Source organism: Emys orbicularis, chromosome 13 (genome assembly GCF_028017835.1).
Source record: "Emys orbicularis isolate rEmyOrb1 chromosome 13, rEmyOrb1.hap1, whole genome shotgun sequence".
NCBI lineage: Eukaryota > Metazoa > Chordata > Testudines > Emydidae > Emys > Emys orbicularis.
Window position 1 is genome coordinate 8,651,950 of NC_088695.1, and position 71,061 is coordinate 8,723,010.

Genomic DNA, 71,061 nt, shown 5'->3' on the forward strand with positions numbered 1-71,061 from the left:
CAGGAACTTCCTGTCCCTCAGAGCATGGAGGCTAAGGAGTAAATTGGCCATGGAGACTCAGTTTTCTTTTTATCCCAGAGCTGGTCTCTCCAGTCCAGAGTTGAAGAATATTAATGATTCCTTTGAAGGGAAGGTTGGATGGCCATGGGCTGTGCTGCACCTGCTCTGAGGCTGGGAGAAGTTGAGGAATTCAAACTCCAGGCCCATTAGAGCAGTGACTCTCTAACCAGAACTTATAATGAGTCACACAATGAAATATAATCATGTGAAATTGTTTCTCTCCAGGTGTCAGAAGGGGAAGTTCCAGCAGCCAGAGGAGATTTCTCCTGAACTGGAAGAGCGAGTCAGTGGTTTCTCCTGGAAAACGATTGCGCTATTGGAGACTCTGGGGAAATTCAAAGGTACCTAGAAGGGATCTAGGAACGGAAATTGGGATGAGCCTCTGAGACTGAGGGAGGAGAGTGGCTCTGGCCAATTGGTTCACAATTAGATGATGCTTCTATTTAATTGTTGGGTGAGAATGTCACGCACTTGGGGTCCAAGTCACTCAGGTTGATTAATTCAAACCTTTATTTCTACCAAAAAACATGCCTTGCCATGACAATTACTGTTAAAGAAATAAATGACTCGGACTCATAGACTTTAAGGCCAAAAGGGACTATCATGATCATCCAGTCTGACCTCCTGCACGTTGCAGGCCACAGAACCTCACCCACCCACTCCTGCAATTGACCCCTAACCTCTGGCTGAGTTAGTGGAGTCCTCAAATCATGATTTAAAGACTTCAAGTTACAGAGAATCCACCACTGACACTAGTTTAAAGCTGCAAGTGACCAATGCCCCACGCTGCAGAGGAAGGCAGAAAACCCCCCAGACTCTTTGCCAATCTGACTTGGGGGGAAATTCCTTCCTGACCCCAAATATGGTGGTCAGTTGAATACCGAGCATTTTGGCAAGACCCAACAGTGAGACATGTGGCAAAGAATTCTCTATAACTCAGAGCCCTCCCCATGTACTGCCTCATCACCAGCCATGGGGCACATTTCTCAAAGGTGCACCCAGCCCATCACTGGGCTCAGGTCCTTTATGCAGCTAATCTGGGCCAAATGGGCTGTAGGGAAGGGGAAAGCCCCACCCCCATGGTCAGGGATCCCTTCAGCACAGGAGCCTCTGGTGCCTCCTCCACAGCAGCTGCAGGCACAAGGCGTGTTCCTGAGAGGGCTGGGAATGGGGTGGGGGTGGTGAGGGCAGGTGGAAGAGGGAGGGGGGGTGGACGAGGGATAAAGGGACGTGGGCAGTGTAAAGCTGGGCCTCTGACACTCTGCACACTGGGCAAGACACATGGTGGCCATTGTCATAGGGATGTAACTCTGGCTGGCTTCAGAACTTCCTCAGCCTGTGCCAAGGTCTGCACCAGCCCCTGCAGACACTGAACAGCAGAGTCACCCCTCACCTGCTGGCACAGGGGTGAATTTGTCCCATTGAATCAACCTTCCCCCACTGCAATTTCCACAATTATAAAATGATTTTACTATTATTTCTATGTCTGCCTATGGAGGACAAGGCCCTGTCGTGCCGCACTCTGTAGAGATGCTGAGTAAACAGACCCAACAGCTCACAATTAGAAACAGGATTTAGCAAACTCTCAATATCCCGTTAGAGTCAGAGGGACTGAAGTGGATAAAGTTACTTTTATGCCAAAGTCTTTGAAGGCTCTGGGTCTAGGTTACAACAAAAGGCAGTAAGTGAATGAGACAAACCAACTGAAGTTTGAAGGGTGGGAGGGGATGAGGAGGGGAAAAGTTAATCTCACTTACAGATTGTCTGTCCTGGGATGGTTGTGAGGCTGCAGGGATGTTGGTTCCGTTGCTGGGAGATGCCTGAATGAGAGAGGAAAGAGACGGTTTCAGACCTTTTTATATTAAATATTTGAGTGTTTCTCGGTGTGTTTCTCTGTCATAATTAAAATACAGTTCTCGGAGTTGAGAGTGGGGACGCTGTTATAAATATGAAAGCCTGAAATCTCGTCTCCTTTCTCCTTCCCCCCTCCAGACACTCTGCCGTCTGCACTAGAGACAAAAAGAGGAGGATCCCTAGGAGCATTCAGACAGGGTTAGTTTGCACCTGGAGATTGTCTTTAAATTATCAGAAAATGTCTTCAAGAGATTGTAGCTAAAGTTACCAACCAAACCGACACCAACCACAACACACACAGCCCTAAAAACAACACACTGATCAGTGAGGAGCTCCCACGCTGAAGTCACACAAACACTCCTGACACCAACCTTAGTGCTGAGTTCATGCCCACGCCGCTGAACAGAAAAACTCTCCCTGAGCAGCCTGTGAACAGAGCTCTGTGTCCTGAGGGCTGACACATCCCTCTGCTTTACCCTGGTGCAGGGGGTCTCCCCAGCACTCTTCTCCAACATCCGGCCTTTCCTCTGGGCAGGGCTGGGCTCTCCCACTGGAGCTGCTCACTGCTTCCTGGATTGGGGAGACGGTCTCCCTGTGAGACTGTCAGCTCCTCCCTTCTCTCTAGACTGCAGATGGGGCTACCCCACCCAATGCCTCCTCCTACTCTGGTCTTAAGGAGCTCTTCCCCAATGCTGCACCTTCCTCTCTGTTTCCTGGCCTGGGAGTGGAGGCTGCCCCACCCAATGCCATTCCCTATTCTCTGGTCTTAATTGGCTCTTCCTACTCTGGCTGGGGAGTGGAGGCTGTATTAGAGGAGGGAGCTTCCCTCTGGGGTTCAAAGCTGGTACCTGCCTCCTCTGCTTCCTCCTCACCAAAATCTTCCTGGCTGTGTCTCTGATGCTGGGAATGGAGCAGCCCCAGCAGAGGGAACAGGGAGCTGATTCCTCAGCAACCAAATGAAAAACTAATGAAGTGACTCCCATTACACAGAGTGAGGAACTGCAGTGACATCTCTGCTCAGTCTCAGGTGCCCAGGACAGAGGCAGCTCCCTGGGATCCAGGCCTGTCCCAGCCAGGACCGGGCTTCTGGGGAGTGCGAGAAATTGTCCCGGCTTCCCCCAGGTCGGAGCTGTGCCCCTCACACTCTGATTCTCTCTCTCCCCAGTGAAAGTGACTCTGGATCCAGACACGGCTTATCCCGACCTCGTCCTGTCTGAGGATCGGAAATGTGTGAGATGCGGAGACACACGGCAGAATCTGCCGAAAAATCCTGAGAGATTTGACTGTTGGGCCTGTGTGCTGGGCTGTGAGGGATTCAGCTCGGGGAGACATTGCTGGGAGGTGGAGGTGGGGGGTGGGGGAGGCTGGGCTGTGGGGGTGGCCAGAGAGTCTGTGGGGAGGAAGGGAGGGATTAGCCTTAGCCCCGATGGGGGGATCTGGGCGGTGGAGCAGTGGCGTGGTCAGTTGCAGGCTCTCACCTCCCCTGAGACCCCCCTGCCCCTGAGCCGGGTCCCCAGCAGGATCCGGGTTTGTCTGGACTGTGACCGGGGACAGGTGACATTTATCAATGCTGGTGACGAGGCCCCGATCTTCACTTTCCCGCTGGGCTCCATCCCTGGGGAGAGAATCCGGCCCTGGCTCCGAGTGTGGGACAGAGACACCCGGCTCCGACTGTGTCCCTGAGATGCGTTGGAATATCCCACTGGAGGCCCTGAAATCATACTTTCTAGCCTTACACGCCCTAGTCTCTATAACCTCGGAGGACTCCTGTCTATCCAGTCCCTGGCTCCTCCTCTCTATAACCTGTGGAAGCCCCTCCCCTTCCCTGCAGCACCAGGGATGGAAGCAGGAGGGGGCATGAACCCCTGGGGTTGCAGGAGGGGCAGAGGGGCCCTGAGGGGCAGATGTGGGGGCTCAGTAAGGAGTAGCACTAACAGCCAGGCTGGGGACAGGCAGAGATGGGGGTGGCAGAGACACAGAATTAATCAATTAGGGTTTGGGGAGAATCTGGAAGCTCCACAGCAGCAGGGAGCATCTTGTACAGATCTGTGGGATTAGATCTCACTGGGGTCTCCCAGCCAGAGCTCCTGCCGCAGGGGTCCAAGTCACCTTCCCCTGTAACTACAGGACAGCTGGTAACCCTGTAATTGTCACAAAAGGGCGGGGGGAAGGTGAGATGGGTGCAGTTTGACAAAAAAAACTGTGACACAATGATGATTTTTTTTAAGGTTAATAATCTCATGGATTTTTTTTTTTTTAACTCCTGAGGTTGGCAGCACTGGGAGAGGCAGGGACAGGGCGGGTTTAACCAGAGGGAATGAGAAGAAGCAAGAAGAAAAATGTGAATGAAAATGAAACAAGAATCAAGGGAGAGTCCAGGAGAAATGGTGGAAAATAGAATTGAGAAAAGTGAAAGGAAAATATCCCTGGCAGGGGAACCAGCCATTCAGCAAGAGGGGAAGGGGCAGCAAGAGGGGAAAGGGTAAAAGCAGAGAAAAGAATGGAGTAGCCATGGGGGATGATCTGTGGGAGGGAGGAGAGGAGAGTGGGAGAGGAAAATAAACAGGGGTGGGAAGTGAGGGCTACAAAAATGCTGAGTAGAAAATGGTGGGATGAAAGAAAAGGGAGAAGGAAAGGGAATATGAGAGGGACAGAGGGATTTATTACATATTAATGAAAGAGAGCGACTGTAACTCATCAATTCCCTATATTAGTTCCTGAGCAACTGTACGGTTGTTGTGCCATTAAGAAAACTATTCTCGGTAGCTGGGGAATCTCCTTTCCATGCTGTGGTTATTAAGGCTCCTTCTCAGCTCTGGGTTGGGACAAGGGTGTTCGGTGAGAAATTTGGCAACCCAAATTCTGTAAATAAAACATTACCAACAATTCTTGCCTGTTCCACTTTCCTGTCCCAGCTGCAGGTGCTGGGGGCAGCATCATGGGATTTGCTTCCTGACTTGGTTGTGACCCCCCAGCACCCACAGGAAATATCGCGCCTCTAGGAGGAGAGTTTGGGGTTTTACTGTGATGTGTCACTATCCAGCCTGTGCTCTGTCTCTGTCCTGTACACACCCGTGCCAATCAGGAATTGCTCAGCTGTGCTCTGCGGAGAGGTGACTGGTTACACAGGGTGCAATCCATGAAGAGACTTGGGTGTTGCAAAGCTGAGCGTCATGGCAGGGCCTAACTTGTGGGCAACTAGAAAATAACAGTCGGCAATTTTGCAAAGCTGAGTTGGGGCCTGAACTCCCTACACAGTGCGTGGGCATCACAGGCAACTTAGGGTATGTCTACACTATGAAATTAGGTCGAATTTATAGAAACCGGTTTTATAGAAATCGGTTGTATACAGCCGATTGTGTGTGTCCCCACATAAAATGCTCTAAGTGCTCTAGTCGGCGGACCGCGTCCACAGTACCGAGGCTAGCGTCGACTTCCGGAGCATTGCACTATGGGTAGCTATCCCACAGTTCCCGCAGTCTCCGCCGCCCATTGGAATTCTGGGTTGAGATCCCAATGCCCGAATGATGCAAAACAGTGTCGCGGGGGGTTCTGGGTACATGTCGTCAGGCCCCTCCCCCTCCGTCAGAGCAACGGCCGACAATAGATTTGCGCCTTTTTACCTGGGTTATCTGTGCAGACAACATACCACGGCAAGCATGGAGCCCGCTCAGCTCAGCTCACCGTCACCATATGTCATCTGGGTGCCGGCAGACGTGGGACTGCATTGCTACACAGCAGCAGCAGCTAACTGCCTTTTGGCGGTAGACGGTGCAGCATGATTGGTAGCCTTCATCGGCAATCTGGGTGCTGGCAGCCGTGGGGCTGCATTGCACCAGCCCCTTGCCTTTTGGTAGAAGATGGTATGTTATGACTGGTATATGTCATCATTGTACTGCAGTGGCTGTTGATCATGGGCACCTGGGCAGACATGCTCAGTCCTAGCGAACTGTCTTGATGATGATGGCTATCAATCGTAGTATGCCATTTTCTGCCAAGTGCCCAGTATTTTCTGCTAAGCACTCAGAAGAGGCCGAGGGCGATCTGGGTGCTGGCAGACGTGGGCCTGGCAGACGTGGGGCTGCATTGCTACACAGCAGCAGCCCCTTGCCTTTTGGCAGTAGATGGTGTATTAAGATTGATATCCATTGTCGTCATATTGCGGTTCAATCAGAGGCACCTGGGCAGACATGCTCAGTCCTATTGAACTGTCTTGACGATGATGGCTATCAATATTAGTACACTAACTGCCAAGCGCCCAGTATTTTCTGCCAAGCACCCAGAAGATGCCGAGAGCTATCAGTCATGCTGCACCGTCGTCTGCCAGCTTAAGATGTAAAAAATAAATTTGTTCTGTATTCATTTGCTTCCCCCTTCCCTCCCTCCGTGAAATCAATGGCCTGCTAAACCCAGGGTTTTGAGTTCAATCTTTGGGGGGGGGGCATTCTGTGTGACAGTTGTTTGTGTTTCTCCCTGATGCACAGCCACCTTTGTTGATTTTAATTCCCTGTACCTGTACGCCATGTCGTCACTCGCCCCTCCCTCCCTCCCTCCTTCCCCTGGTCCGTCAGATACTAGTTTCGCGCCTTTTTTCAGACCAGGCGCCATAGCTAGCACTGGGATCATGGAGCCCGCTCAGATCACCGCGGCAATTATGAGCACTATGAACACCACACGCATTGTCCTGGAGTATATGCAGAGCCAGGACATGCCAAAGCAAAACCAGGACCAGCCGAGGAGGCGATTGCAGCGCGGCGACGAGAGTGATGACGAAATTGACATGGACATAGACCTCTCACAAGGCACAGGCCCCAGCAATGTGGAAATCATGGTGTTCCTGGGGCAGGTTCATGCCGTGGAATGCCGATTCTGGGCCCGGGAAACAAGCACAGACTGGTGGGACCGCATCGTGCTGCATGTGTGGGATGATTCCCAGTGGCTGTGAAACTGTCGCATGCGTAAGGGCACTTTCATGGAACTTTGTGACTTGCTTTCCCCTGCCCTGAAGCGCCAGAATACCAGGATGAGAGCAGCCCTCACAGTTGAGAAGCGAGTGGCGATAGCCCTGTGGAAGCTTGCAACGCCAGACAGCTACCGGTCAGTCGGGAATCAATTTGGAGTGGGCAAATCTACTGTGGGGGCTGCTGTGATCCAAGTTGCCAGGGCAATGAAAGACCTGGTGATATCAAGGGTAGTGACTCTGGGAAACGTACAGGCCATAGTGGATGGCTTTGCTGCAATGGGATTCCCAAACTGTGGTGGGGCCATAGACGGAACCCATATCCCTATCTTGGCACCGGAGCACCAAGCCACCGAGTACATAAACCGCAAGGGGTACTTTTCAATGCTGCTGCAAGCCCTGGTGGATCACAAGGGAAGTTTCACCAACATCAACGTGGGATGGCCAGGAAAGGTACATGATGCTCGCGTCTTCAGGCACTCTGCTCTGTTTCGAAAGCTGGAGGAAGGGACTTTCTTCCCGGACCAGAAAATAACCGTTGGGGATGTTGAAATGCCTATCGTGATCCTTGGGGACCCAGCCTACCCCTTAATGCCATGGCTCATGAAGCCGTACACAGGCAGCCTGGACAGGAGTCAGGACCTGTTCAACTACAGGCTGAGCAAGTGCCGAATGGTGGTGGAATGTGCATTTGGACATTTAAAAGCGCGCTGGCGCAGCTTACTGACTCGCTCAGACCTTAGCGAAAAGAATATCCCCATTGTTATTGCTGCTTGCTGTGCGCACCACAATATCTGTGAGAGTAAGGGGGAGACATTTATGGCAGGGTGGGAGGTTGAGGCAAATCGCCTGGCTGCTGATTACGCGCAACCAGACACCAGGGCGGTTAGAGGAGCACAGCAGGGCGCGGTGCGCATCAGAGAAGCTTTGAAAATGAGTTTTGTGACTGCCCAGGCTACGGTGTGAAACTTCTGTTTGTTTCTCCTTGATGAACCCTCCGCCCCCCTCCCACCCGGTTCACTCTACTTCCCTGTAAGCCAACCACCCCACCCTCCCCTCCCCCCTTCGAGCACCGCTTGCAGAGGCAATAAAGTTATTGTTACTTCACATTCATGCATTCTTTATTAATTCATCACACAACTAGAGGGATAATTGCAAAGGTAGCCCGGGATGGGTGGGGGAGGAGGGAAGGAAAAGGACACACTGCAGTTTAAAACTTTAACTCTTATTGAAGGCCAGCCTTCTGATGCTCGGGCAATCATCTGGGGTGGAGTGACTGGGTGGCCGGAGGCCCCCCCACCATGTTCTTGGGCGTCTGGGTGAGGAGGCTATGGAACTTGGGGAGGAGGGCTGTTGGTTACACAGGGGCTGTAGTGGCGGTCTCTGCTCCTGCTGCCTTTCCTGCAGCTCAACCATACGCTGGAGCATATCAGTTTGATGCTCCAGCAGCCGGAGCATCGACTCTTGCCTTCCATCTGCAAGCTGACTCCACCTATCCTCTTCAGCCCGCAACTTGCTCTGTTCATCCCGCGATTCAGCACGCCACCTCTCCTCTTGTTCATATTGTGCTTTTCTGTAATCAGTCATTGACTGCCTCCACGCATTCTGCGGTGCTCTGTCAGCGTGGGAGGACATCTGGAGCTCTGTGAACATGTCATCCCGCGTCCTCCGTTTTCTCTTTCTAATCTTCACTAGCCTCTGTGAAGGAGAAACATTTGCAGCTGGTGGAGGAGAAGGGAGATGTGGTTAAAAAAGACACATTTTAGAGAACAATGGGTACACTCTTTCACGTTAAATTTTGCTGTTCACATTACACAGCACATGTGCTTTCGTTACAAGGTCGCATTTTCCCTCTTATATTGAGGGCCTGCCAGTTTGGTGTGAGAGATCACTCACGCAGTGCCAGGACACAGATTTCGGCTTGCAGGCAGCCATGGTAAGACACAGTCTTTTGGCTTTTTTAACCTTCTTAACATGTGGGAATGGTTTCAAACAGTAGTGCTCTCATTTCCCATACCAAACACCCATTGGGTTGGCCATTTAAAATGGGTTTGCAATGTAAAAGGAGGGGCTGCGGTTTCAGGGTTAACATGCAGCACAAACCCAACTAACTCCCCTCCCCCCCACACCCAATTCTCTGGGATGATCACTTCACTCTTCCCCACCACCGCGTGGCTAACAGCGGGGAACATTTCTGTTCAGCAGAGCAGGAAGGGGCACCTCTGAATATCCCCTTAATAAAATCGCCCCTTTCAACCAGGTGACCGTGAATGATATCACTCTCCTGAGGATAACAAAGAGTGATAAGGAATGGATGTTGTCTGCATGCCAGCAAACACCGGGACCATACGCTGCCCCGCTTTGTTATGCAATGATTCCAGACTACGTGCTACTGGCCTGGCGCGGTAAAGTGTCCTACCATGGCGGACGGGATAAGGCAGCCCTCCCAAGAAACCTTTTGCAAAGGCTTTGGGAGTACATCCAGGAGAGTTTTCTGGAGATGTCCCTGGAGGATTTCCGCTCCATCCCCATACACGTTAACAAACTTTTCCAGTAGCTGTACTGGCCGCAATTGCCAGGGCAAATTAATCATTAATCATTAAACACGCTTGCTTTTAAACCATGTGTAATATTTACAAAGGTACACTCACCAGAGGTCCCCTGTGTGCCCTCAGGGGATGGGAGCATGCCTTGGGTGAGCTCGGGGGTTACTGGTTCCAGGTCCAGGGTGATAAACATATCCTGGCTGATGGGGAAACCGGTTTCTCCGCTTCCTTGCTGCTGTGAGCTATCTACATTATCTCCATCCTCATCTTCCTCGTACCCCGAACCCGCTTCCCTGTGTGTTTCTCCAGTGAGGGAGTCATAGCACACGGTTGGGGTAGTGGTGGCTGCACCCCCTAGAATGGCATGCAGCTCCGCGTAGAAGCGGAATGTTTGCAACTTTGCCCGGACCTTCCGTTTGCTTCTCTGGCTTTGTGGTAGGCTTTCCTTAGCTCCTTAATTTTCACGCGGCACTGCTGTGCATCCCTGTTATGGCCTCTGTCCTTCATGGCCTTGGAGACCTTTTCTAATATTTTGCCATTTCGTTTACTGCTTCGGAGTTCAGCTAGCATTGATTCATCTCCCCATATGGCGAGCAGATCCCGTACCTCCTGTTCTGTCCATGCTAGAGCTCTTTTGCGATCCTGGGACTCCATCACGGTTACCTGTGCTGATGAGCTCTGTGTGGTCACCTGTGCTCTCCACGCTGAGCAAACAGGAAATGAAATTCAAACGTTCGCGGGGCTTTTCCTGTCTACCTGGCCAGTGCATCTGAGTTGAGAGTGCTGTCCAGAGCGGTCACAATGAAGCACTGTGGGATAGCTCCCGGAGGCCAATAACGTCAAATTCCGTCCACACTACCCCAATTCCGACCCCCTAAGGCCGATTTTATCGCTAATCCCCTCGTCGGAGGTGGAGTAAAGAAACCGGTTTAAAGGGCCCTTTAAGTCGAAAGAAAGGGCTTCGTCGTGTGAACGTGTCCAGGCTTAATTCGACTTAACGCTGCTAAAGTCAACCTAAACACGTAGTGTAGACCAGGCCTTAGAGTGTGATTCACAAAAGCCAGCTCAGTGGGGAGGGGGGAGCCATCTAAGCTAGTCAATGGGAGATGCCAACAAGGGAGGGGTGTCCTAAGTCCTGACCCCTCTCACAGACAGGTTCCTAAATCAGGGCCACAGAGGGGCATCTGTCTCTACTTAGCAACCCACAGATGGGAACCCAGTGCCTGACATCAGGTGACTCAGGCTTCTAAGGCGTTTCTTGCTGGAATGAGGTAGGCACCTGCCTCGCTCCACACAAAATGTGAAGGGGGGGGGAAGGAGAATGTGGTTTTGGTGATGTCAACCAGCTTATAACGTTTACCCCCATGGTTAGAGCACTCAGCTGGCGTGTGGGAGACCCAGGTTCCGTTCTCCCGTCATGCTGTCTAAAGCAGGGGTTTTCAAAGTCTGGGTCATGGCTGCTCAGGGGAAGGGGAACAGCGAACTGTGGCCACTGGGTGCTGTGAACAGTGGGGCCTGTGGACGCTCAGGTAAACAAAGCATCTGCGGCCTGCCAGTGGCTTTCCCTGACCAGCTGTTATGCTCATACAAAGCACTCGGGATCTTTATAGAGGAAGGTAAATACACACAGCGTTTATTGAGAATACCACAGTTAGCATATGCTTTAGACACACACACACACAAACACACAGTTCTGCAGTGATGTTTATAGTTACCAGTCCAGAGTCTGGATCAATCTAGTGGCCAGCCAGATTGGTCACAGAGGGGAGCGGGGTTCTTTCGGTCGCGATCCGATGCTCCTGGAGTGTGGCAAGACGAACCCAAAGTCCTATGGCAAAGCACCCTGTTCTTATAGGTTTTCTTCTCTGTTGAAGCCTATGGATTTTGCTGTGTCACTTTGTGACCGGTTACTTCTTAATTGGTGTAAACATTCCAATACACCTCCGAGAAGATCATCCTGTCCTTTGTTCCGATTTAATCAATTGTCTTTAGGGGTGCCAGCCTTTACCTCAGGGTTGTCAATCTGCCCTTTATTATGGATGTGTGTTTATGATTCTTTGATGTCCTTTAAGTTTCTTCACTCCTTCTTCCTTGACTCTGACTATAACAATGGCCTTCACACCGTATCTTTTTCTGATGCATACATTCCTCATTCACACAAACAGATTGAGAATACAAACAGTAGTATTTTATATTGAGCAAAAGGGCATTGCAAATTAAACCTTGCTAAGTTTTACAATCAATAACCAAGACAATTTACATTGAGACCCAGGCCTTCAATGTTCCTCTAATCTACTTAACATAGACACAATAGATTTCAGGGTAGCAGCCATGTTAGTCTGTATCCACAAAAAGAACAGGAGTACTTGTGGCACCTTAGAGACTAACAAATTTATTAGAGCATAAGCTTTCGTGGACTACAGCCCCTTCTTCGGATGCATATAGAGTGGAACATATATTGAGGAGATATATACACACACATACAGAGAGCATGAACAGATGGGAGTTGTCTTACCAACTCTGAGAGGCCAATTAAGTAAGAGAAAAAAAACTTTTGAAGTGATAATCAAGATAGCTCAGTACAGACAGTTTGATAAGAAGTGTGAGAATACTTACAAGGGGAGATAGATTCAATGTTTGTAATGGCTCAGCCATTCCCAGTCCTTATTCAATCCTGAGTTGATTGTATCTAGTTTGCATATCAATTCCAGCTCAGCAGTCTCTCCTTGGAGTCTGTTTTTGAAGTTTTTCTGTTGTAAGATAGCCACCCGCAGGTCTGTCATTGAATGGCCAGACAGGTTAAAGTGTTCTCCCACTGGTTTTTGAGTATTATGATTCCTGATGTCAGATTTGTGTCCATTAATTCTTTTGCATAGAGACTGTCCGGTTTGGCCAATGTACATAGCAGAGGGCCATTGCTGGCACATGATGGCATATATCACATTGGTAGATGTGCAGTTGAATGAGTCTCTGATAGTGTGGCTGATGTGATTAGGTCCTATGATGGTGTCCCTTGAATAGATATGTGGACAGAGTTGGCAACCGGCTTTGTTGCAAGGATAGGTTCCTCGGTTAGTGTTTTTGTTGTCTGGTTTCTGGTGAGTATTTGCTTCAGGTTTGGGGGCTGTTTGTAAGTGAGGACTGGCCTGTCTCCCAAGATCTGTGAGAGTGAGGGATCATTCTTCAGGATAGGTTGTAGATCCTTGATGATGCGCTGGAGAGGTTTTAGTTGGAGGCTGAAGGTGACGGTTAGTGGCATTCTGTTACCTTCTTTGTTGGGCCTGTCCTGTAGTAGGTGACTTCTGGGTACCCTTCTGTCTCTGTTAGTCTGTTTCTTCATTTCAGCAGGTGGGTGTTGTAGTTGTAAGAATGCTTGATAGAGATCTTGTAAGTGTTTGTCTGAGGGGTTGGAGCAAATGCAGTTCTATCTTAGAGCTTGGCTGTAGACAATGGATTGTGTGGTGTGGTCTGGATGAAAGCTGGAGGCATGTAGGTAAGTATAGCAGTCAGTAGGTTTCCGGTATCGGGTGGTGTTTATGTGACCATCGCTTATTAGCACTGTAGTGTCCAGGAAGTGGATCTCTTGTGTGGACTGGTCCAGGCTGAGGTTGATGGTGGGATAGAAATTGTTGAAATCATGGTGGAATTCCTCAAGGGCATCTTTTCCATGGGTCCAGATGATAAAGATGTCATCAATGTAGCTCAAGCAGATGAAAACTGAGGAAGCGTTGTTCTAAGTCAGCCATAAAAATGTTGGCATACTGTGGGGCCATGCGGGTACCCATAGCAGTGCAGCTGACTTGAAGGTATACATTGTCCCCAAATGTGAAATAGTTGTGGGTGAGGACAAAGTCACAAAGTTCAGCCACCAACTTTGCTGTGACATTATCGGGGATACTGTTCCTGACAGCTTGTAGTTCATCTTTGTGTGGAGTGTTGGTGTAGAGAACTTCTACATCCATAGTGGCCAGAATGGTGTTTTCTGGAAGATCACCAATGGATTGTAGTTTCGTCAGAAGTCAGTGGTGTCTCGAAGACAGCTGGGAGTGCTAGTAACGTAGGGCCTGAGGAGAGAGTCTACATAGCCAGACAGTCCTGCTGTCAGGGTGCCAATGCCTGAGACGATGGGGCGTCCAGGATTTCCAGGTTTATGGATCTTGGGTAGCAGATAGAATACCCCTGGTCGGAGTTCTAGGGGTCTCTGTACAGATTTGTTCGTGTGCTTTTTCAGGGAGTTTCTTGAGCAGATGGTGTAGTTACTTTTGGTAACCCTCAGTGGGATCAGAGGGTAACGGCCTGTAGAATGTAGTGTTAGAGAGCTGCCTAGCAGCCTCTTGTTCATATTCCGACCTATTCATGATGACTGACTACTTGCAGCCCCACCCAGAATCCCACTAGACACAGGGAAAAATAAACAAAACATTAAATCTCTGGGAGGGCCGGAGAAGCAGAATCCCCCCCGCACCCTGCTCAGAGCAGCCAGGAGGCTTCAGGGGGTGGGGAGAAGGTGAGAGCTCCTTGTCCCCCCCAGCACACAGAGCATGGCAGGGTCTTCCCATTTCCCACACGCCTGCCAGCCACAGGCTGATACGGGAAGCAGAGCTCTAAGCCGGGGACATGGACAGGAACCTCAACAGCTTCCCTTCGTGTTTCACGGCAGCCTTTGGCCAGTGGGGTGTTCCCTGGGACAGAAATGGAGGAATGTTCCCCCCTCCCATTGCCGCCAATGGGCCTGTTCATAAAATCAGGCCCAGGTTGATCATGTTCTAGCCGGTTTATCACAGACACTGTCCCCTCCCTGCCTCACACTGTATGTTTCCTGCCCCTCCCCCTCTACAACAAATCCTCCCCACCTCCCCACAGCTCTCTGCAAATCCCCTACATGAGCTGGCTCCATCACAGCCATTTCCCTTCCCTGTCCCCTGGAAGACGGGACCATCTGGAGCGAAACGTGGATGCGAGTCCTCAGCCTGTCGGGGTGAGAGGGGCTATGGGGGAGGTTACAGAAGGGGCTTAAGTCCATTTCACACCCCGATTCCACCCCAAAATTGCTTTGCCCCAGGCCCCCTGAATCCTCTGGGCGGCCCTGCCCAAAGCTCTCTCCCTACAGACAGGCTCTGGGCTCTGCCACTGGGAAAACCCTCAGTCACTTTATCACAACATAGTTCTGGCCCTTCCCCGCAGCACTGAACGCCCTGTGACACCAGTAGGTCCCTGAAAGGGGCCCTTTGTGCAGAGTCATTTCCCTCCCCGGCTCCAACCCTTTCTCCAGATCTCTCTGTTGAGTGTGTTTTGTTATAGTGTTACAGTCTGTTAAAATATGTATATATTAAATCCAATATGTAGTTTGGAAATATATAGCAGCAATCCAAGATGGAGTTTGAACTGCCATCTTGTGACCTCCATCTTGTTGTTTACTGTTATCATGGCCCAGTCATGACTGGATCCAACTCTTTTTTCCCATCACTGGCAACTCCAAGGACAATCTTACCTCAGACTGTTTCCCGCCTTTGGTGGGACTGTACCATATTCTCCCATCACTAAAGGGACTGAACTCACTGACAAGTGGCACAGTCCATCCCAGTGACGGTGCGTGCGTGGTTCAGCCTTCACAGCTCCACTGCATCGTTGAAGGGCACCACCGTTCCTGAAGTGAAGACGACATTCCACCTCACCTGCTCCTGGATACAACATCATCAGAGGGTTCTGTCTGCTTCTTCCGCCCTGAGACATCAAGGGACTCTCCAGTGCTCCTCCTCTGTGGGTTCCAATTACCCAACGAGTGCAGGTCCTGGACTTCACCACTGCCGCCGATGTGCTAACAACACAGTGAGATAAATAGGGTTTTTTCAGTTGGGGTTTATAGATATATTGAGATATACCTATCTCATAGAACTGGAAGGGACATTGAAAGGTCATTGAGTCTAGCCCCCTGCCTTTACTAGCAGGACCAAGTACTGATTTTGCCCTAGATGGCCCCCTCAAGGGTTGAACTCATAACCCTAGGTTTCGCAGGCTAATGCTCAAATCACTGAGCTATCCAAGGGTGAGTTGTATTTTGGACCGGAGCTTCATGTTCCTGTTTTAAAAGCTGCTGTTTCACTGTTTGTCTTGTTATTTAGCTACTGTTCTTTCATATTTACCCCTTCCCTATATGGTATTCATTAACTTCAGACACTTATCTGTTGTTTTCACCTTTACCTATTGTCAGTTTTTATTATTTGCACTACACATAGGGAAGAGGGAGGGAGATCCATACACCAGTCCACCGGTGATAGACATGACAGAGGGTGGGTCTGCTCTTCTGAGTAAAAGGGGCTTGCTTTTACATCTCAATGCCTACACCACTATACATCTAGAGTTACCTTGGCTCCCCTTTGAGGTAACATCTCCATCACCTGGAGGCTCAGGCTCAGGGGCTGGTATGGTTAGAGTGGTTCCAGACACTGGAGAACGTGCCCCTGGGGCTGGTCTCAGAGGGGTGTGATGAAGCGGGAATGTTCTGAATGTTTTCTCTGAATACGGAGTGTGTGCCTCAGTCTCCCCATGTGTTACTCAAGTATCAAGCTGGTGGGATACAGGTGTGTGATCATTGCGGAGACCTCTAGAGGGCAGGTGTCACTGAAGAGTGGCTCCCTGGGCATAGAGAATGGCCAAAATTCGGTATCCTGGCAAGCCATGGCCGTAGCCGGTCCTCTGCAAGGAGCCAGGCGAAGGTGCTGGAGAACAGCGAGAGGGGGGAGGCCACGAGACCTGTTTTCCAGGGGGAAAGGGAAAGCACGGAGGAGTGCCAGCCGGACATCACTGAGGACGGCGGGCTGGAAGTGGGTCAATCTCTTCGTTTGGGACTCAGCAGGGAGAGTCCAGGGCTCGGGACTCTGGATTCCCCTCCAGATGAACTTTGCTAAATGCTCCTGATTTCTGTGCTAACAAGCTCTGTTCTATGCTGTGTTCCCAGCAACCAATAAACCTTCTGTTTTCCAAGCTGGCTGAGAGTCACAGCTGTCTGTGGAGGTGGGGTGCACGGCCCCTGTGAGGAGCGGGTCAGGCTTCTCCTTAGGCTGCCCCCGGGGTTCAGGCTGGGGCCACATGCTCAGGAGGTGGGGGGGGGGGAATTTGGGGGTGCTCAGGGGCTGGGGTCCTGCCCCTACAGTGGGGGCGGCTTGCCTCCCTCAGCCCTAGATTCACCCCCCGCTGGCTGTATCCCGTTCTTATCCCCCGCTCCTAGTCCCAGGCAGGGGGGCTGAAACAATCTTAACAGTGGGTGTGCTGAGATACAGTGAACCAAACTGTAAACCATGGATAGGATGGAAACCCCTTCAAGCAAGGGGGTGCAGCAGGGCCCCACCAGCCTAGATCCAGCACCTGTGCTGCCCCCCGCCCTGATTAGGCCCCTGGGCCCCTCTCCTTCCCTGGCCCCCAGCTGGGCCCCCCACCCAACATTCAGTTTGGCCCCGGCCCACCTTCTGCTCCCCCTATTTGTCCCCCTCAGATTTCACTGAGCTGCAGCCTCCATCCACACCAGTGTGGCCTGGGGCAGGGAAACAAAAAGCAGCAGAAGGGGGTGGGGAGGATGGGCGGTAAAGTGATCCTGCCCCCACCCCGCACACACCGGGAACTGGCGGCAGCTTTCCCGGGCCCAGGGCAAGGAATCGCAGCCAGCTCCGCTGGGAGCAGCCTGGGGCCAAATCCTCCCCCTGCAGCCCGGGTGAGACGGGGGGCGGGTCTCTCTCACCTTCCCTCCGAGCGGGGCCCCCTGGGGCAGGGGCTGGGCCGGGAAGGGGCCCTGGCCAGGCTGGGGGCTCTGCCCTGGGAGAGGCTCCTGGGGAGCAGCGGGAAGGGCCCTGCTGGAGATTCCCCTCTCCCGGCTGCAGCCAGGGCTCCGGGCTCCCAGCACCAGCCGCCGGGGCTCGGGGATCTCGCTGGGAGCCTGGGAGCCAGAGTCACCGCAGCGGCTGCCAGTCACTTCCTGCTGCCGGCCTGAGCCCAGCGATCGCTCCCCCCAGAGAGGACTTAAACCCCCCCCGGGTGCAATCGAATAGCAGAAGGATCTGAGTCCTCGCTCCCTCTTCCTTCACCCAGAGCCTGCCTCACCTGGAGGGCTCCCCTTCCACTCTCCTGTGTGGCAAAGTCCTTATAACCCCGACAAGGCTGGGCCCAGGCTTCCTGAGGGGCTCGCCCCCCAACCTCGTTGTGACCACTCAGGACATGGGCTAGAGCGTCCCCACTCCGGGTCCTTTCTCCACTCTGGACGCTTCCCTGACCTCTTCCCTGACCATTGTCTATAGTTCAGAACAAATGTAATTTTTACAAAACAGCAATTAATAAAATAAATAGGGACACAATCGGAAAGGCAAAAGGAAAACTCTTAGCCCCACTCTGCAGGGCCAGATGAACTTTTCGTGGGCACGGTGCCAAACATACTTGTGGGCCCGCACGGGGCAAGGTGCAGGTGGCGGAATGGTCAGTCTCCAGAGTGAAGGGCGGGCTGGGCACAATGAGGCAGGAGCGGCCCCACTCTATATCGCCCAGCAGAGGGCACTGTTTACAAACCAGCCCAGCGCTGTGCTGCCAGCGTGTCCCTTACCTTTGCAGATTCCCCTTACCTTCCCTTACCTTACCTGCCCAGAGCCCCATCCTTGTGCCAGCACTCCCTCGCCCTGAGACCTCCCCCGCTGGCCTCCCACCACAGCTGCACAGCACCCTGCACACCACACCGGTCGCCCAGTGCCCCCCGCCCATAGACCTCCCCACTGCCCACCTCCTTCCTCAGTCCCACCATCACAGCAGCACAGCACCCATGTTCCTGAGGGGATTATGCACCAAACAATTCAAAATTCTGCACACACTATTTTAAAATTCTGCACATTTTATTTGTCAGTAAATAAATGTGGAGGCTCCAACACGGCAGTGGGGAGCAAAGGCCACTGGTTGCATGGAGGTGGGAGATCACCCTGCAGCCTCCCCCCACCCCACCGCACCGCACCCTGGGACAGGGACTCGGCCGTCAGGCTGCACCTGACCCTGACACAGCGCAAGGGCCAGGCCTGCCCCAGAAACACCCTGGGGCCCTGCCCCCCTGTGCCAGTCACACCAGGTGTGGGTGAGCAGGCTCAGCCTGGCAGCAGGATCCGAGTGCAGAGGGACTTAGTGTGGGGAGATCCAGGTGGGGTAAGAGAGTTCTCTGTGGGGCAATCTGGGTGCGGGTGGCTCAGTGGGAGATCTGGATGCACAGAAGCTCATTGAGTGGTTCCAGGTGCAGGGGCAATGGGACTCTGCAGGGGATCCAGGTGAAGGTGTTTGGGGCTCAGCAGGGGGGTCTACATGTAGGAGACGTGGGGTTCATTTGGATGGGGGTCCAGGTGCAGGTGGTTGGGGCTCAGTGGGGAGGGTGACTGGGGGGATCATCGGGGTACAGATGCAGGGGAGGTGGGGCTTGTCAGGGTGAGGGTTCGATGGGCCTGCTTGACAGGGGAGCCCAGCTTCTGCCAAGGGGACGCCACATGCTGGGCTCCAGCTTCCCTCCCTGCCCCCGCTTCCCCTATTCCCTTCTCTTCCCCATCCCATGCCCCTTGCCCACCACTCCATCTCCTCCCCATCTCACTCCCATCCTTCCCCCCTGCCTCTTTCCCCCTGCCCACTCTTCCCCTTTTGGCGAGAAGAGCCGTTCTCCTCCCCAGCTGCTCCTCACTCTTTGTCTGCCCCTTGCACGTATCCCCTGCTCTCCCCAGGTGTGTCCATCTCTCACTGCATGACTGAGAGCCCTGCTGCTGGAGCAGGCTGACAGCTGGCAGGGATGCTACGGAAACAGTGGGTCAAACTCTGCTCTGAATATCAGCAACTCCTCAGCATCCAACTCTGCAATTGGCTCTCCGGGTGGAAGGGACTCGGCTGAGCACCTGTGTACAGATCTTTGCGTGGGGCGAGCAGACGCGTCCCGTCCTAAACTGAGAACATGGACAGGATGCCTCCCAGGGCACCCCTAAGTCGCAGCACCAACCTCTGTCCCTCCCACTGGTTCACAGGGGAACTGGGGGTCCCGGCACCGAACACATTCCTGTCTCCAAGCAAAATTGTGTGTCTGGCATTTCAGGCAGTCCCAGTCCCAGTCCCAGTCCCCTGGCCTCCTGGGCCACTTTCCCCCTGATCTGGTAAGATCCTGCATAGTCAGTTGAGCTTGCAGTCTCTGGAACTTTGCTCTATAATTGCCCGCTCATCCCTGACTACCCCCCCCCGCCCCAAAGCTACGGCCTCTCCCTCTCCCTCCTCCCCTCCAGGCTGATCCACCGCTTTCCACCTTGTACTGATCCCCTGCAATAACAACATGGACTGGCTCTCCCCCCGATGCATCTGCCTCCACACATCTGCCTGTTCCAGAAACTGGGGTAGCTGATTGGGAGCAAGTTCAGGATGCTGCAACCTTAAATGCCCCAAACTGCAGATCGTTCAGCTCCAACTATTTCTCCAGCAATTCCACACCCCTACCATGCTCTACACCCCCACCAGGACGTGGTGCCCCTGTCTGGGGTATCCCCCATGGACCGTCCTGGGGATACACCCAGCACCGTGCCCATGACTGTATGCAATTAAGTGTATCCCGCCCTGTTTCCCCAGGGATTCGCTTCATCTTATTCATCCCCGCAGTATGAGAGTACACCCCAAACAACTGTTTTGCCACCTGTCCGGGGATTAGAAATGGGTGTGCCAGTCCTGCCACATCGATTCCTAAGGTGCCCCGTCCCAAAAGACTATGCCATATGATCACCTGATCCTCACGAGTTAGATCCTCCATTTCCCTGCCTACTTCCACTAGCCACAGCACAAACTGATCCCAATCCTCCCAGGGTACTTTTCCCAAACGGCCCAGTAATGTCTCCCGGTCCTTCAGGGAAAAGGGGCGGATTTCTGCCTGTTCTACTTCTTGTGGGGCATGGTCCCCTCACCCTGCAACCGGGGACACTATTCCTGCCTCCTGCAGGTCCTCCCGGGTAGCCTCTCTCGCGGCGGCTGTAACAGTGGATCGCCGGCTTACAACGTCCACTGGCAGTGGTGGGTACAGTGTTTTTTCAGGGTAGGGTGGTGGAGGTGTTTCCATCAGCTCCATTAGTGGGGTGGATGGTTTGGGGTCTCCAAGTCCATTGCCCCAATGTTTACATTGATACGATTCCTCCTCTAAGTCTCCTACTCTTCCCAGCAGTTCCTCTCTCTCTCTCTCTCTCCGGATTGCCTCACAAGACTCCTTTATCCGTGCAGCATCCCGTGCTTTCAAATCCGGTACCTCTGCCGCTAACACGGATTTTTCTGTTAAAATCCATTGCTGTTCCACAATCCCCTCCAAAGCCTTAATGTGTTTGAGGAGATCGGCTTCCCTTTTTACCCAATATGCCATCCCAGCACACAAACCTTGTAATACCATTCCCTTTTTCCTACACTCCTTTCCCTTGGGGTCTCCCAAAACCGCCCCCATCTCCTTCTCAAACTCATCCCAGGTAGACCCCTGCACCTGCTATGGGCCCTGATTCTTGCTTATCCATTTGTTCAAAAAATCCATTATCCCAGCTGGCCAGAACCCGCAACTACCATCACGAGAGTTCGTCATACCCCCTCCAAGCAGCTGCGAGGACTGTTGAGGAGGGGGACTTACAGGCTGCCACTCACATATCCAGTGCGATGCATCTGAGTCACGGCACCAAGATGTTAGGGGGCTCATTCCTTCACCCTTTCGCTTATCCCGTCCTTCCTGCATAAACAGAGAGCAGCAATACCCAAAGTCCGGAGGTGCAAACAAGTCAATGTTTATTAGGGTGACCTTCCAGCAAGCTTAAACCCAAGTTCCTTTTCCTTATTTTCGAATCCGAACTTACTTCCTGTATGCCCCTAATTTATATATAATATTCTTAGCTATACCTTAACCAATCAGTCTCCTAAATTTTACTTAACCAATCCTGATTGTAACATGATTAGTTAGCCAATTATATCCCACCACCTTAATTAGTTTACACCCAGCCAAATTAATTATACAGCAGACAGAAAGAATCACAGAACCAGACAGAGACCATGCAAATAAACACAGCAAAGTGGTAACTAGAATGACAAAACAATACAGAAGTGAGGTTTTCAGAACTACAGCTGTAAATACATAAGGGTTTCCCAGCTGTGTCTATTGCTAAGTGAGTTCTTACCAGACAGAAAGCTATCAAATTAAAATTCCTTTTACATCTTCTAGGCTCTTCCCTTTCTCTGGAGGTGATAGGAAGTTGTTCCGATCTAACAGCCCCAGATTGCCTTATTTCAACTAGTTTGGACATAGACAGTTTACCACAAACTTTAAAAAGATATATACATAAGGACATTATTACACCCAAGTATCATTTAAATGTTAATATTTCCTTTTAACTTCTGAATTAACAAAATACAGTCCTAGGCAGGAACCCTTTGGTTACACTGTTATTCTGTAACAAGATATAGGTAAACAGAGACTACTACAATTACTATATTCTAGGGCTGTCAAGCGATTAAAAAAAATGAATCGTGATTAATCGCGCTGTTAAACAATAATAGAATACCATTTATTTAAATATTTTGGATGTTGTAGATATTTCCAAACATTCTGATTTCAATTGCAACACAGAATACACTCCATGCATCTGATGAAGTGGGTTATAGCCCACGAAAGCTTATGCCCAAATAAATTTGTTAGTCTCTAAGGTGCCACAAGGACTCCTTGTTCTTTTTACACAATACAAAGTGTACAGTGAGCACTTGATATTTTTATTACAAATACTTGCACTGTAAAAAACAAAAGAAATTGTATTTTTCAATTCACCAACCGTAATTACTTTAGTCCAATCTCTTTATCATGAAAGTTGAACTTACTAATGTAGAATTTTGTACAAAATTCTACCTGCATTCAAAAAGAAAACAATGTAAAACTTTAGAGCCTACAACTCCACTCAGTCCTACTTCTTGTTCAGCCAATCACTCAGAAAAACAAGTTTGGTTACAATTTGCAGGAGATAATGCTGCCCGCTTCTTGTTCACAATGTCACCTGAAAGTGAGAACAGGCATTCTCGTTGCACTACTGCAGCCAGCGTCACAAGATATTTATGTGCCCGATGCTCTAAAAAGTCATAGGTCCCTTCCTGCTTCAACCACCATTCCAGAGGACATGCATCCATGCTAATAACAGGTTCTAATCGATAACAATCCAAAGCAGACCAGACCGACACATGCTCATTTTCATCAACTGAGTCAGATGCCACCAGCAGAAGGTTTGTAAAACAGAACAGGGGACATACAATTCTCCTTCAAGGAGTTCAGTCACAAATTGAATTAATGCATTTTTTTTAAAAATGAGCATCGTCAGCATGGAAGCATGTCCACTGGAATGGTGGCCAAAGCACGAAGGGACATATGCCTGTTTAGCATATCTTGCACATAAATACCTTGTATTGCCAGCTACAAACGTGCCATGCAAACACCTTCTCACACTTTCGGGTGACATCATAAATTAGAAGCAAAGCAGCATTCTCTCTCGTAAATGTAAACAAACTTGTTTGTCATAGCGAGTGGCAGAGAAAGAAGTAGCACTGAGTTGACTTCTAGGCCATACGGTTTTTAATTGCTTTATTTTTGAGTGCACTTATAGCATTAAAATAATCGATGTTTCTAAAGTTACACTTTCCTGATAAAGAGATTGCTCTACAGTACCTGTATGAGGTGAACTGAAAAATACTACTTCTGTTTTGCATGTTTACAGTACAAATATTTGTAATAAAAAATAATATCAAATGAACACTGTACACTTTCTCTTCTTTGTTGTGATGGAAATCAATATATATGAAAACGTAGAAAAACATCCAAAAACATTTAACAAATTCCAATTGGTATTCGATTGTTTAACAATGTGATTCATCGAGATTAATTTTTCTAATCACAATGAATTTTTTTGAGTTAATCACGCGACTTAACTGCAATTAATCAACAGCACTACTATCTTCTTCCAATTTTTTAACAACACCAGATTACATTTCAAAGTTCTAGGCTCTGTTTCTTGGAATGGCCCCAAATATATTTACACACATTTCTAACATGTTTCAAAAGGTTGGAGCTGGTCAATTAGCATGCAAGGTTCTTAACTCTTTCGAGCCAGGTGCCACAGAAGTTTAGATCGTGTGTGAATTCTCCAATGTTTAATGAGGTGTGATCTCTCTGTATAACTTTTCCCACAGTCCAAGCACTTCTGGGGGCTCCCTCCTGTGTGGACTGCCTGATTTTTAGCAAGGTCTGTGTGGATTAGCTGATTTTTAACAAAGTCTGACCTATGTAGGAAACTTTTTCCAGTCTGAACTCTGATGGGGTCTCTCACCTGTGTGGATCCTCTGAGTGTTATAAGATTTGATCTTTCTGTGAAACTTTTCACATGGTCCAAACACTTATGGGGTCACTCTCCTGTGTGGATTGCCCAATTTGGAATAAGTTTTGACCTCCATTTAAAACATCTTTCACAGGCTAAACAGTTATGGGGTCACTCCTCTGTGTGGATTCTCTGATGTATAACAAGGGATGACATCTATTTGAAACATTTATCTATAGTTTATGCACTTGTGGGGGTCCCTCTCGTGCGTGGATTGCCTGATGTTTAGAAGGGCTGATCTGTTTCTGAAACCTTTCCCAGAGTCTTATGGTCTCCCTCTTTTATGGATTGCTTGATGTTTAACAAACGCTGACCTCAATCTGAAACTTTTCCCACAGTCTAAGCAATTGTGGGGTCTCTCTCCCGTGTGGATTGCCTGATGTTTAACAAGGTCGGACCTCTGTATGAAACTTTTCCCACAATCCAAGCACTTATGGGGTCTCTCTCCTGTGTGGAACCTCTGATGATTAACGAGGATTGACCTCGATAGGAAACTTTTCCCACAATCCAAACACTTATGGGGTCTCTCTCCTGTGTGGATTCTCTGATGATTAACGAGGGCTGACCTCGATAGGAAACTTTTCCCACAATCCAAACACTTATGGGGTCTCTCTCCTGTGTGGATTCTCTGATGATTAACGAGGGCTGACCTCGATAGGAAACTTTTCCCACAATCCAAGCACTTATGGGGTCTCTCTCCTGTGTGTATTCTCTGATGTATTAGAAGACTTGACCTCTTTATGAAACTTTTCCCACAGTCCAAGCACTTATGGGGTCTCTCTCCGGTGTGGATTGCCTGATGTTTAACAAGGTCGGACCTCTGTATGAAACTTTTCCCACAATCCAAGCACTTATGGGGTCTCTCTCCTGTGTGGATTCTCTGATGATTAACGAGGGCTGACCTCCATAGGAAACTTTTCCCACAGTCTAAGCACTTATGTCCCTCTCCGGTGTGGATTTTCTGATGCATAAGAAGGTGTGATCTCTGTATGAAACTTTTCCCACAGTCCAAGCACTTATGGGGTCTCTCTCCGGTGTGGAGTGCCTGATGTCTAATAAGGTCTGACCTCTCTATGAAACTTTTCCCACAATCCAAGCACTTATGGGGTCTCTCTCCTGTGTGGATTCTCTGATGCTTAACGAGGGCTGACCTCGATAGGAAAGTTTTCCCACAATCCAAGCACTTATGGGGTCTCTCTCCTGTGTGGATTCTCTGATGATTAACGAGGGCTGACCTCGATAGGAAACTTTTCCCACAATCCAAGCACTTATGGGGTCTCTCTCCTGTGTGGATTCTCTGATGTATTAGAAGACTTGACCTCCATAGGAAACTTTTCCCACAGTCTAAGCACTTATGTCCCTCTCCGGTGTGGATTGTCTGATGCATAAGAAGGTGTGATCTCTGTAGGAAACTTTTCCCACAATCCAAGCACTTATGGGGTCTCTCTCCTGTGTGTATTCTCTGATGATTAACAAGGGCTGACCTCCATAGGAAACTTTTCCCACAGTCTAAGCACTTATGTCCCTCTCCGGTGTGGATTGTCTGATGCATAAGAAGGTGTGATCTCTGTAGGAAACTTTTCCCACAATCCAAGCACTTATGGGGTCTCTCTCCTGTGTGTATTCTCTGATGTATTAGAAGACTTGACCTCTGTATGAAACTTTTCCCACAGTCCAAGCATTTATGGGGTCTCTCTCCGGTGTGGATTGCCAGATGTCTAACAAGGACTGATCTCCATGTGAAACTTTTCCCACAGTCTAAGCACTTGTGAGTTCTCTCTCCTGTGTGGACTGCCTGATGTATTAGAAGACTTGACCTCTGTATGAAACTTTTCCCACAATCCAAGCACTTGTGGGTTCTCTCTCCTGTGTGGATTCTCTGATGTATAAGAAGGTGTGATCTCTGCAGGAAACTTTTTCCACAATCTAAGCACTTATGGGGTCTCTCTCCTGTGTGGATTCTCTGATGATTAACAAGGGCTGACCTCCGTATGAAACTTTTCCCACAGTCCAAGCACTTATGGGGTCTCTCTCCGGTGTGGATTGCCAGATGTTTAACAAGGGCTGACCTCCGTATGAAACTTTTCCCACAGTCCAAGCACTTATGGGGTCTCTCTCCGGTGTGGATTGCCTGATGTTTAACAAGGGCTGACCTCCGTATGAAACTTTTCGCACAGTCCAAGCACTTATGGGGTCTCTCTCCGGTGTGGATTGCCTGATGTTTAACAAGGGCTGACCTCCGTATGAAACTTTTCCCACAGTCCAAGCACTTATGGGGTCTCTCTCCGGTGTGGATTGCCAGATGTCTAACAAGGACTGATCTCCATGTGAAACTTTTTCCACAGTCTAAGCACTTGTGGGGTCTCTCTCCTGTGTGGACTGCCTGATGATTAACGAGGGCTGACCTCCATAGGAAACTTTTCCCACAGTCCAAGCACTTATGGGGTCTCTCTCCGGTGTGGATTGCCTGATGTCTAACAAGGGCTGATCTCCAGGTGAAACTTTTCCCACAGTCTAAGCACTGATGTGGTCTGTCCCCTGTGTGGATTTTCTGATGTGTAATCAGCGCTGACTTCCAAATCAAACAATTCCTGCCCTCCAGGTACTGAGAGGATCTGTCTCCCAGGTGGCTTCTCCCATGGTTAGCAAGATCTGAGCACTTATTGAAGTTTTCCCCACAGTCCAACCATTGAAGTGTTTTCTCTCCAGTATTTATTGCCTGAAGCGTAACAGAACTGAGGTATTCATAGCGTTTGTCTTCCTTGGGGGTTGTCTCCCTGGCTGTGGGATTCCTGTGTCCTTCCCCATATATAACAAATTCATCCATTTGCTCCCTTAAGGGCTTTCCCAGCAGACTCTTTGACCTCTGCCAATTTCCCCAGGCTTCTCCCTGTTCCAAGCACTGGGAAAATTTCTCTTCAGCTCTTCCCACAAAGGTCCCCTGTGGTTCCCCATGCCCAGAAACTTCCTGCTGTTGATTCCCATCCTTATTCTCACTCACTCTCTTGTAACCTGCTGGGAGAGAGACAATTCAGACAGGAGTCATTGTGCTGAGGAGAAATCAAGAGGAATAGCACCAAGGGAAAACCCACCATACTAAAGCTGCACAGACAGAGCAATTGGATTCTGCCTCCACATCCCACCCAAACTTTTACAGAGAAGGAAAGTAGGGAAGGAAACTCCTGCAGTTAACAGGACACATTCAAAGCGATATCAGTGATATCTGCTGCCTGCAACCCTGCCCTGGATGAGATGAGGAAGGAACTGAGGGCACTTACTGATACCTCATTTTTGGGATTCTCAACTTTTTCCTTCATTCACCAGATGGTTTGTGTGTCAGTCCTCACCTGTGTGGGCGCCTCTTGGGATCTCTCTTCCCTCACAGGCCTGGAGATCGGGTACCCACGGCTCTTTCCCTTGTTCCAGCTGAGTGATCAGGTCAGGTTTGGGAATGGGGAATCCTGTGCAGGGAGTCAAGTATCAGGGGATAGCCGTGTTAGTCTGTATGTACAAAAACAACAAGGAGTCTGGTGGCACCTTAAAGACTAACAGATTTATTTGGGCATAAGCTTTCGTGGGGAAAAACCTCACTTCTTCAGATGCATAGAGTGAAAGTTACAGATGCAGGCATTATAGATTCATAGATTCTAGGACTGGAAGGGACCTCGAGAGGTCATCGAGTCCAGTCCCCTGCCCGCATGGCAGGACCAAATACTGTCTAGACCATCCCTGATAGACATTTATCTAACCTACTCTTAAATATCTCCAGAGATGGAGATTCCACAACCTCCCTAGGCAATTTATTCCAGTGTTTAACCACCCTGACAGTTAGGAACTTTTTCCTAATGTCCAACCTAGACCTCCCTTGCTGCAGTTTAAGCCCATTGCTTCTTGTTCTATCCTTAGAGGCTAAGGTGAACAAGTTTTCTCCCTCCTCCTTATGACACCCTTTTAGATACCTGAAAACTGCTATCATGTCCCCTCTCAGTCTTCTCTTTTCCAAACTAAACAAACCCAGTTCTTTCAGCCTTCCTTCATAGGTCATGTTCACAAGACCTTTAATCATTCTTGTTGCTCTTCTCTGGACCCTTTCCAATTTCTCCACATCTTTCTTGAAATGCGGTGCCCAAAACTGGACACAATACTCCAACTGAGGCCTAACCAGAGCAGAGTAGAGCGGAAGAATGACTTCTCGTGTCTTGCTCACAACACACCTGTTAATACATCCCGGAATCATGTTTGCTTTTTTTGCAACAGCATCACACTGTTGACTCATATTTAGCTTGTGGTCCACTATAACCCCTAGATCCCTTTCTGCCGTACTCCTTCCTAGACAGTCTCTTCCCATTCTGTATGTGTGAAACTGATTTTTTCTTCCTAAGTGGAGCAGTTTGCATTTGTCTTTGTTAAACTTCATCCTGTTTAACTCAGACCATTTCTCCAATTTGTCCAGATCATTTTGAATTATGACCCTGTCCTCCAAAGCAGTTGCAATCCCTCCCAGTTTGGTATCATCCGCAAACTTAATAAGCGTACTTTCTATGCCAATATCTAAGTCGTTAATGAAGATATTGAACAGAGCCGGTCCCAAAACAGACCCCTGCGGAACCCCACTCGTTACGCCTTTCCAGCAGAATTGGGAACCATTAATAACAACTCTCTGAGTACGGTTATCCAGCCAGTTTTGCACCCACCTTATAGTAGCCCCATCTAAATTGTATTTGCCTAGTTTCTCCATAAGAATATCATGCGAGACCGTATCAAATGCCTTACTAAAGTCTAGGTATACCACATCCACAGCTTCTCCCTTATCCACAAGACTCGTTATCCTATCAAAGAAAGCTATCAGATTGGTTTGACATGATTTGTTCTTTACAAATCCATGCTGGCTATTCACTATCACCTTACCACCTTCCAAGTGTTTGCAGATGATTTCCTTAATTACTTGCTCCATTATCTTCCCTGGCACAGAAGTTAAACTAACTGGTCTGTAGTTTCCTGGGTTGTTTTTATTTCCCTTTTTATAGATGGGCACTATATTTGCCCTTTTCCAGTCTTCTGGAATCTCTCCCGTCTCCCATGATTTTCCAAAGATAATAGCTAGAGGCTCAGATACCTTCTCTATTAGCTCCTTGAGCATTCTAGGATGCATTTCATCAGGCCCTGGTGACTTGCAGGCATCTAACTTTTCTAAGTGATTTTTAACTTGTTCTTTTTTTATTTTATCTGCTAAACCTACCCCCTTCCCATTAGCATTCACTATGTTAGGCATTCCTTCAGACTTCTCGGTGAAGACCGAAACAAAGAAGTCATTAAGCATTTCTGCCATTTCCAAGTTTCCTGTTACTGTTTCTCCCTCTTCACTAAGCAGTGGGCCTACCCTGTCTTTGGTCTTCCTCTTGCTTCTAATGTATTGATAAAAAGTCTTCTTGTTTCCCTTTATTCCCGTAGCTAGTTTGAGCTCATTTTGTTCATTATATACTGAGACACGGAGAGAAGGGAGTTACTTCGCAAGTGGAGAACCAGTGTTGACAGGGTCAATTCAATCAGGGTGGATGTAGTCCACTCCCAATAATAGATGAGGAGGTGTCAATTCCAGGAGAGGAAAAGCTGCTTCTGTAATGAGCCAGCCACTCCCAGTCCCTGTTCAAGCCCAGATTAATGGTGTTAAATTTGCAAATGAATTTTAGTTCTGCTGTTTCTCTTTGAAGTCTGTTTCTGAAGTTTTTTTGTTCAATGATAGTGACTTTTAAAGTCCTAAGATACAACCGAATTTGCTCCAACCCCTCAGACAGAGACAAACTGTTTCAGTATATAATGCCTGCATCTGTAACTTTCACTCTATGCATCTGAAGAAGTGAGGTTTTTACCCATGAAAGCTTATGCCCAAATAAATCGGTTAGTCTTTAAGGTGCCACCAGACTCCTTGTTGTTTGTGCAGGGAGTGAAATCAGACCAGATCAGGGTGTGCGGACGACTGAGAGCGTCTCTCAGAAAGGACATTCCGTGAGCGGAACCTGTCCCTATGCTCGGGAATGTGGAATCTAAGAGGACAGGAACGTGGTCACTGAGCCCCCTTGGGGGAGGAAGACATCTGGGGAGCTGAGGGGAACTGTGATGCACACCCAGCTCTAGTGTTAAACCCCTGCTTATTTCTAAACCTGCAGAACCCAGAGCCCTCCACAGGGCTGGAGCTGTTCCCAAGGAGAAGGGAGAAGAGGGATTCTGTTTGCGACCAAGAAACAACACAGACAGGACAATACACGACTTCTCCACCTTGCAAGCTAGCGCGGTTGGGTGGGGATGATTTAGTATGTGCCTTAGGGTTTGACTCCCTGGTCTCACTGGAGAGTGATGAGAGAAGAATGTGTCCAGTGTCAGACACGCAGATCCCTCCAGCTTCAAATAACCAAGGGGCCGGGAATCCCTTACCCAGCGAGGTCACCGTCTCGTAGTTCTCCTGCATGACATCCCTGTAGAGGGCTCTCTGAGAAGGGTCCAGCAGAGCCCCCTGCCCCTGGCTGAAATACACAGCCACATCCTCGAAGGTCACCGGCATCTGAAACAACAAGAATTCCCACTCAGAACCTGCTGCCCCAGCCAAAATCCCCCTAGTCACAGGGGAGGAGGGACAGAGAAGCAGAATCCTCCCAGCACCCGGCTCAGAGCAGCCAGGAGGCTTCAGGGGGTGGGGAGAAGGTGAGAGCTCCTTGTCCCTCCCAGCACACAGAGCAGGGCAGGGTCTTCTCATTTCCCACACACCTGCCAGCCACAGGCTGATAGGGGATGCAGAGCTTTGAGCCGGGGACGGGACAGGAATCCCAACAGCTTCCCTTCATATTTCACAGCACCCTCTGGCCAGTGGGGTCAGGCCCCAGCACTGGGAGTCTGGTCAGTTTTCCCAGCCCTGCCCAGGGGGGTGTTTCCTGGTTCAGAAATGGGGGAATGTTCACCCCTCCCCCGACCCACCAATGGGCCTGTTCAGAAAATCAGACCCCGGTTGATCATGTTCCAGCAGGTTTATCACACCCCGTCCCACCCCGGGTGATTAACCCCTCTACAATACCACCACCACCAAAAGCTCCCTGAAAATCCCCTACCTGAGATGGCTCCATCACAGCCATTTCCCTGCCCTGTCTCCTGGCAGACCGGACGATCTGAAGTGAAACGTGGACGTGATTCCTCAGCCTGTCAGAGGAGCAGGAAGATTGTGCAGGTTTCATAAGGGGCTGGAGTTCATGTCAACCCCCAATTCCCCCCAGGCTCTCTCCCTGCAGACAGACGCTCTGATTCTAGGACTCTGCCATGCTGGGAAGAAACCCAGTTAGTTCATTACCATCCCGGCCAGGCCCCCACCCCCCCATTAGAACTAAACCCACCATGTCCCTTCTAAACCTTCCCAGAACAGCATCTCTGAGCCAAACGCTGGAAAAAGAACAGAATCAAAGGAGTCACTTTAGGGCACTGCCCCACAGTGTATTGTAACCCCTCTAGCTCTCCCCCGTCTCCCTCAGTCATGCTGTCGTGCCGTGCTCAGCAGAGTGAGCAACTGGCTTTTCCTCTCTCAGCTCCTCCCCTTGTTCCCAGGAGAGCTGACTGCCCCGGGGGTGCAGGGAATGGATCTGGGCAGGGCTGGGAGCTGGGAACCTCCCTTCACACTTCTTGCTCCTGCTGCCTTTCAAGTCTCTCCACTCTCCCTTTTTATCTTCTTCCCCCACCCTGGGAGAACAGGCGACTGCCCAATTGTCCTGGGCCTTTGCTCTCCTTAGGCAGCTCAGCCACTGACACTGGTAACGGGGGTTCAACCCAGCTGTGTCACTGAGGGCAGCAGCTCTGGGACTCTCAGACACAAGGAGCCCCTCCCCGACACAGGGAGCCCCTCCCCTTGTAGGCCAAACTCCCCAGCTGGTCCCTGAAAGGGGCCCTTTGTGCAGAGTCATTTCCCTGCCCCACTCCAGCCCTTTCCCCAGGTCTCTCCATCACCTGGAGGCTCAGGCGCTGGTATGGTCAGAGTGGTTCCAGACACTGGAGAAAATGCCCCTGGGCTGGTCTCAGAGGGGTGTGATGAAGTGGGAATGTTCTGAATGTTGTCTCTGAATAATGAGTGTGTGCCTCAGTTTCCCCATGTGTTACTCAAGTATCAAGCTGGTGGGATACAGGTGTGTGATCATTGCAGAAACCTCTAGAGGGCAGGTGTGACTGCAGAATAGCTGCCTGGGCATAGAGAATGGCCAAAATTCTGTATCCTGGCAAGCTATGGCCGGAGGCTGTCCTCTGCAAGGAGCCAGCCCAAGGTGCTGGAGAACAGCGAGAGAGGGGGAGGCCATGAGACCTGTTTTCCTGGGAAAGAGAGAAAGCACGGAGGAGGGGCAGCCGGACATCACTGAGGATGGGGGGCCGGAAGCGGGTCAGTCCCCTGGTTTGGAACTCAGCGGGGAGAGTCCAGGGCTCGGGACTCTGGATTCCCCCCCAGATGGACTTTGCTGAAAGCTCCTGATTTCTGTACTAACAAGCTCTGTTCAATGCTGTGTTCCTAGCGACCAATAAACCTTCTGTTTTCCAAGCAGGCTGAGAGTCACAGCTGACTGCGGAGGTGGGGTGTACGGCCCCTATGAGGAGCGGGTCAGGCTTCTCCTTAGGCTGCCCCTGGGGTTCAGGCTGGGGCCACACGCTCAGCGGGTGGGGGGAAGTTGGGGGTGCTCAGAGGCTGCGGTCCTGCCCCTACAGTCGGGGTGGGGGCTTGCCTCCCTCAGCCCTAGATTCACCCCCCACCAGTTGTATCCAGTTCTTATCCCCAGTCCCAGGCAGGGGGGCTGAAACATTCTGTACAGTGGGGGACACTGAGAGCCATTGAACCAAACTGTAAACCCTGGATAGGATGGAAACCCCTTCAAGCCAGGGGGTGCGGCAGGGCCTCACCAGCCTAGATCGAGCGCCTGTGCTGCCCCCCAGCCCTGATTGTGCCCCTAGGCCCCTCTCCTTCCCCGGCCCCAGCTGGGCCCCCCACCCTGGATTCAGTTTGGCCCCTGCCTACCTTCTGCCCCCCTCAGATCTCCCTAAGCTGCAGGCTCCGTCCGCACCAGCGCGGCCAGGGGCAGGGAAACAAGCAGCAGATGGGGGCGAGGGGGATGGGTGGTAACGTGATCCTGCCCCCGCCCCGCACACACCTGGAGCTGGCGGCGGCTTTCCCGGACCCAGGGCGGGAATCGCAGCCAGCTCCCCTGGGAGCAGCCTGGGGCCAAACCCTCCCCCTGCAGCCCGGTGTGACGGGGGGCGGGTCTCTCTTACCGTCCCTCCGAGCGGGGCCCCCTGGGGCAGGGGCCGGGCCGGGCAGGGCCCTGGCCAGGCTGGGGGCTCTGCCCTGGGAGAGGCTCCTGGGGAGCGTCGGGAAGGGCCCTGCTGGAGATTCCCCTCTCCCGGCTGCAGCCAGGGCTCCGGGCTCCCAGCACCAGCCGCCGGGGCTCGGGGATCTCGCTGGGAGCCAGAGTCACCGCAGCGGCTGCGAGTCAGTTCCTGCTGCCGGGCCTGAGCCCAGCGATCGCTCCCCGAGCCGCCACCCAGCTGCTCCTGGGTCCTAGCGATCAACTGACCTCCTTGCGCTTCTCCTCTCTGTGTCCAGCTTCTGCTAGACTCACAGACTTTAAGGTCAGAAGGGCCCATCGTGAGCACCTAGTCCAGGGGTTCTCACGAACTAATTTTTGGTGGCCTCAGAGTGCGGCCAGCAACTCTCACTGTTGGCCGCTGACACGTTTCCCTAAAATACTTAATGAACTTTAGGGGAAACCAGTAAACATGCACAGAGGTAAGCAGGTAAATGGTCCTGCTACTGGGGGGAACTTTCCTGACTTAAACACCACCCCCCCGTGGAATCAAATAGCAGAAGGATCTGAGTCCTCGCTTCCTTCACCCAGAGCCTGCTGTGACGGGTTGGATCACAGAAACCCCCTTGGGAGCTGCCACCTAATGTGCAAAAACTACCCCTGCTTCTGTTTTCCCTGCCAGCTCAGGACTCCAGCACCCTGTTTTGCTGAGCCAGACACTCCAGTCTGCTCTAACAAAGACTCAGGGTCTGAATCACTTGTCCCAAAGCTGCAAGTTTACCCAAAACCAGCTCACAGGAGTGTGCTTGTCTTTAGCACTCAGATGCCCAACTCCCAATGGGGTCTAAACCCAGATAAATCCGTTTTACCCCGCATAAAGTTTATGCAGGGCAAACTCATAAATTGTTCGCCCTCTATAACACTGATAGAGAGATATGCACAGTTGTTTGCTCCCCCAGGTATTAATACATACTCTGAGTAAGTTACTAAATAAAAAGTGATTTTATTAAATACAGACAGTAGGATTTAAGTGGTTCAAAGTAGTAACAGACAGAACAAAGTAAGTCACAAGCAAAATAAAATAGAATGCGCAAATCTATGCCTAATCAAACTAAATACAGATAAGTTCCTCACCAGTTCCAGAATGCTCCCTTTTACAGGCTACTCTCCCTTTAGCCTGGGTCCAGCAATCTCTCACAACCCCTGTAATCTGTCTTTGTTTCAGTTTCTTTCAAGTATCCAGGGGGGGTGGAGAGGCTCCTTCTTTAGCCAGCTGAAGACAAAATGGAGGGGTCTCCCCCAGGTTTAAATAGGCTCTCTCTTGTGGGAAGAGACCCCCCTCCTCCCTCCTATGCAAAGTCCAGCTCCAAGATGGAGTTTTGGAGACACCTGGGCAAGTCACATGCCCCTGCATGACTCAGTCTTTACAGGCCGACGCCATTGTCCACATGGTATCTTGCATGTCTCCAGGAAGACTTCTTATGTGGATTGGAGCATTCCAAGATGCATTGTTCCCCAAGTGTTTCCCGATCAGGTACTTAACCTGGCAAATTCCTTCCTAAAGAAGCTGACCAAATGCCTCACCAAGCTTACTTAGAAATCAGGCAAGCATACAGCCCATATTCTTAACCTTAAGTTGAAAATGGTATATAAGTACAAAGGATGAATAGATATAGTAGACCATAACCTTTACGGAGATATGTTACATGGCACAGGCAGCACCAAACATATTTCAGTTATATCATACATACATTTATAAACACCCCCCCATAAAGCCTTATGGGGTACGCTGTCACACCTGCCTCATCTTGAGAGCTCCCCTTCCACTCTCCTGTTTGGCAAAGTCCTCATAACCCCGACAAGGCTGGGCCCAGGCTTCCTGAGGGGCTCGTCCCCCAACCTGGTTGTGACCACTCAGAACACGGGCTAGAGCGTCCCCACTCCGGGTACTTTCTCCACTCTGGACGCTTCCCTGACCTCTTCCCTGCCCATTGTCTATAGTTCAGAACAAATGCAATTTACAACACAGCAGCTAATAAAAGAAATCAGGAAACAATGGGAAAGGCGAAAGGAAAACAATTAACCCCACTCTGTGGTCGGGGGCGGGAAGCACCAACAGCTTCTCTGGAATGCCAGGGCAGTTCACAGTCTGTCCCTTCCACATCCCAGGCCTCCTGCCCAGGCCCTGGCTGTGCTGCAGAGATGCTGCAGGTCAGACACGTGCTCTGGCGGTGGCCACACGCCCGCAGGCTCTAGGTGACAGGACCTTTCTTCCCAGTGTCCCCAGAAAGGTGCAAATCCAGAGGACAAATAAAAAGCCCCCAAATTTAGTAATCTCTGTAAACTGATTGGGGGGACAGGGGGACAAACTCATGATCTTTGAGCATGTCTGGCTGCTGACCTAGTTCTATCCCTGCCCTCCCCCAGGGTTCCACGGGGTGCAGGCCATGGACTGGGACATCCCCGGGGGGTGGGGGAAACGCCAGTACAACGGGGATGACTTAATCAACTTCCACGTCCAGCCTCGCACCCCTTACCCCTCTCTGCATCTGGACTCCCTCCTGGAGCCATAGCCCTGCTCCCGGCCCTACCTCAAAGGGGTGGGGTGGGGGGGGCGCAGACAGGGATAAGGGGGGGCACCGCACCCCTACTCTAAAAAGTGTTCCACTGGGCCCAGAGCAATTCCAGCCTCTCCCCCTGTGCTTTGCTGGGCTAAACCAGTCATGGTGGCAGCTGGGATGCTGGGCAGATCCCCATGTTGTGAACTCCTTAACATGTAACCAGTAGAATTTTAATAGTTGAAACAGTTACTTTTTACATGCTATTTTCATCCCTAGTCTGGACACCTGCCTTGTAGCTTCTGAGCCCTTAGGCAGAATCCTCCGCAAACCCCCAAAGCTTCCCTATTTCCAGTAAAAGAATTCCCCTCTGGCTGCTGGGTGGGGCAGCCTCTCCCCCTCTTCTGCCCCATGGGGTGGGGGAGTTGCCATTGTATCTTTCCCTCTTCTTCTCCCCGACCCCTACCCTCTTTCCCTCCCTTCCCCAGCCAATCTGCTCTTGCTCTCACAGCCTCCCCTCCCCACATCCCCTCTTTCCTTTGCAGTGACCCCCTCACTTAGAGTTTCCCTCTCTTGTAGCCCTGGTCCCATCCACCCCATAAGTCTTCCCTGATTCCCCTGCATTGCCCCATCTGTCCTGCAGCACCCCGCCTTGCCCACTGCATCTACCCCGATCCATCCCTCATCCCCCCTCAATACAACCTTATCTACACACACCCTTCCCCTCTTCAGCCCTCTTTCAGCTCTCCACTTCTTCCCCCCCCACCCCATCCCAGGTGTGGCTGTCCCAGCCCCCAGTGCAGCATGGGTTGGCTTCCCCCCTCCTCTGCACACAATGGGAGATAGGAAACTTCCCTGTAGGAATGTGCTACCTGTACCAGTTGCTGATCTGTAACTGGTTTATAAGAAATGGCTATTGTAAAAAAATCTGCTCTCTGGTGTAGCAAATGCCTACAGATAACAGTTTGTCCCCTGCACTTTTTTCTTGTTCCCTGCACTCATGGCAGAACTAAGTATTATCTAGACCATTCCTGGCAGGTGTTTGTCAGCTGCCCGCCCCCCCCCCCCTCCGACCAGTCAATTTTTGCCCCCTGCTCAGACCCTGGCTGTCCCCCCTTCTCCGATTTGTCCCCTTTGGCCCTTTTTAACCCCTTTAAAAAGCAGTCAGCACAATCCCATGCTTAGTAAGGGCAGTGGCTTCAGCAGATGTTACTGAGCATGCTCAGTCCACCATAAGTAGCACATCCTTACAGGGAACAGTTTTCTGTACTGCACCTGCGGGAGAGTTAATTAGTCCACCCCAATGGGCGATAGCTGCTATGTCTGTGGGAGAAGCTCAAAAAATAAATAAATGCCAATTGACTCTCCTACGGCAGGATGCAGGCAAATGGGAAATGCCAGCCAGAGAGGATTTCCCTGATAGATAAGATTTCCAACTCTCCCGGACTAGGCGCCATTGCCACAAATGGTGTCTGATCCAGGAGAGTTGGCAACCCTACTGGCACATGAAATTTTCCCCCCAAAGGCCCTAGAAAAGGCTAAAAAGCTGAAGAATAATCAGCTCTGGTCTGAGCATGGGCAGCAGGTATAGCAGGCTGGGGGAAGGGAGGCTAAGCAATGGTCGTTGAAGCATGAAGGGACAGAGGAATCCTTAGCGCATCTGGCATGTAAATCTCTTTTGACTCCGGCTGCAACAGTGTCATAAGATTGCCTCTTCTCACTTGCAGCATTATCTCCTGCAAATGGAAACAAACTTGTTTGTCTGAGCGATTGGCAGAAGAAGAAATAGCACTGAGTGGACTTACAGGCTCTGAAATTTTACATTGTTTTATTTTTGAATTCAGGTATTTTTTACATAATTCTACGATTGGAATTTCAACTTTCATGATAAAGGGATTGGGCTACAGTACTTGTAATAGGGGAATTGAAAAATACTATTTCCTTTGGGGGGGTTCACAGTGCAAATACTGGTAATAAAAAATAAAGTGAGCACTGTACACTTTGTATTCTGTGTTGTAATTGAAATAATATATTTCAAAATGGAGACAACATCCAAAAATATTTAGAGAAATAGTATTCTATTATTGTTTAGGAGTTCAAATAATCATGAGATTAATCAGGATTAATTTTTTTAATCATTTGAAATCCCTAGTTCCAATTGATTTCTTTGTTAAAATTATATGGTAAGAAAGAGAAAGGCAGCAATTTTTCAGTACTAGTGGCTGTGACACTTTTGTACTTTTTTGTTGGATTTTGGAAGTGAGTCATTTTTAAGTGAGCCAAGGAGGCAAGACAGATCAGACTCCTGAGAGGGGCGCAGTGGTGGGGAAAGGCTGAGAGCCACTGGCATATAGGACTAACAGAGAGAGCACACTGGAGAACACACAATGGTAGTGGGCGGGGCACTTCAGTGGTTTACTGGACTTCAACTAGGGGACAGGAACAGCACCCTGCAATCCTTCAGGAAGTCAAAAGGAGAGAACACTTTGCATTCATGAAAAGGGGGATTTCACCAATGATGGCTGGTGACCCTGGGAGAATGCTTTAACCATGGATTTTACCTGTAAAAGTTAATCTCAGCCTATCTGAATCCTGTTATACCTGGTGTTTGGTGTGTAACTGTTGGTCTTATTGCTTCGCTCACTATCTCTTCAATCTGAACTAATAAACTCTTGTTTGTTTTCACTAAAATATATATCTCAGTGCTGTGATGTTCTATTGGTGCTGATCCTCAGTTGAATCAAACAAGCTGGTGTTGTCCCGATGACTTACCTGGGAATTTCTGAGTGTCCAGTGGAGAGGGGCTGGACACTACAGAAGGACACGTCAGAAGGGCTGGAGACGAGGTTGTACCTAGTGTTAATCTGTAAGGCAAAGTAAGGACTGGCAGAGCCCTGATGAGTTCATGTGGGAAGGTAAAAGGCCGGGGGTAACAGGGAACTGACAACCAGTGAAGCAGAAGCACGGCTCCCTCACGCTGAGACGGGGGGGCGGGGAAACAAGGAGATTCACTGTCCGGGGTGTTGGGGCGGTACTGAATTATTATGAATTACTGCGCTTCTTATTAATTAATGTGGTGAACGTGAATGTGGTACAGCTTGACAGGTCTGAATTTGCTAGAGGATTCTGAGAGCAGGGCCTTCTGAGCATCACATGGTTACTGTGGAAATTTTTTATTCTGCGTGTCTGTTCTGCTACTGACCTTTGTCAGTCAATATGCCGGCTCACTAGGTAAAGAAAATGTATAATCACAAGATCAGTGATCTTGGCACAAGCTGACCTGGGGCAAAATGACCCCTTTGGAAGGCATCGCGCTGACAGCTTGAGTGAATGATTGATGAGAGTGTAAACGTGGGGTAATGTCTGGTGGGTGCCCCTTCAGCAGTCCCTTCCAAAGTATTAATTAGGAGAAAATTAGTAATAAAATGTACACAGGGCATATGAGTCCTTTGAAAACCACTGCCTCGGGGGAATCCTTGATAGACCAGGTGACTGTGAATAGAAGACAATGAAAGAGAGAAATCCTCATCTAGATCGATAGCTATACATGCTTCGCTAGCCAATCAGAATACCATGTGGGGCCAGCATAAATATTGAGAGTTTATGCTTGGGGAATTGAGGCTCACTAGGGAGACATGAATTAGATAACCTTATACTGCTTCTGGAATTCTTTCTTAAATAAACTGTTGTGCATGGAGTGTACTGAATCTGACTTGTTGATTGGTACCGAGAAACATTCTGCCCAGCTGTGAGCTGTTAAAGAGCCATCTCAACATTTGGTAGCAGAGGATGGTTACCATGTCAGTGAATAAGTTAACTGTTTCTGAACTGGTTGGATAAGCTAAAATATTGTCTTAAGATATTAGACTCAGTGGCCAGGAAACGAGGATTGGATCAGATTGGGATCAGATTGATTACAGATTATTGGGAGAGAGGGAAATACACAGGCACGTGGAGTTGAATTGGTGCTATCTTCAAGTCTATGATGTTCTACAAGTGCAAGCAAGCCGGGTTTCCTCTGGAGGACAAGGGGGACACCCCGAAGCCTCCAGCTATGGTTAATGGGTGCTTGTTAAGACAGGTGTTTAAAAGCTTGGGGTCTGATCCATGTGTGACTGCTGCAGTCTCTACACTGCATAAGAAAGGTTTGGACAACTTGTTGTTGGGGAATCAACAGGGCTATTCTCCCAAGAAAGTCCAAACAGCAGCACGAGTCATCTGTGCTATGTCTCAGGCTGTAAATAAGCTCACAGAAAAGCACAATGCCTGTGAATATGAAAATGAAAATTTGGAACAGGAATTGGAAAAACTAAAATTGCAATATGAAAACCAGAAGTTAAATCTGGATAGTTGGATGGTGGCAGGGGTCCCTTCCAGGGTGTGGTCAAGAAGCAGGGGTTGGATGGGGTTGGGGGTTCCGGGGAGCATTCAGGGAGTAGGGGAAGGCTGGAAGGGGTGGGGGTACCAGAGGGTGGTCAGTGGGTAGGGAGCAGGGGGGTTGGATAGGGGCAGGGGTCCCGGGGGGAAGTCAGGGTGCAGGGGGAGTGGATAGGAGGTGGGAGATCTGGGGGGCAATCAATGGGCAGGGAGCGGGGCGGGGTTGGATAGGAGAGGATCTAAACTTACCATGCACAGATCAATCGCCCTGTATCCCAGACTCCGACAGCCCCATCCCATTGTGTGACCTATTAGTCCGATCATTCTTTTCTCTCTTTTTCCCTTCTAGGACATCAGAGGCACCTCGACCAGACATGTGGCTCCTTCTCACTCCCTCTCACACTTCTTGAGACTGGGCAGGGGTTGGACACCAGGTGAAAGCCACGTCTCCCCTCAGCACAGTGTGGACAGGAGCCACATTTTGGCTACTTTCACTTTGTTCAAGTTAACCTTGAGGTTCTCGCCCTGTGAACAAAACGGTGGATTTACCCATCCCAGGGGAAAGATTATGAACTCGTTACATCCCTGGGGTATTGGCTGCCTGTAGACACTGGGATATAATATGGGCCTTTCACTGCTAGGTCTCTGCTTACCATAGTCACTGACTTTTATTTTTCCCTGGAGGGCTCCACCCCTGCTCTGCCCTCAGGCCCCGCCCGCACTATGCCGGTCCCCTGAGGCCCTGCTCTCACTCCACCTCTTCCTGACCCCACTCCACCTCCTCCCCTAAGGCCTTGCCCTCTGTCTGCCTCTTCCTGCCCCTGCTCCAACCCCTCTCCGAAACCATAGCCAATCTGCAGGTCGCTACTCTCCGCCCTCCCCCAGGCACCTCCCCTAGCCACCAAACAGCTCATTGGCAGCCCGCAGAACAGCTGTGGCTGGTGGGTGCTGAGCTCCCCCTATATTTTTTCCACAGGGGTTGGAGCTCCGGAGCACCCATGGGGTCAGCACCTATGCTGCTTACAATCATGGGACCGAGCAGTGACCAAGTATAAAGAGTGACTTACAATGAGACTTAGCCCATGTCCTGCTGTTAATGGGCAAGTCGGTAAGGCCTAAATTTACAACAGTGGCCTAATTGTGGGTGTCTTGGTTTATCTCCTTGAAATACAGGACTTCAGGGCACGTGGTCGATCTGCATTCGCAGCTGCAGCCGGAGTCAGTGGGTGCTGTGGGTGCCCAGCCCTTGGAGAACCAGCCCCTAAGCACTTAGGTCAGGACCCAAATTTGAACCCTAAATCAAAAGAGATTCTTGACATTTGGACCCAGCCCATCATTGTGCTCTGACTCCTTTGCTGGCTAGCATGGCTGTTTGTGCCTCCTCCCCAGCAGTTGCAGACACAGGGAGTGCTCCTGGGAGGGGCAGAAGGGAGTGGGGTTGGGGCATGGACAGGCTGGAGGAGGGAGGGATGGAAAGGGATAGAGGGGTGTGGCCAGGGTGAAGCTGCACCTCTTATACTCAGCTGAGCCGCAACGTCTCTATTAACCACCTTGTTAAACTGCTGCAACACTGGACTCGGGTAACTAGCTGCATTCGCAGCAGCATCTCTGCGCAGCACGGCTCCACAGCTGAATTCCCTCTCCTTGTCCCTGATGGCGACTTCCCAGTCTGTCCCAGGCCTTCCCAGACTGCCCCAGGCCTTCTCAGTCTGTCCCCACATCCCCTCCTGCAGCCGCTATGGGCAACTGGCCTGAGAGGTCTCTGTTTATCCCACACCATCTACCCTGCAGCCCCTAATGCGAGCTCCCCGCACCCCCGCTGCCCTCCGCCATTGGGCCCCAGCCCTCACCTGGGGGACAGGAGCTTGGTCTCCCTGCAGTCCCTAGTCTCTCTGCTGGGACTAACAAAAAGGGAGGAAATGGGTGCAGGGCTTGCTGGGTGTGGTTGTGTTACAGGGTCACCTGCCCCACTAGGGCCCACGCTGAGATCCCAGCACATTCCACAGGCCCCTGATCCGCCATCAGATGGACTTTCAGCCTCCATCCCTATGGGGGTGGGGGAAGCACTGGGTTATAGCCCTGGGGGAGCTGCTGGGGAAGGGAGGAGACTTACCTGCTCACAGACAATTTTAAGCATTATAAAGCTTCAACTTTTTGAATCTCAGTGTCTAGTGTCATTAAATAGTTCTGGTCTGACCAAAATATTGTCTGATCCTTCCATAATTTCCCACAACCGTGACAATTTAAATTGGAATGAAATGCTTAAAACCCAGATTGTTGTGCAACTCTGAAAGTTTAAATCAATAAATATAAAAATTGCTTAAAATAAACATTATCTGTCACAATTATATATTATAAAAAAATTCTGCCCAGTCTGACTATCACTCCTGACACACAGCTCCTGCTCCTCCAGGCTCATCCTCACAGGGGGATGCCTCAGTGACCCTCCACACCAGCACAGGGGCTGACTGGAGGCCGGGAGCCCTTTGGGGGTTTAATTACAGGCTAATTTCACTGAAAGTTCCCTGTTTCAGGTGTGATTGTACATTTTTTCACTAAAGCCTCCAGGAGTGAAATTGGCTGTGTCCTTCCTGCTCAGGAAACAGCATAAGTCATTTTCAGACAAGGAAACACCCCCTTGCTGCTGCAGGCGGGGCACAGTGTGAATTCAGGAAATTGAAACTAACCCTGATCCACTGCCCAGAGGAGCCACGGCTGCAGAGAACCCCGCGGAAAGTCTCCAGGAGGAAGCTACATGTCCCGACTGTCTGGAGTATTTCACAGAACCTGTGAGTCTGGAGTGTGGGCACAATTTCTGCCGAGACTGCATCAGCCAGTGCTGGGAGGGATCCGATACAGCCCGCTCCTGCCCTCAGTGCAGAGAAACTGTGCAACAGAGAAACCTCAGGCCCAACAGGCAGCTGGCAAATATCATAGAAATCGCCAAGCGGCTGAATTTACAAGCAGCAAAGGCAGCAGGAGGGGACAGGGTGTGTGGGGAACACCAGGAGGCTCTGAAACTGTTCTGCGAAGAGGATCAAACCCCCATCTGTGTGGTGTGCGACAGATCCCGGGCTCACCGCGCTCACACGGTGGTTCCCATACAGGAGGCTGCCCAGGAGTACAAGGTAGGGAATTGCTGTCAGATTTAATGGGTTAACTTTTGGGTTTTAATGAGAGGCTAATTTCACTGAAAGTTCCCTTTCATGGGTGTGACTCATCATTCAGCTCTGTAAAGGCTTCATTGTACAGGAGATGATATAACAAAATTAATGATCTGGCAGTGTGATAACAGAGGCAAAATATCAGGTCTTGAAAGTAGGATCTACCCCACCCCTTCCCCAAGGTCCTCCCATTTGGGGGGAGGGATAGCTCAGTGGTTTGAGCATTGGCCTGCTAAACCCAGGGTTGAGTGTTCAAATCCTTGAGGGGGCCATTTGGGGATTTGGTTGGGGATTGGTCCTGCTTTGAGCAGGGGGTTGGACTAGATGACCTCCTGAGGTCCCTTCCAACACTGATATTCTATGATTCTATGATTTCCCACCCCCAAAGCCCCACTCACTCCATACCCCCTCTCTCCATTTCTCGCTTTCCCCCACCCTCACTCACTTTCACCGGTCTGGGGCAGGAGGTTGGGGTTCAGGTGGGGGTGCAGGCTCTTGGCTAAAGCCAAGGGGTTTGCATGTGGGAGGGGGCTCTGCACGGAGCCTTGCTCAGGATGTTGGGGTGCAGGAGGGGGTGATGGGTGCAAGCTCTGGGAGGGAGTTTGGGTGCAGGAGGGGGCTCCGGGCTGGGGCAGACTGTTGGGGTGCAGGAATGGGAATGGGGTGCTGGCCCTGGGAGGAGGGCAGGGGGTTAGGGTGCAGGAGGGGGCACGGGGTGCAGGAGGTGGTATGGGGTGTTGCGTGAAGGAGGGGATATGGGGTGCTGGCTTCAGCTAGGCGGCACTGACTTACCTCGGGAGGCCCCCAGTCAGTGGTGCAGCGGGGCTAACGCAGGCTCCCTGCCTGCCCCAGCCGTTCGCCACTCCCGGAAGGGGCCAACACGCCCCTGTGGCCCCGGGGGAGGCATGTGGCTCTGTGTGCTGCCCCTCTCTGCAGGCACCGCTCCCGCAGCTCTCACTGGCCACAGTTCCCCATTCCCGGGCAATGGGAGCTGCGGGAGCGGTGACTGCAGGCAGTGCAAGTAGCGCCGTGTGGCTGGGGCACGCAGGCAACCCCGCTGTGCCACCGGAGATTGCAATTGACAGGGAAAGTCTCCAGGATCGACTGGTAGGTGACCACTGGTCTAGCTAGACAGAAGGTGGGAAGGGAAACTGAGGCACAAAGCAAGGCAGCGAGTTGCCCACAGTCATCCAGCATGTCAGTGACAGAGCTTAGTATAGAACCCAGTTCTCCCCAGACCAAAACCCAAATCACTTTGCCATGCTGCCATCTTCGCATCACCCCACCCAGTGATGAAGTGTATCTGTTAGGAGGGAGAGACACCTTGATAAAGGTGCCACGCCCACCAGGGAGATGAGGTTTCTTGCTGGGATTCTGAACTTCTGTGTTGCTCCATTAGGTGTTAAACTCAGATGCTGCCGGCCTGCACTAGAGAAGATCACTGGGCTAACCACTGCGTGGGACCCCGAGCACCTAGAGGCCGCACACAAAAAGGCTCCAGACAGCTCAGGTCCATGCCAAATACCACTGGGATTAGACTGGGTTGTAGCAAAACTAACCACAGGCTGGAGCTGACTGGTGCCAGTCTGACCTGTTCTGTTGTGTACGTGGGCAAGGACCAGCCAAAGTGGTTTCATTAGTCCAAACAGGCAGCTTTTTGAAATCTCCCAGAATGCACTGCTTCCGGGATCATTACCAGAGAATGGAATCATGGGGCATCTGCCCAGGGGGCATTGCCATGGAAAGGGTTTAGGACAGCACTGGGCCAAACCCCAACCCGTCCTTTATACAAATCTGCATCATGTCTAATTAGTGTGGTCACTGAGGATTCCCCAGAACATAGGACATGGCCACGCCTGCCTGCATGGGCCCATCCTCACCAGTAGCAGACATCCTGCGTGGGCCCACCACTGCTTTTTTCAGTGTGCCACCCACCTGCATCATTCTGTATGAAGGTGCTACCCCAGCCCCGTCCCCACCCTCACGGGTGTCCTCCTGCATCCTCAGTCTCCTCCTCTCCCTATTGCACCAGACAAAGCCACGTCCAGTGCCGAGTCCCTATTTGATGGGGATAGTGCTCCACAACACTGGGACTGCGCAGCTTCAAACCAGACGAATGGCCTCCCGACGTCTCATCGGGTTTGCCCTGGTGCTAAGACCAGCTCAGCCCAACCAGTGCAGTCCCCAGGGCTTCAGGGCTGAAATCCCAGCCCCTATTTAAACCCTGGTGGCTTCTGGGATTTGTGTAACTTGGTTTGTTAAACCTTCTACAAAACTGGTTTATTGATTCACCCCCATGTGACTCCAGTGCCCTGTTATGTGTTGTACCACTAATCAGTTCACAAATACCAGTAAAGCTTGGTTATAATTGAGATCTCTATCTAATTACTAAAAAAGACTAAACCAGAATTGGTAAAAAGTCTGAATGTGACACACTTCCAGTCTCCATTAGTAAGATTTTATCTCCTTGGTGGCCCTGATGTCACAAAGTGATTAGAAACACAGTCATCATGGGTTTCGGGTGGAAAAACACCCACTTCCAAGCACGTCTCAACTATCCAGATTAAACCTCCTAATTATTTCTGTTTCTTCAGGAAAGAATCCAGGCCCATTTGAAGACTTTGAGGGAAGAGAGAGAAAAGCTGCTGGGATTGAAAGCGACTGGAGAGAGGAATAGCCAGGAGTATCTGGTAGGTGCCTGTTGTTATTAACTGGCAGGGACTGGCAGTGGGAGGTCTATTTGGAGGCAGACTCCTGTGTGGCCTTGGTGAACATGGGCTTGTGTGTGTTTCTCCATGATCATGGATTGCTGGGTTAGGTTCATGTGTAGACAAGCCCTAAGCTTCCATTTGAGCTGATGAGTTAATGCCTAGCCCTTGTGGCTTTCACAGAAATCCCCCCAAGTGAACTGAATGTCCCCGTGAAGTGCTCTCCACTGTCTGGTCATTTTGTGTATTTTTTAAATGTTTCCTTCTTTTAACTCCTCTGGTATCTCTGTCAGTGTAGTGCTGTGTCCTGCCCCCTGCCTCTCTGGGTCTGAATTTCCAGAGACCATAAATAACAGAATATGCTGACCATGACAGGCCTGGAAACATCCCTTTCAGAGGGATACAGGGGCCAAAGGGGAAGGTGCAAGAGAATCCCCTGCCTACTACGCACAGGGTAAAGTCAAATGTCAGAAATCTTAGGATTTTCAAAGAAATTCAGCCTCCTCCCCACTCAGCTCTCCATGAAAAGACCCCGCGCTCCATCCATATGTCCCTGACCAGCCCTTGCCCTATTGTCATACAGAAACAAACACAAACCAAAAGGCAGAAGATTGTGTCTGAATTTCACCAACTGCAGCAGTTCCTGGAGGAACAAGAGCGACTCCTGCTGGCCCAGCTTGAGAAGCTGGACGAGGAGATTGTGAGGATCCAGAATGAAAATGTCAGTCAACTCTCCGAGCAGATTTCCCGTCTCAGTGAGCTGATCAGTGAGATGGAGGGGAAGTGTCAGAAACCAGCAAGTGAATTCCTGCAGGTCAGACTGAGTGAGAAACACAGGTGGGTGCTCCAGGGCAGCCAGCTCCTCCCTCAGTGCCACTTGCTGGCTGCCCTGCCGATCATCTCCTCCCCCTCCCTCCAGCACCACCTGCCTGCTGCAATAAGTTGTTCCACTGTGTGCAGGAGAGGCTGGGAGGGAGGGGGAGGAGCGGGGAGGGAGTGTGCTCACAAGAGGAGGCAGGGAAGAGACAGGGTGGGGGTGGAGTGGGAGCGGGAATAGTTGGGCTGGGGTGTGGCATTGGGGGAAGGTTTGGAGTGGGGGTGGGGCATAGGGTTGAGCACCCCCAGGGACAATTGGAAACCAGCACCTGTCTTTAGAAACATGCCAGAAACACACAGGGAAGGGAGGGCTCCTGAATCATAAGCACTGGGGCCAGCAGTCGGCGATCTCTATGTAACTCAGCGTGTGCATTGCTGACATGTGACTGAATATTATTCTTTGCAGAGTCACAGACACAGAGATATGAGCGATGGAAAAGCCCCATTAGCTCAGGGAATCCATGGCCCTGGGGCCAGGGCAGGGCCTTGCTTCACCAGATTTGCAAAATCTCATCCCTGAATTCCTGTGTGTGTGTCAGAGGGGACTGAAATTCTTTTGTCTCTCTCTCTTCTAGGATATTAGAAGCACCTTGAGCAGGTACGTGTCTCTCTCTTACTCCCCCTCACACTTCACAACGCTGGGAAAGGGCTTGGTGGTGATGTTAGCACTGCATCTCCCCAGGGCTCTACAGCCAAATGTGTGGGGAAGGTCACATGTTGGATACAAATCTCTCTGATCAACTTCATTCTGAGGTTCTCACCCTTGTATAGAAGAATCTGGAATTCTCCATTTAGTGGGAAAGACTGACCAAGTATTTCCTAGATATGTCAGATCCCTGGGGGACTGGCTGCCTCGGGATTGCGGGGATGGAATATGGGCCTGTCACTGCTGGGGCACTGGTCACTATTCAGTCCAGGGCAGCAGCGATCAAGAGTCTTTCCCACCTGAGGACTGTTTGGAGGCCTGTGTGGAATGAGCTGGGGAGGGGAGAGTTGGTGTCTCAGTCTAGTTCCTAGAGGGCAGATCACTTCACCCAGGAACTTCCTGTCCCTCAGAGCATGGAGGCCAAGGAGTGAATTGGCCATGGAAACTCAATTTTCCTTTTATCCCAGAGCTGGTCTCTCCAGTGCAGAGTTGAAGAATATTAATGATTCCTTTGAAGGGAAGGTTGCACGGCCATGGGCTGTGCTGCACCTGCTCTGAGGCTGGGAGAAGTTGAGGAATTCTAACTCCAGGCCCATTAGAGCAGTGACTCCCTAACCAGAACTTATAATGAGTCACACAATGAAATATAATCATGTGAAACTGTTTCTCTCCAGGTGTGAGAAGGGGAAGTTCCGGCAGCCAGAGGAGATTTCTCCTGAACTGGAAGAGCGAGTCAGTGGTTTCTCCCAGCAAACGATTGTGCTATCGGAGACTCTGGGGAAATTCAAAGGTACCTAGAAGGGATCTAGGAACGGAAATTGGGATGAGCCTCTGAGACTGAGGGAGGAGAGTGGCTCTGGCCAATTGGTTCACAATTAGATGATGCTTCTATTTAATTGTTGGGTGAGAATGTCACGCACTTGGGGTCCAAGTCACTCAGGTTGATTAATTCAAACCTTTATTTCTACCAAAAAACATGCCTTGCCATGACAATTACTGTTAAAGAAAGAAATGACTCAGACTCGTAGACTTTAAGGACAAAAGAGACCATCATGATCATCCAGTCTGACCTCCTGCACATTGCAGGCCACAGAACCTCACCCACCCACTCCTGCAATAGACCCCAACCTCTGGCTGAGTTCCTGGAGTCCTCAAATCATGATTTAAAGACTTCAGGTTACAGATAATCCACCATTGACACTAGTTTAAATCTGCAAGTGACCCATGCCCGACACTGCAAAGGAAGGCAGACTCTTTGCCAATCTAACTTAGGGGAAATTCCTTCCCGACCCCGAATATGGTGGTCAGTTGAATGCCGAGCATTTTGGCAAGACCCAACAGTGAGACATGCGGCAAAGAATTCTCTAGAACTCAGAGCCCTCCCCATGTACTGCCTCATCACCAGCCATGGGGCACATTTCTCAAAGGTAGACCCAGCCCATCACTGGGCTCAGGTCCTGTATGCAGCTAATCTGGGCCAAATGGGCTGTAGGGAAGGGGAAAGCCCCTCCCCCATGGTCAGGGATCCCTTCAGCACAGGAGCCTCTGGTGCCTCCTCCACAGCAGCTGCAGGCACAAGGCGTGTTCCTGAGAGGGCTGGGAATGGGGTGGGGGTAGGGGTGAGGGTGGGTGGAAGAGGGAGGGGGGGTGGACGAGGGATAAAGGGACGTGGGCAGTGTAAAGCTGGGCCTCTGACACTCTGCACACTGGGCAAGACACATGGTGGCCATTGTCATAGGGATGTAACTCTGGCTGGCTTCAGAACTTCCTCAGCCTGTGCCAAGGTCTGCACCAGCCCCTGCAGACACTGAACAGCAGAGTCACCCCTCAGCTGCTGGTACAGGGGTGAATTTGTCCCATTGAATCAACCTTCCCCCACTGCAATTTCCACAATTATAAAATGATTTTACTATTATTTCTATGTCTGCCTATGGAGGACAAGGCCCTGTCGTGCCGCACTCTGTAGAGATGCTGAGTAAACAGACCCAACAGCTCACAATTAGAGCCAGGATTTAGCAAACTCTCAATATCCCGTTAGAGTCAGAGGGACCGAAGTGGATAAAGTTACTTTTATGCCAAAGTCTTTGAAGGCTCTGGGTCTAGGTTACAACAAAAGGCAGTATGTGAATGAGACAAACCAACTGAAGTTTGAAGGGTGGGAGGGGATGAGGAGGGGAAAAGTTAATCTCACTTACAGATTGTCTGTCCTGGGATGGTTGTGAGGCTGCAGGGATGTTGGTTCCATTGCTGGGAGATGCCTGAATGAGAGAGGAAAGAGACGGTTTCAGACCTTTTTATATTAAATATTTGAGTGTTTTTCGGTGTGTTTCTCTGTCATAATTAAAATACAGTTCTCGGAGTTGAGAGTGGGGATGCTGTTATAAATATGAAAGCCTGAAATCTCGTCTCCTTTCTCCTTCCCCCCTCCAGACACTCCTCCGTCTGCACTAGAGACAAAAAGAGGAGGATCCCTAGGAGCATTCAGACAGGGTTAGTTTGCACCTGGAGATTGTCTTTAAATTATCAGAAAATGTCTTCAAGAGATTGTAGCTAAAGTTACCAACCAAACCGACACCAACCACGACACACACAGCCCTAAAAACAACACACTGATCAGTGAGGAGCTCCCACGCTGAAGTCACACAAACACTCCTGACACCAACCTTAGTGCTGAGTTCATGCCCACGCTGCTGAACAGAAAAACTCTCCCTGAACAGCCTGTGAACAGAGCTCTGTGTCCTGAGGGCTGACACATCCCTCTGCTTTACCCTGGTGCAGGGGGTCTCCCCATCACTCTTCTCCAACATCCGGCCTTTCCTCTGGGCAGGGCTGGGCTCTCCCACTGGAGCTGCTCCCTGCTTCCTGGATTGGGGAGACAGTCTCCCTGTGAGACTGTCAGCTCCTCTCTTCTCTCTAGACTGCGGATGGGGCTACCCCATCCAATGCCTCCTCCTACTCTGCTCTTAAGCAGCTCTTCCCCAATGCTGCACCTTCCTCTCTGTTCCCTGGCCTGGGAGTGGAGGCTGCCCCACCTAATGCCATTCCCTACTCTCTGGTCTTAATTGGCTCTTCCTACTCTGGCGGGGGAGTGGAGGCTGTATTAGAGGAGGGAGCTTCCCTCTGGGGTTCAAAGCTGGTACCTGCCTCCTCTGCTTCCTCCTCACCAAAACCTTCCTGGCTGTGTCTCTGATGCTGGGAATGGAGCAGCCCCAGCAGACGGAACAGGGAGCTGATTCCTCAGCAACCAAATGAAAAACTAATGAAGTGACTCCCATTACACAGAGTGAGGAACTGCAGTGACATCTCTGCTCAGTCTCAGGTGCCCAGGACAGAGGCAGCTCCCTGGGATCCAGGCCTGTCCCAGCCAGGACCGGGTTTCTGGGGAGTGCGAGAAATTGTCCCAGCTTCCCCCAGGGCTGACCTCTGCTCCTAATGTTCTGATTCTCTCTCTCCAGTGAATGTGACTCTGGATCGAGACACGGCTTATCCCGACCTCGTCCTGTCTGAGGATCGGAAAAGTGTGAGATGCGGAGACACACGGCAGAATCTGCCCAAAAATCCTGAGAGATTTGACTGTTGGGCCTGTGTGCTGGGCTGTGAGGGATTCATCTCGGGGAGACATTGCTGGGAGGTGGAGGTGGGGGGTGGGGGAGGCTGGGCTGTGGGGGTGGCCAGAGAGTCTGTGGGGAGGAGGGGAGGGATTAGCCTTAGCCCCGACGGGGGGATCTTGGCAGTGAAGCAGTGGCTGGGTCAGTTGCAGGCTCTCACCTCCCCTGAGCCCCCCTGCCCCTGAGCCGGGTCCCCAGCAGGATCCGGGTTTGTCTGGACTGTGACCGGGGACAGGTGACATTTATCAATGCTGGTGACGAGGCCCCGATCTTCACATTCCCGCCGGGCTCCATCCCTGGGGAGAGAATCCGGCCCTGGCTCCGAGTGTGGGACAGAGACACCCGGCTCCGACTGTGTCCCTGAGATGGGTTGGAATATCCCACTGGAGGCCCTGAAATCATACTTTCTAGCCTCGCACGCCCTAGTCTCTATAACCTTGGAGGACTCCTGTCTATCCAATCCCTGGCTCCTCATCTCTATAACCTGTGGAAGCCCCTCCCCTTCCCTGCAGCACCAGGGATGAAGCAGGAGGGGGCATGAACCCCTGGGGTTGCAGGAGGGGCAGAGGGGCCCTGAGGGGCAGATGTGGGGGCTCAGTAAGGAGTAGCACTAACAGCCAGGCTGGGGACAGGCAGAGATGGGGGTGGCAGAGACACAGAATTAATCAATTAGGGTTTGGGGAGAATCTGGAAGCTCCACAGCAGCAGGGAGTGTCTTGTACAGATCTGTGGGATTAGATCTCACTGGGGTCTCCCAGCCAGAGCTCCTGCCGCAGGGGTCCAAGTCACCTTCCCCTGTAACTACAGGACAGCTGGTAACCCTGTAATTGTCACAAAAGGGCGGGGGGAAGGTGAGATGGGTGCAGTTTGACAAAAAAACTGTGACACAATGATGATTTTTTTTAAGGTTAATAATCTCATGGTTGTTTTTTTTAACTCCTGAGGTTGGCAGCACTGGGAGAGGCAGGGACAGGGCGGGTTTAACCAGAGGGAATGAGAAGAAGCAAGAAGAAAAATGTGAATGAAAATGAAACAAGAATCAAGGGAGAGTCCAGGAGAAATGGTGGAAAATAGAATTGAGAAAAGTGAAAGGAAAATATCCCTGGCAGGGGAACCAGCCATTCAGCAAGAGGGGAAGGGGCAGCAAGAGGGGAAAGGGTAAAAGCAGAGAAAAGAATGGAGCAGCCATGGGGGATGATCTGTGGGAGGGAGAAGAGGAGAGTGGGAGAGGAAAATAAACAGGGGTGGGAAGTGAGGGCTACAAAAATGCTGAGTAGAAAATGGTGGGATGAAAGAAAAGGGAGAAGGAAAGGGAATATGAGAGGGACAGAGGGATTTATTACATGTTACTGAAAGAGAGCGACTGTAACTCATCAATTCCCTATATTAGTTCCTGAGCAACTGTACGGTTGTTGTGCCATTAAGAAAACTATTCTCGGTAGCTGGGGAATCTCCTTTCCATGCTGTGGTTATTAAGGCTCCTTCTCAGCTCTGGGTTGGGACAAGGGTGTTCGGTGAGAAAGTTGGCAACCCAAATTCTGTAAATAAAACATTACCAACAATTCTTGCCTGTTCCACTTTACTGTCCCAGCTGCAGGTGCTGGGGGCAGCATCATGGGATTTGCTTCCTGACTTGGTTGTGACCCCCCAGCACCCACAGGAAATATCGCGCCTCTAGGAGGAGAGTTTGGGGTTTTACTGTGATGTGTCACTATCCAGCCTGTGCTCTGTCTCTGTCCTGTACACACCCGTGCCAATCAGGAATTGCTCAGCTGTGCTCTGCGGAGAGGTGACTGGTTACACAGGGTGCAATCCATGAAGAGACTTGGGTGTTGCAATGCTGAGCGTCATGGCAGGGCCTAACTTGTGGGCAACTAGAAAATCACAGTCGGCAATTTTGCAAAGCTGAGTTGGGGCCTGAACTCCCTACACAGTGCGTGGGCATCACAGGCAACTTAGGGTATGTCTACACTATGAAATTAGGTCGAATTTATAGAAACCGGTTTTATAGAAATCGGTTGTATACAGCCGATTGTGTGTGTCCCCACATAAAATGCTCTAAGTGCTCTAGTCGGCGGACCGCGTCCACAGTACCGAGGCTAGCGTCGACTTCCGGAGCATTGCACTATGGGTAGCTATCCCACAGTTCCTGCAGTCTCCGCCGCCCATTGGAATTCTGGGTTGAGATCCCAATGCCCGAATGATGCAAAACAGTGTCGCGGGGGGTTCTGGGTACATGTCGTCAGGCCCCTCCCCCTCCGTCAGAGCAACGGCCGACAATAGATTTGCGCCTTTTTACCTGGGTTACCTGTGCAGACAACATACCACGGCAAGCATGGAGCCCGCTCAACTCAGCTCACAGTCACCATATGTCATCCGGGTGCCGGCAGACGTGGGACTGCATTGCTACACAGCAGCAGCAGCTAACTGCCTTTTGGCGGTAGACGGTGCAGCATGATTGGTAGCCTTCATCGGCAATCTGGGTGCTGGCAGCCGTGGGGCTGCATTGCACCAGCCCCTTGCCTTTTGGTAGAAGATGGTATGTTATGACTGGTATATGTCATCATTGTACTGCAGTGGCTGTTGATCATGGGCACCTGGGCAGACATGCTCAGTGCTAGCGAACTGTCTTGATGATGATGGCTATCAATCGTAGTATGCCATTTTCTGCCAAGTGCCCAGTATTTTCTGCTAAGCACCCAGAAGAGGCCGAGGGCGATCTGGGTGCTGGCAGACGTGGGCCTGGCAGACGTGGGGCTGCATTGCTACACAGCAGCAGCCCCTTGCCTTTTGGCAGTAGATGGTGTATTAAGATTGATATCCATTGTCGTCATATTGCGGTTCAATCAGAGGCACCTGGGCAGACATGCTCAGTCCTATTGAACTGTCTTGACGATGATGGCTATCAATATTAGTACACTAACTGCCAAGCGCCCAGTATTTTCTGCCAAGCACCCAGAAGATGCCGAGAGCTATCAGTCATGCTGCACCGTCGTCTGCCAGCTTAAGATGTAAAAAATAGATTTGTTCTGTATTCATTTGCTTCCCCCTTCCCTCCCTCCGTGAAATCAACGGCCTGCTAAACCCAGGGATTTGAGTTCAATCTTTGGGGGGGGGGCATTCTGTGTGACAGTTGTTTGTGTTTCTCCCTGATGCACAGCCACCTTTGTTGATTTTAATTCCCTGTACCTGTACGCCATGTCGTCACTCGCCCCTCCCTCCCTCCCTCCTTCCCCTGGTCCGTCAGATACTAGTTTCGCGCCTTTTTTCAGACCAGGCGCCATAGCTAGCATGGGATCATGGAGCCCGCTCAGATCACCGCGGCAATTATGAGCACTATGAACACCACGCGCATTGTCCTGGAGTATATGCAGAGCCAGGACATGCCAAAGCAAAACCAGGACCAGCCGAGGAGGCGATTGCAGCGCGGCGACGAGAGTGATGACGAAATTGACATGGACATAGACCTCTCACAAGGCACAGGCCCCAGCAATGTGGAAATCATGGTGTTCCTGGGGCAGGTTCATGCCGTGGAATGCCGATTCTGGGCCCGGGAAACAAGCACAGACTGGTGGGACCGCATCGTGCTGCATGTGTGGGATGATTCCCAGTGGCTGTGAAACTGTCGCATGCGTAAGGGCACTTTCATGGAACTTTGTGACTTGCTTTCCCCTGCCCTGAAGCGCCAGAATACCAGAATGAGAGCAGCCCTCACAGTTGAGAAGCGAGTGGCGATAGCCCTGTGGAAGCTTGCAACGCCAGACAGCTACCGGTCAGTCGGGAATCAATTTGGAGTGGGCAAATCTACTGTGGGGGCTGCTGTGATCCAAGTTGCCAGGGCAATGAAAGACCTGGTGATATCAAGGGTAGTGACTCTGGGAAACGTACAGGCCATAGTGGATGGCTTTGCTGCAATGGGATTCCCAAACTGTGGTGGGGCCATAGACGGAACCCATATCCCTATCTTGGCACCGGAGCACCAAGCCACCGAGTACATAAACCGCAAGGGGTACTTTTCAATGCTGCTGCAAGCCCTGGTGGATCACAAGGGACGTTTCACCAACATCAACGTGGGATGGCCAGGAAAGGTACATGATGCTCGCGTCTTCAGGCACTCTGCTCTGTTTCGAAAGCTGGAGGAAGGGACTTTCTTCCCGGACCAGAAAATAACCGTTGGGGATGTTGAAATGCCTATCGTGATCCTTGGGGACCCAGCCTACCCCTTAATGCCATGGCTCATGAAGTCGTACACAGGCAGCCTGGACAGGAGTCAGGACCTGTTCAACTACAGGCTGAGCAAGTGCCGAATGGTGGTGGAATGTGCATTTGGACGTTTAAAAGCGCGCTGGCGCAGCTTACTGACTCGCTCAGACCTTAGCGAAAAGAATATCCCCATTGTTATTGCTGCTTGCTGTGCGCTCCACAATATCTGTGAGAGTAAGGGGGAGACATTTATGGCGGGGTGGGAGGTTGAGGCAAATCGCCTGGCTGCTGATTACGCGCAGCCAGACACCAGGGCGGTTAGAGGAGCACAGCAGGGCGCGGTGCGCATCAGAGAAGCTTTGAAAACGAGTTTTGTAACTGCCCAAGCTACGGTGTGAAACTTCTGTTTGTTTCTCCTTGATGAACCCTCCGCCCCCCCCCCACCCGGTTCACTCTACTTCCCTGTAAGCCAACCACCCCACCCTCCCCTCCCCCCTTCGAGCACCGCTTGCAGAGGCAATAAAGTTATTGTTACTTCACATTCATGCATTCTTTATTAATTCATCACACAACTAGAGGGATAATTGCAAAGGTAGCCCGGGATGGGTGGGGGAGGAGGGAAGGAAAAGGACACACTGCAGTTTAAAACTTTAACTCTTATTGAAGGCCAGCCTTCTGATGCTCGGGCAATCATCTGGAGTGGAGTGACTGGGTGGCCGGAGGCCCCCCCACCATGTTCTTGGGCGTCTGGGTGAGGAGGCTATGGAACTTGGGGAGGAGGGCTGTTGGTTACACAGGGGCTGTAGTGGCGGTCTCTGCTCCTGCTGCCTTTCCTGCAGCTCAACCATACGCTGGAGCATATCAGTTTGATGCTCCAGCAGCCGGAGCATCGACTCTTGCCTTCCGTCTGCAAGCTGACTCCACCTATCCTCTTCAGCCCGCAACTTGCTCTGTTCATCCCGCGATTCAGCACGCCACCTCTCCTCTCGTTCATATTGTGCTTTTCTGTAATCAGTCATTGACTGCCTCCACGCATTCTGCGGTGCTCTGTCAGCGTGGGAGGACATCTGGAGCTCTGTGAACATGTCATCCCATGTCCTCCGTTTTCTCTTTCGAATCTTCACTAGCCTCTGTGAAGGAGAAACATTTGCAGCTGGTGGAGGAGAAGGGAGATGTGGTTAAAAAAGACACATTTTAGAGAACAATGGGTACACTCTTTCACGTTAAATTTTGCTGTTCACATTACACAGCACATGTGCTTTCGTTACAAGTTCGCATTTTTCCTCTTATATTGAGGGCCTGCCAGTTTGGTGTGAGAGATCACTCACGCAGTGCCAGGACACAGATTTCGTCTTGCAGGCAGCCATGGTAAGACACAGTCTTTTGGCTTTTTTAACCTTCTTAACATGTGGGAATGGTTTCAAACAGTAGTGCTCTCATTTCCCATACCAAGCACCCATTGGGTTGGCCATTTAAAATGGGTTTGCAATGTAAAAGGAGGGGCTGCGGTTTAAGGGTTAACATGCAGCAGAAACCCAACTAACTCCCCTCCCCCCCACACCCAATTCTCTGGGATGATCACTTCACCCCTCCCCCCCACTGCGTGGCTAACAGCGGGGAACATTTCTGTTCAGCAGAGCAGGAACGGGCACCTCTGAATATCCCCTTAATAAAATCGCCCCTTTCAACCAGGTGACCGTGAATGATATCACTCTCCTGAGGATAACAAAGAGCGATAAGGAATGGATGTTGTCTGCATGCCAGCAAACACCGGGACCATACGCTGCCCCGCTTTGTTATGCAATGATTCCAGACTACGTGCTACTGGCCTGGCGTGGTAAAGTGTCCTACCATGGCGGACAGGATAAGGCAGCTCTCCCAAGAAACCTTTTGCAAAGGCTTTGGGAGTACATCCAGGAGAGTTTTCTGGAGATGTCCCTGGAGGATTTCCGCTCCATCCCCATACACGTTAACAAACTTTTCCAGTAGCTGTACTGGCCGCGATTGCCAGGGCAAATTAATCATTAATCATTAAACACGCTTGCTTTTAAACCATGTGTAATATTTACAAAGGTACACTCACCAGAGGTCCCCTGTGTGCCCTCAGGGGATGGGAGCATGCCTTGGGTGAGCTCGGGGGTTACTGGTTCCAGGTCCAGGGTGAAAAACATATCCTGGCTGATGGGGAAACCGGTTTCTCCGCTTCCTTGCTGCTGTGAGCTATCTACATTATCTCCATCCTCATCTTCCTCGTACCCCGAACCCGCTTCCCTGTGTGTTTCTCCAGTGAGGGAGTCATAGCACACGGTTGGGGTAGTGGTGGCTGCACCCCCTAGAATGGCATGCAGCTCCGCGTAGAAGCGGAATGTTTGCAGCTTTGCCCGGACCTTCCGTTTGCTTCTCTGGCTTTGTGGTAGGCTTGCCGTAGCTCCTTAATTTTCACGCGGCACTGCTGTGCATCCCTGTTATGGCCTCTGTCCTTCATGGCCTTGCAGACCTTTTCTAATATTTTGCCATTTCGTTTACTGCTTCGGAGTTCAGCTAGCATTGATTCATCTCCCCATATGGCGAGCAGATCCCGTACCTCCCGTTCTGTCCATGCTAGAGCTCTTTTGCGATCCTGGGACTCCATCACGGTTACCTGTGCTGATGAGCTCTGTGTGGTCACCTGTGCTCTCCATGCTGAGCAAACAGGAAATGAAATTCAAACGTTCGCGGGGCTTTTCCTGTCTACCTGGCCAGTGCATCTGAGTTGAGAGTGCTGTCCAGAGCGGTCACAATGAAGCACTGTGGGATAGCTCCCGGAGGCCAATAACGTCAAATTCCGTCCATACTACCCCAATTCCGACCCGCTAAGGCCGATTTTATCGCTAATCCCCTCGTCGGAGGTGGAGTAAAGAAACCGGTTTAAAGGGCCCTTTAAGTCGAAAGAAAGGGCTTCGTCGTGTGAACGTGTCCAGGCTTAATTCGACTTAACGCTGCTAAAGTCGACCTAAACACGTAGTGTAGACCAGGCCTTAGAGTGTGATTCACAAAAGCCAGCTCAGTGGGGAGGGGGGAGCCATCTAAGCTAGTCAATGGGAGATGCCAACAAGGGAGGGGTGTCCTAAGTCCTGCCCCCTCTCACAGACAGGTTCCTAAATCGGGGCCACAGAGGGGCATCTGTCTCTACTTAGCAACCCACAGATGGGAACCCAGTGCCTGACATCAGGTGACTCAGGCTCCTAAGGCGTTTCTTGCTGGAATGAGGTAGGCACCTGCCTCGCTCCACACAAAATGTGAGGGGTGGGGGGAAGGAGAATGTGGTTTTGGTGATGTCAACCAGCTTATAACGTTTACCCCCGTGGTTAGAGCACTCAGCCGGCATGTGGGAGACCCAGGTTCCGTTCTCCCGTCATGCTGTCTAAAGCAGGGGTTTTCAAAGTCTGGGTCATGGCTGGTCAGGGGAAGGGGAACAGCGAACTGTGGCCACTGGGTGCTGTGAACAGTGGGGCCTGTGGACGCTCAGGTAAACAAAGCATCTGCGGCCTGCCAGTGGCTTTCCCTGACCAGCTGTTATGCTCATACAAAGCACTCGGGAACTTTATAGAGGAAGGTAAATACACACAGCGTTTATTGAGAATACCACAGTTAGCATATGCTTTAGACACACACACACACACACACACAGTTCTGCAGTGATGTTTATAGTTACCAGTCCAGAGTCTGGATCAATCTAGTGGCCAGCCAGATTGGTCACAGAGGGGAGCGGGGTTCTTTCGGTCGCGATCCGATGCTCCTGGAGTGTGGCAAGACGAACCCAAAGTCCTATGGCAAAGCACCCTGTTCTTATAGGTTTTCTTCTCTGTTGAAGCCTATGGATTTTGCTGTGTCACTTTGTGACCGGTTACTTCTTAATTGGTGTAAACATTCCAATACACCTCCGAGAAGATCATCCTGTCCTTTGTTCCGATTTAATCAATTGTCTTTAGGGGTGCCAGCCTTTACCTCAGGGTTGTCAATCTGCCCTTCATTATGGATGTGTGTTTATGATTCTTTGATGTCCTTTAAGTTTCTTCACTCCTTCTTCCTTGACTCTGACTATAACAATGGCCTTCACACCGTATCTTTTTCTGATGCATACATTCCTCATTCACACAAACAGATTGAGAATACAAACAGTAGTATTTTATATTGAGCAAAAGGGCATTGCAAATTAAACCTTGCTAAGTTTTACAATCAATAACCAAGACAATTTACATTGAGACCCAGGCCTTCAATGTTCCTCTAATCTACTTAACATAGACACAATAGATTTCAGAGTAGCAGCCATGTTAGTCTGTATCCACAAAAAGAACAGGAGTACTTGTGGCACCTTAGAGACTAACAAATTTATTAGAGCATAAGCTTTCGTGGACTACAGCCCACTTCTTCGGATGCATATAGAGTGGAACATATATTGAGGAGATATATATACACACATACAGAGAGCATGAACAGATGGGAGTTGTCTTACCAACTCTGAGAGGCCAATTAAGTAAGAGAAAAAAAACTTTTGAAGTGATAATCAAGATAGCTCAGTACAGACAGTTTGATAAGAAGTGTGAGAATACTTACAAGGGGAGATAGATTCAATGTTTGTAATGGCTCAGCCATTCCCAGTCCTTATTCAATCCTGAGTTGATTGTATCTAGTTTGCATATCAATTCCAGCTCAGCAGTCTCTCCTTGGAGTCTGTTTTTGAAGTTTTTCTGTTGTAAGATAGCCACCCGCAGGTCTGTCATTGAATGGCCAGACAGGTTAAAGTGTTCTCCCACTGGTTTTTGAGTATTATGATTCCTGATGTCAGATTTGTGTCCATTAATTCTTTTGCATAGAGACTGTCCGGTTTGGCCAATGTACATAGCAGAGGGCCATTGCTGGCACATGATGGCATATATCACATTGGTAGATGTGCAGTTGAATGAGTCTCTGATAGTGTGGCTGATGTGATTAGGTCCTATGATGGTGTCCCTTGAATAGATATGTGGACAGAGTTGGCAACCGGCTTTGTTGCAAGGATAGGTTCCTCGGTTAGTGTTTTTGTTGTCTGGTTTCTGGTGAGTATTTGCTTCAGGTTTGGGGGCTGTTTGTAAGTGAGGACTGGCCTGTCTCCCAAGATCTGTGAGAGTGAGGGATCATTCTTCAGGATAGGTTGTAGATCCTTGATGATGCGCTGGAGAGGTTTTAGTTGGAGGCTGAAGGTGACGGTTAGTGGCATTCTGTTACCTTCTTTGTTGGGCCTGTCCTGTAGTAGGTGACTTCTGGGTACCCTTCTGTCTCTGTTAGTCTGTTTCTTCATTTCAGCAGGTGGGTGTTGTAGTTGTAAGAATGCTTGATAGAGATCTTGTAAGTGTTTGTCTGAGGGGTTGGAGCAAATGCAGTTCTATCTTAGAGCTTGGCTGTAGACAATGGATTGTGTGGTGTGGTCTGGATGAAAGCTGGAGGCATGTAGGTAAGTATAGCAGTCAGTAGGTTTCCGGTATCGGGTGGTGTTTATGTGACCATCGCTTATTAGCACTGTAGTGTCCAGGAAGTGGATCTCTTGTGTGGACTGGTCCAGGCTGAGGTTGATGGTGGGATAGAAATTGTTGAAATCATGGTGGAATTCCTCAAGGGTATCTTTTCCATGGGTCCAGATGATAAAGATGTCATCAATGTAGCTCAAGCAGATGAAAACTGAGGAAGCGTTGTTCTAAGTCAGCCATAAAAATGTTGGCATACTGTGGGGCCATGCGGGTACCCATAGCAGTGCAGCTGACTTGAAGGTATACATTGTCCCCAAATGTGAAATAGTTGTGGGTGAGGACAAAGTCACAAAGTTCAGCCACCAACTTTGCTGTGACATTATCGGGGATACTGTTCCTGACAGCTTGTAGTTCATCTTTGTGTGGAGTGTTGGTGTAGAGAACTTCTACATCCATAGTGGCCAGAATGGTGTTTTCTGGAAGATCACCAATGGATTGTAGTTTCGTCAGAAGTCAGTGGTGTCTCGAAGACAGCTGGGAGTGCTAGTAACGTAGGGCCTGAGGAGAGAGTCTACATAGCCAGACAGTCCTGCTGTCAGGGTGCCAATGCCTGAGACAATGGGGCGTCCAGGATTTCCAGGTTTATGGATCTTGGGTAGCAGATAGAATACCCCTGGTCGGAGTTCTAGGGGTCTCTGTACAGATTTGTTCGTGTGCTTTTTCAGGGAGTTTCTTGAGCAGATGGTGTAGTTACTTTTGGTAACCCTCAGTGGGATCAGAGGGTAACGGCCTGTAGAATGTAGTGTTAGAGAGCTGCCTAGCAGCCTCTTGTTCATATTCCGACCTATTCATGATGACTGACTACTTGCAGCCCCACCCAGAATCCCACTAGACACAGGGAAAAATAAACAAAACATTAAATCTCTGGGAGGGCCGGAGAAGCAGAATCCCCCCCGCACCCTGCTCAGAGCAGCCAGGAGGCTTCAGGGGGTGGGGAGAAGGTGAGAGCTCCTTGTCCCCCCCAGCACACAGAGCATGGCAGGGTCTTCCCATTTCCCACACGCCTGCCAGCCACAGGCTGATACGGGAAGCAGAGCTCTAAGCCGGGGACATGGACAGGAACCTCAACAGCTTCCCTTCGTGTTTCACGGCAGCCTTTGGCCAGTGGGGTGTTCCCTGGGACAGAAATGGAGGAATGTTCCCCCCTCCCATTGCCGCCAATGGGCCTGTTCATAAAATCAGGCCCAGGTTGATCATGTTCTAGCCGGTTTATCACAGACACTGTCCCCTCCCTGCCTCACACTGTATGTTTCCTGCCCCTCCCCCTCTACAACAAATCCTCCCCACCTCCCCACAGCTCTCTGCAAATCCCCTACATGAGCTGGCTCCATCACAGCCATTTCCCTTCCCTGTCCCCTGGAAGACGGGACCATCTGGAGCGAAACGTGGATGCGAGTCCTCAGCCTGTCGGGGTGAGAGGGGCTATGGGGGAGGTTACAGAAGGGGCTTAAGTCCATTTCACACCCCGATTCCACCCCAAAATTGCTTTGCCCCAGGCCCCCTGAATCCTCTGGGCGGCCCTGCCCAAAGCTCTCTCCCTACAGACAGGCTCTGGGCTCTGCCACTGGGAAAACCCTCAGTCACTTTATCACAACATAGTTCTGGCCCTTCCCCGCAGCACTGAACGCCCTGTGACACCAGTAGGTCCCTGAAAGGGGCCCTTTGTGCAGAGTCATTTCCCTCCCCGGCTCCAACCCTTTCTCCAGATCTCTCTGTTGAGTGTGTTTTGTTATAGTGTTACAGTCTGTTAAAATATGTATATATTAAATCCAATATGTAGTTTGGAAATATATAGCAGCAATCCAAGATGGAGTTTGAACTGCCATCTTGTGACCTCCATCTTGTTGTTTACTGTTATCATGGCCCAGTCATGACTGGATCCAACTCTTTTTTCCCATCACTGGCAACTCCAAGGACAATCTTACCTCAGACTGTTTCCCGCCTTTGGTGGGACTGTACCATATTCTCCCATCACTAAAGGGACTGAACTCACTGACAAGTGGCACAGTCCATCCCAGTGACGGTGCGTGCGTGGTTCAGCCTTCACAGCTCCACTGCATCGTTGAAGGGCACCACCGTTCCTGAAGTGAAGACGACATTCCACCTCACCTGCTCCTGTATACAACATCATCAGAGGGTTCTGTCTGCTTCTTCCGCCCTGAGACATCAAGGGACTCTCCAGTGCTCCTCCTCTGTGGGTTCCAATTACCCAACGAGTGCAGGTCCTGGACTTCACCACTGCCGCCGATGTGCTGACAACACAGTGAGATAAATAGGGTTTTTTCAGTTGGGGTTTATAGATATATTGAGATATACCTATCTCATAGAACTGGAAGGGACATTGAAAGGTCATTGAGTCTAGCCCCCTGCCTTTACTAGCAGGACCAAGTACTGATTTTGCCCTAGATGGCCCCCTCAAGGGTTGAACTCATAACCCTAGGTTTCGCAGGCTAATGCTCAAATCACTGAGCTATCCAAGGGTGAGTTGTATTTTGGACCGGAGCTTCATGTTCCTGTTTTAAAAGCTGCTGTTTCACTGTTTGTCTTGTTATTTAGCTACTGTTCTTTCATATTTACCCCTTCCCTATATGGTATTCATTAACTTCAGACACTTATCTGTTGTTTTCACCTTTACCTATTGTCAGTTTTTATTATTTGCACTACACATAGGGAAGAGGGAGGGAGATCCATACACCAGTCCACCGGTGATAGACATGACAGAGGGTGGGTCTGCTCTTCTGAGTAAAAGGGGCTTGCTTTTACATCTCAATGCCTACACCACTATACATCTAGAGTTACCTTGGCTCCCCTTTGAGGTAACATCTCCATCACCTGGAGGCTCAGGCTCAGGGGCTGGTATGGTTAGAGTGGTTCCAGACACTGGAGAACGTGCCCCTGGGGCTGGTCTCAGAGGGGTGTGATGAAGCGGGAATGTTCTGAATGTTTTCTCTGAATACGGAGTGTGTGCCTCAGTCTCCCCATGTGTTACTCAAGTATCAAGCTGGTGGGATACAGGTGTGTGATCATTGCGGAGACCTCTAGAGGGCAGGTGTCACTGAAGAGTGGCTCCCTGGGCATAGAGAATGGCCAAAATTCGGTATCCTGGCAAGCCATGGCCGTAGCCGGTCCTCTGCAAGGAGCCAGGCGAAGGTGCTGGAGAACAGCGAGAGGGGGGAGGCCACGAGACCTGTTTTCCAGGGGGAAAGGGAAAGCACGGAGGAGTGCCAGCCGGACATCACTGAGGACGGCGGGCTGGAAGTGGGTCAATCTCTTCGTTTGGGACTCAGCAGGGAGAGTCCAGGGCTCGGGACTCTGGATTCCCCCCCAGATGAACTTTGCTAAATGCTCCTGATTTCTGTGCTAACAAGCTCTGTTCTATGCTGTGTTCCCAGCAACCAATAAACCTTCTGTTTTCCAAGCTGGCTGAGAGTCACAGCTGTCTGTGGAGGTGGGGTGCACGGCCCCTGTGAGGAGCGGGTCAGGCTTCTCCTTAGGCTGCCCCCGGGGTTCAGGCTGGGGCCACATGCTCAGGAGGTGGGGGGGGGAAGTTGGGGGTGCTCAGGGGCTGGGGTCCTGCCCCTACAGTGGGGGCGGCTTGCCTCCCTCAGCCCTAGATTCACCCCCCGCTGGCTGTATCCCGTTCTTATCCCCCGCTCCTAGTCCCAGGCAGGGGGGCTGAAACAATCTTAACAGTGGGTGTGCTGAGACACAGTGAACCAAACTGTAAACCATGGATAGGATGGAAACCCCTTCAAGCAAGGGGGTGCAGCAGGGCCCCACCAGCCTAGATCCAGCACCTGTGCTGCCCCCCGCCCTGATTAGGCCCCTGGGCCCCTCTCCTTCCCTGGCCCCCAGCTGGGCCCCCCACCCAACATTCAGTTTGGCCCCGGCCCACCTTCTGCTCCCCCTATTTGTCCCCCTCAGATTTCACTGAGCTGCAGCCTCCATCCACACCAGTGTGGCCTGGGGCAGGGAAACAAAAAGCAGCAGAAGGGGGTGGGGAGGATGGGCGGTAAAGTGATCCTGCCCCCGCCCCGCACACACCGGGAACTGGCGGCAGCTTTCCCGGGCCCAGGGCAAGGAATCGCAGCCAGCTCCGCTGGGAGCAGCCTGGGGCCAAATCCTCCCCCTGCAGCCCGGGTGAGACGGGGGGCGGGTCTCTCTCACCTTCCCTCCGAGCGGGGCCCCCTGGGGCAGGGGCCGGGCCGGGAAGGGGCCCTGGCCAGGCTGGGGGCTCTGCCCTGGGAGAGGCTCCTGGGGAGCAGCGGGAAGGGCCCTGCTGGAGATTCCCCTCTCCCGGCTGCAGCCAGGGCTCCGGGCTCCCAGCACCAGCCGCCGGGGCTCGGGGATCTCGCTGGGAGCCTGGGAGCCAGAGTCACCGCAGCGGCTGCCAGTCACTTCCTGCTGCCGGCCTGAGCCCAGCGATCGCTCCCCCCAGAGAGGACTTAACCCCCCCCCAGGTGCAATCGAATAGCAGAAGGATCTGAGTCCTCGCTCCCTCTTCCTTCACCCAGAGCCTGCCTCACCTGGAGGGCTCCCCTTCCACTCTCCTGTGTGGCAAAGTCCTTATAACCCCGACAAGGCTGGGCCCAGGCTTCCTGAGGGGCTCGCCCCCCAACCTCGTTGTGACCACTCAGGACATGGGCTAGAGCGTCCCCACTCCGGGTCCTTTCTCCACTCTGGACGCTTCCCTGACCTCTTCCCTGACCATTGTCTATAGTTCAGAACAAATGTAATTTTTACAAAACAGCAATTAATAAAATAAATAGGGACACAATCGGAAAGGCAAAAGGAAAACTCTTAGCCCCACTCTGCAGGGCCAGATGAACTTTTCGTGGGCACGGTGCCAAACATACTTGTGGGCCCGCACGGGGCAAGGTGCAGGGGGCGGAATGGTCAGTCTCCAGAGTGAAGGGCGGGCTGGGCACAATGAGGCAGGAGCGGCCCCACTCTATATCGCCCAGCAGAGGGCACTGTTTACAAACCAGCCCAGCGCTGTGCTGCCAGCGTGTCCCTTACCTTTGCAGATTCCCCTTACCTTCCCTTACCTTACCTGCCCAGAGCCCCATCCTTGTGCCAGCACTCCCTCGCCCTGAGACCTCCCCCGCTGGCCTCCCACCACAGCTGCACAGCACCCTGCACACCACACCGGTCGCCCAGTGCCCCCCGCCCATAGACCTCCCCACTGCCCACCTCCTTCCTCAGTCCCACCATCACAGCAGCACAGCACCCATGTTCCTGAGGGGATTATGCACCAAACAATTCAAAATTCTGCACACACTATTTTAAAATTCTGCACATTTTATTTGTCAGTAAATAAATGTGGAGGCTCCAACACGGCAGTGGGGAGCAAAGGCCACTGGTTGCATGGAGGTGGGAGATCACCCTGCAGCCTCCCCCCACCCCACCGCACCGCACCCTGGGACAGGGACTCGGCAGTCAGGCTGCACCTGACCCTGACACAGCGCAAGGGCCAGGCCTGCCCCAGAAACACCCTGGGGCCCTGCCCCCCTGTGCCAGTCACACCAGGTGTGGGTGAGCAGGCTCAGCCTGGCAGCAGGATCCGAGTGCAGAGGGACTTAGTGTGGGGAGATCCAGGTGGGGTAAGAGAGTTCTCTGTGGGGCAATCTGGGTGCGGGTGGCTCAGTGGGAGATCTGGATGCACAGAAGCTCATTGAGTGGTTCCAGGTGCAGGGGCAATGGGACTCTGCAGGGGATCCAGGTGAAGGTGTTTGGGGCTCAGCAGGGGGGTCTACATGTAGGAGACGTGGGGTTCATTTGGATGGGGGTCCAGGTGCAGGTGGTTGGGGCTCAGTGGGGAGGGTGACTGGGGGGATCATCGGGGTACAGATGCAGGGGAGGTGGGGCTTGTCAGGGTGAGGGTTCGATGGGCCTGCTTGACAGGGGAGCCCAGCTTCTGCCAAGGGGACGCCACATGCTGGGCTCCAGCTTCCCTCCCTGCCCCCGCTTCCCCTATTCCCTTCTCTTCCCCATCCCATGCCCCTTGCCCACCACTCCATCTCCTCCCCATCTCACTCCCATCCTTCCCCCCTGCCTCTTTCCCCCTGCCCACTCTTCCCCTTTTGGCGAGAAGAGCCGTTCTCCTCCCCAGCTGCTCCTCACTCTTTGTCTGCCCCTTGCACGTATCCCCTGCTCTCCCCAGGTGTGTCCATCTCTCACTGCATGACTGAGAGCCCTGCTGCTGGAGCAGGCTGACAGCTGGCAGGGATGCTACGGAAACAGTGGGTCAAACTCTGCTCTGAATATCAGCAACTCCTCAGCATCCAACTCTGCAATTGGCTCTCCGGGTGGAAGGGACTCGGCTGAGCACCTGTGTACAGATCTTTGCGTGGGGCGAGCAGACGCGTCCCGTCCTAAACTGAGAACATGGACAGGATGCCTCCCAGGGCACCCCTAAGTCGCAGCACCAACCTCTGTCCCTCCCACTGGTTCACAGGGGAACTGGGGGTCCCGGCACCGAACACATTCCTGTCTCCAAGCAAAATTGTGTGTCTGGCATTTCAGGCAGTCCCAGTCCCAGTCCCCTGGCCTCCTGGGCCACTTTCCCCCTGATCTGGTAAGATCCTGCATAGTCAGTTGAGCTTGCAGTCTCTGGAACTTTGCTCTATAATTGCCCGCTCATCCCTGACTACCCCCCCCCGCCCCAAAGCTACGGCCTCTCCCTCTCCCTCCTCCCCTCCAGGCTGATCCACCGCTTTCCACCTTGTACTGATCCCCTGCAATAACAACATGGACTGGCTCTCCCCCCGATGCATCTGCCTCCACACATCTGCCTGTTCCAGAAACTGGGGTAGCTGATTGGGAGCAAGTTCAGGATGCTGCAACCTTAAATGCCCCAAACTGCAGATCGTTCAGCTCCAACTATTTCTCCAGCAATTCCACACCCCTACCATGCTCTACACCCCCACCAGGACGTGGTGCCCCTGTCTGGGGTATCCCCCATGGACCGTCCTGGGGATACACCCAGCACCGTGCCCATGACTGTATGCAATTAAGTGTATCCCGCCCTGTTTCCCCAGGGATTCGCTTCATCTTATTCATCCCCGCAGTATGAGAGTACACCCCAAACAACTGTTTTGCCACCTGTCCGGGGATTAGAAATGGGTGTGCCAGTCCTGCCACATCGATTCCTAAGGTGCCCCGTCCCAAAAGACTATGCCATATGATCACCTGATCCTCACGAGTTAGATCCTCCATTTCCCTGCCTACTTCCACTAGCCACAGCACAAACTGATCCCAATCCTCCCAGGGTACTTTTCCCAAACGGCCCAGTAATGTCTCCCGGTCCTTCAGGGAAAAGGGGCGGATTTCTGCCTGTTCTACTTCTTGTGGGGCATGGTCCCCCCACCCTGCAACCGGGGACACTATTCCTGCCTCCTGCAGGTCCTCCCGGGTAGCCTCTCTCGCGGCGGCTGTAACAGTGGATCGCCGGCTTACAACATCCACTGGCAGTGGTGGGTACAGTGTTTTTTCAGGGTAGGGTGGTGGAGGTGTTTCCATCGGCTCCATTAGGGGGTGGATGGTTTGGGGTCTCCAAATCCATTGCCCCAATGTTTACATTGATACGATTCCTCCTCTAAGTCTCCTACTCTTCCCAGCAGTTCCTCTCTCTCTCTCTCTCTCCAGATTGCCTCACAAGACTCCTTTATCCGTGCAGCATCCCGTGCTTTCAAATCCGGTACCTCTGCCGCTAACACGGATTTTTCTGTTAAAATCCACTGCTGTTCCACAATCCCCTCCAAAGCCTTAATGTGTTTGAGGAGATCGGCTTCCCTTTTTACCCAGTATGCCATCCCAGCACACAAACCTTGTAATACCATTCCCTTTTTCCTACACTCCTTTCCCTTAGGGTCTCCCAAAACCGCCCCCATCTCCTTCTCAAACTCATCCCAGGTAGACCCCTGCACCTGCTATGGGCCCTGATTCTTGCTTATCCATTTGTTCAAAAAATCCATTATCCCAGCTGGCCAGAACCCGCAACTACCATCACGAGAGTTCGTCATACCCCCTCCAAGCAGCTGCGAGGACTGTTGAGGAGGGGGACTTACAGGCTGCCACTCACATATCCAGTGCGATGCATCTGAGTCACGGCACCAAGATGTTAGGGGGCTTATTCCTTCACCCTTTCGCTTACCCCGTCCTTCTTGCATAAACAGAGAGCAGCAATACCCAAAGTCCGGAGGTGCAAACAAGTCAATGTTTATTAGGGTGACCTTCCAGCAAGCTTAAACCCAAGTTCCTTTTCCTTATTTTCAAATCCGAACTTACTTCCTGTATGCCCCTAATTTATATATAATATTCTTAGCTATACCTTAACCAATCAGTCTCCTAAATTTTACTTAACCAATCCTGATTGTAACATGATTAGTTAGCCAATTATATCCCACCACCTTAATTAGTTTACACCCAGCCAAATTAATTATACAGCAGACAGAAACAATCACAGAACCAGACAGAGACCATGCAAATAAACACAGCAAAGTGGTAACTAGAATGACAAAACAATACAGAAGTGAGGTTTTCACAACTACAGCTGTAAAGACATAAGGGTTTCCCAGCTGTGTCTATTGCTAAGTGAGTTCTTACCAGACAGAAAGCTATCAAAGTAAAATTCCTTTTACATCTTCTAGGCTCTTCCCTTTCTCTGGAGGTGATAGGAAGTTGTTCCGATCTAACAGCCCCAGATTGCCTTATTTCAACTAGTTTGGAATGTGAAGATGTGACCGTTCGCTTCCCAGATTATGGCTGCCTCTGCTGCTTGGCCAAAGGCATTAGCCCAAGAACAGGGCCTCAGACTGTCACAGTGAGAGAAGGCCTTACACAGATTCTTTTATACCTCTATAACTAGCTAAATAATAAACATATACCTACATTCTTAAAGTATAGGCCTTTACAGACAGGCTTGAATATCTATATCCTAACGATTTCATCATGCTCTAGTCCAATGTTCAATATCAGGGCGGCCCAGAGAGGACTGGAGATCTCAGTCTTACAACTCAAACTCCCCACGAATAAAGCTTAAGAAGATCTGAGATGAAAGGATCAGGTCCCAAGAGTTTATATAGACATTTTTGCAGCCTCTCAACAGCAGGCAGTCCTTGGGGGAACAATAGGTTTTGGAAATACACTCCTATTTCCCAAGCATCACAGGTAATAAAATGACATGGATTAACATAAGGTAATTATCCATAAAGCTGTTCATAGACAGTTTACCACAAACTTTAAAAAGATATATACATAAGGACATTATTACACCCAAGTATCATTTAAATGTTAATATTTCCTTTTGACTTCTGAATTAACAAAATACAGTCCTAGGCAGGAACCATTTGATTACACTGTCATTCTGTAACAAGATATAGGTAAACAGAGACTACTACAATTACTATATTCTAGGGCTGTCAAGCGATTAAAAAAATGAATCGTGATTAATCGCGCTGTTAAACAATAACAGAATACCATTTATTTAAATATTTTGGATGTTTTAGATATTTCCAAACATACGGATTTCAACTGCAACACAGAATACTCTCCATGCATCTGATGAAGTGGGTTATAGCCCACGAAAGCTTATGCCCAAATAAATTTGTTAGTCTCTAAGGTGCCACAAGGACTCCTTGTTCTTTTTACACAATACAAAGTGTACAGTGAGCACTTGATATTTTTATTACAAATACTTGCACTGTAAAAAACAAAAGAAATTGTATTTTTCAATTCACCAACCGTAATTACTTTAGTCCAATCTCTTTATCATGAAAGTTGAACTTACTAAGGTAGAATTTTGTACAAAATTCTACCTGCATTCAAAAAGAAAACAATGTAAAACTTTAGAGCCTACAACTCCACTCAGTCCTACTTCTTGTTCAGCCAATCACTCAGAAAAACAAGTTTGATAACAATTTTCAGGAGATAATGCTGCCCACTTCTTGTTCACAATGTCACCTGAAAGTGAGAACAGGCATTCTCGTTGCACTACTGCAGCCAGCGTCACAAGATATTTCTGTGCCAGATGCTCTAAAGAGTCATAGGTTCCCTCCTGCTTCAACCACCATTCCAGAGGACATGCATCCATGCTAATCACGGGTTCTAATCGATAACAATCCAAAGCAGACCAGACCAACACATGCTCATTTTCATCAACTGAGTCAGATGCCACCAGCAGAAGGTTTGTAAAACAGAACAGGGGACATACAATTC

General features: G+C 50.8%; 2 protein-coding genes and 1 pseudogene across 2 annotated transcripts in view; 2 read left to right on the plus strand and 1 right to left on the minus strand.

Moving 5' to 3' along the window:
- LOC135887651 (zinc finger protein RFP-like) overlaps positions 1 to 3,597 on the plus strand; it is a 9,491-nt gene extending 5,894 nt beyond the window's left edge. Inside the window, exons 7-9 of the mRNA XM_065415372.1 lie at positions 286 to 401; positions 2,053 to 2,112; positions 3,080 to 3,597. Of these exons, the coding sequence (XP_065271444.1) occupies positions 286 to 401; positions 2,053 to 2,112; positions 3,080 to 3,597 (694 nt within the window). The remainder of the gene's footprint in view (positions 1 to 285; positions 402 to 2,052; positions 2,113 to 3,079) is intronic.
- A 17,529-nt stretch (positions 3,598 to 21,126) lies between these two features.
- On the minus strand, positions 21,127 to 30,303 carry LOC135887370 (zinc finger protein 551-like). Its single transcript, XM_065415143.1, has 5 exons — positions 30,270 to 30,303; positions 27,185 to 27,298; positions 26,839 to 26,849; positions 25,436 to 26,220; positions 21,127 to 21,160 (listed from the first exon to the last, which is right to left on the minus strand). Exons 1-5 carry the CDS (start codon positions 30,301 to 30,303, stop codon positions 21,127 to 21,129), a joined length of 978 nt encoding a protein of 325 aa, XP_065271215.1.
- An 8,175-nt stretch (positions 30,304 to 38,478) lies between these two features.
- LOC135887371 (zinc finger protein RFP-like) lies at positions 38,479 to 51,458 on the plus strand (annotated as a pseudogene).
- Positions 51,459 to 71,061: the final 19,603 nt, after the last annotated feature.

Excerpts from the sequence above, each read along its gene's own strand:
- LOC135887370 (XM_065415143.1), bottom strand. The coding sequence starts at position 30,303 with ATGCAGGAGAACTACGAGACGGTGACCTCGCTGG. Across the intron at positions 27,299-30,269 it reads CGAGACGGTGACCTCGCTGG|GATTCCCCATTCCCAAACCT; the intron begins GTAAGGGATTCC and ends CTCCCTGCACAG. Across the intron at positions 21,161-25,435 it reads ACAGGAGAGAGACCCCATAA|GAAGGACGGGATAAGCGAAA; the intron begins GTGCTTGGATTG and ends CTGTTTATGCAG.